General features: G+C 42.3%; 1 protein-coding gene across 3 annotated transcripts; it reads right to left on the bottom strand.

The window, feature by feature from the left end:
• Positions 1 to 10,535: 10,535 nt before the first annotated feature.
• On the bottom strand, positions 10,536 to 38,481 carry LOC108413583 (CD209 antigen-like protein 2). 3 transcript variants are annotated; one of them, XM_017686175.2, is made up of 6 exons: positions 17,936 to 18,303; positions 17,396 to 17,716; positions 14,814 to 14,959; positions 12,714 to 12,820; positions 11,750 to 11,896; positions 10,536 to 10,641 (listed from the first exon to the last, which is right to left on the bottom strand). In XM_017686175.2, the coding sequence occupies exons 1-5, from the start codon at positions 18,102 to 18,104 to the stop codon at positions 11,764 to 11,766; spliced, it is 876 nt and encodes a 291-aa protein (XP_017541664.1). In that variant the 5' UTR covers positions 18,105 to 18,303; the 3' UTR covers positions 10,536 to 10,641; positions 11,750 to 11,763. The 3 variants fall into 3 exon arrangements, with proteins under 3 accessions (XP_017541664.1, XP_037388799.1, XP_037388798.1); XM_037532902.1 differs by lacking the exons at positions 10,536 to 10,641; positions 17,396 to 17,716; positions 17,936 to 18,303 and adding an exon at positions 38,264 to 38,481 and having other exon boundaries at positions 10,663 to 11,896; XM_037532901.1 differs by lacking the exons at positions 10,536 to 10,641; positions 12,714 to 12,820 and having other exon boundaries at positions 10,663 to 11,896.
• Between the last annotated feature and the right edge of the window lie 28,881 nt (positions 38,482 to 67,362).

The raw sequence follows: 67,362 nt of genomic DNA, 5'->3' as shown, positions 1-67,362 counted from the left end.
CTTTCACCACCCTCTGCAGCGCCTGCTCTGCAGACAGAGCAGCACCCATACCATACTGTGATGCAGTTGGTCAGGATGCTCTCAATGGTGCAGAGATAAAAGTTCACCAGGATGTCTTCAGGTGGTTCATCCTCAGCCTCTTCAGAAAGAAGAGGCGCTGGTGAGCCTTCTTTACCAGCTTGGAGCAGCTGGTCGTCCAGGTGAGATCCTCGGAGATGTGGACACCAAGGAACTTGAAGCTGTTCACACGCTCCACTGCCGTCCCCTTGATGTGGATGGATGGATGTGGGACAGCATTCCTTCTGAAGTCCACAATGAGCTCCTTGGTTTTCTCAGAGTTGAGCAGAAGGTTGTTAGTGTCGCACCACTCAGCCAGACGATCCACCTCCTCCCTATAGGCTGTCTCATCATTGTTTTTGATGAGGCCAATCACCGTGATGTCATCTGCAAACTTAATGATGGTATTGGAACCATCGACAGGCTTGCAGTCATGGGTGAAGAGGGAGTAGAGGAAGGGACTCATCATACAGCCTTGTGGTACACCGGTGTTTATGGTGATGGTGGATGAGCAGTGGTTGTCCAACCGGACATGTTGGGGTCGGTTGGTCAGGAAGTACAGTAACCAGCTGCACATGAGGGAATTAATGCCCAAGTCTGCGAGTTTTGTGATGAGTTTTGAGGGGATGTCCGTGTTAAATGCTGAACTGAAGTCTACGAACAGTATCCTGACGGAGGTATTTTTATTGTCTAGGTGTGAGAGGACAGAGTGCAGTGCTATGGAGACTGTATCCTCTGTGCTCCTATTCTGGCGGTATGCAAATTGGTGGGCGTCCAGGGTGGGGGGGAGACAGGATTTGAGCTGTGCTAGGACCAGCCGCTCAAAGCACTTTGTGATGATGGGGGTGAGGGCTACCGGGCGGTAGTCATTCAGTCGTGACGGTTTGGAATTTTTGGGTATCGGGACGATGGAGGTGGTTTTGAAGCAGCTTGGTACCACACCACGGGCCAAGGACAGGTTGAATATGTCCGTCAGCACTTCTGCCAGCTCTCCAGAACATGCTCTGAGAACACGTCCAGGGTCTATTTCTGGGTGGTGACACTGTCTATAGTGGTGGAGATGTGGTCCAGTACAGATGAGGCGTACTGATCCAAGTCTGTGTGAGTGAACATATTCCAATCGGTGTTTTCAAACCGGTCCTGGAGCACAGCGTCTGTCCCCTCTGGCCACACTTTTATTGTCCTCACAGTGGGTTTCACACGTTGGATGAGTGGTGAGTACCGAGGTGTGAGGTTGTCCAAAGTGGGGGAGGGGTGTTGCTTTGTATGCCCCAGGCAGGTTGGAATAAACATGGTCCAAAGTCTTGTCTCCTGCCATACCAGAGGGGACATGTTGGTGGAATCTGGGGAGGACTTTTTTCAGGTTGGAGTGGTTGAAGTCACCAGCAACAATAAAAGCAGCCTCAGGGTGTTTGGTCTGGTGTTTGCTAATGGCTGCATAAAGTTCTTTCATAGCCAGCTTAGCATTAGCGTCCGGGGGGACATACGCTACAGTGATTATGATGGAATTTATTTCTCTTGGGAGATAATAGGGTCTGCATTTGACCATTATAAACTCCACATTAGGTGAGCATTGTCTCTCGGTAGTAGCAGAGTCTGTGCACCAAGCTTTGTTAATATAAATGCACAAACCTCCACCTCTGGTCTTGCCGGAGTCCTCTGCTATCCTATCAGCTCGGTGTGTGTGTCGTCCTGCTAACTCAATAGCGTTGTCCGGGCAGCTGTTGTTTAGCCATGTTTCTGTGAAAATCATGACGTTTGAGTCCATAATCCGTCTGTCATTGGTGATGGAGAGCCGTATTTCGTCCATTTTGTTAGCCAGAGAATGGACATTCGCGAGGAAAATGCTGGGTAAGGGCAGCCGGTGTGGTATAAGCTTTAGCTTAGCTCGTAGCCCTCCACACCTACCCCGCCTTTGTTTACGTTCTCGGCACCGTCTGCGTGCACTTCCGCCCGGCCGGGAAGAGTATGCAGCCTCCGGTGTTCTGGAGATCTCTGGAATGAGTCAGAGATCGGCGATAAAACTGTCGGAGGTTTTAGTTCTGATATCCAGAAGCTCCTGTCTGCTGTAGAACAGCAACGCCGAGCAATTTGAGATGAATAGTCCAGTCAAAAGTAGATTCTGGAGAGATGCTGAGCCTCGCGTTGTTCACGCGCCGCCATCTTGGTCGTAATGGTCGAAATGTGGGACAGCATTTTTGAAAAGTTTTTTATTTAAATATTAAATCTTGATAAATCAAGTTTTCAAGAAGCCAAACGGCATGGGAAAAATGGGGCAGCACTCAGTGATGTGGTGGGGGTACAAAAAGTTTACAGCTGCTGAAGTTGTTGCAGCAGTTTTGGAAAGCAGCACCTGTCACGCCTTGCACGAACTCTCAGAAGGATACGGACTACATTACCCAGACTTCTTTCGGGAGGTCAGGTGACTGTCTTCTGACTCGGACTCGAATAAAGACTTCAATATCCACAACACTTAACAGGGATCACGTGACGGTTGACGAGCATGTGTCGACCTATCGCTGATCAGTCTCCTGACTACTAAGTCACCTGTCACCTGTGTTTGTTGGTCACATGTTGTGTTTAGGTATCTTATAAGCCCGGGCTTTAGAATCAGTCAGTGCGAGTTATTGCTTACCTGAGAACAAACTGGGTGGTTTATCTGATTGTGTTTTGATGTTGTTGACTTGTCTGTTTACTCACTCTCCGTTTTTGTCTTATCCCTTTTGTACTTTTGCTCTGTGTGCTTTGAACCTTATTGCCGGCCTTTTGACTAAGTTTTCAGCCTTGCCCTATTGTTTAGTTCACCTAGTGTTATGATCACTATCGTGATTCTGCTTCGCCTTCTGGTTTTGACCCACGCCTGTTATTCGACTATGTTTACCTTCCATGATAATAAATCCAATACTCTTGGTTTCATCCGCACACGTCTGGTATCTGTTCATTTGTTACAGCACTGAAGATATCAGAGCATTTTGATATGAAACATATGGGTATCATGTTATATGAAGTTCATATAAAGGTGAATTTATGAAGATCAAGAAAATGTGCTTGTCCAAGCAGTTCAGTATGTTACATGTCATCCACGTGTGCACTCAAGGTAAATTTCTGTGTAACATACTTGGCAATATAAATTGATTCTGATTCTGACCGATTCTCTAGGGAGGGCAGAATATATCCAGTCCATGTAGTTACAGAATAATAAGCCTCAGTGTGTAGTAAGGTGGGATTTTAAGGAGATAAATGGGACATAAAAAAAAAAAACAGCAGGTTTTGATTTTGTTAAATATGAACGAATGCCATTTCTGTTCCTCACTGAATATTTTTTGGAATTGGGGTATAAAACTGAATTTAGTTTCTCGTAAACACTTGTTTCCATGTCTATATCTGTTTTTCCATGTATGGTTGTGAATGTTCAGACCATAATGACATTACACATGTACTAGACAGTGTACCTCATTGCTTCTACTGCCTACAAGCCTGAAAAAGTCATTTAAAAGTCAGAGGTGTTGGGTCTGAGTCCAAAACATGTGATACATATTAACACTGAGTGTGCAGGCTCAAAAAGAAGGTCCAGCTTGACGTTTAGGTCTCAAATGGAAAATCAACGCTATACTGATAAAGATATGATGACAACAATAGATTATTCACTTATATACTCAGAAGACACTTCACCAAGTTTTGACTGAGATCTCTTTGCATTTCTTAAAATGTGCTCACAATCATCAGATTCATCCTTTATAGGAAGCGGTCGAAGCAAAACTCATGTTACAAAATGTTGTACAGTATGTTACATGCATTACCAGTTTCCACCAAAGAGGTCTCCAAATCCCCAAAACACAGGTAATGCAGCTTTGAGTTGCACTTAGTAGCCATTAAAATCGAAAGAGGTTTTAAAGAGTTATTGTGTTAACTGTTTGTGTTGTATCGGAGAGCACATGCTCTTAGTGTGCACTCATATTCTACAGGGATGCTTCCACACCTCCTCTGTCTCTGTCAAGTACAAGCAGCCCTCACTTTGTTTGCAGAATGTGGGAGGGTGCTATAACAAGGTGAGAGATGACAACTTACACATCAAACCGTTGATACACACTATGACTTCTCTGATGAGCTGAGCGGTGTTGATATTCGGCGTTATAACTGACTGTTTCACACTCAGTCAAGCAACACGCTATCAGACACATTAGGCCTCTTTGGCGCTCAATTATTCAAACACTTTCATTTTGCTTGTGTTGCAGTGACGTGTTCCCAAACAGCCAACAGCTGGCAAGAAAAGTAGTTCAGCTCACTGTGATGAAAAAGCAGCTTTACCTTAAACAGTGCTAACAGTAGTTTAAACTGACTTGGACTTTAGACAGCCCCAATAGAAATGACTCTTTAAATGAATTAATCTGTTACCCAGGAGCACCAGAGGATATCAATCTGGTCATGTCCAGAGCGGCATTCTATTGATCAGTGCATTTCTATGGAGTGCACTCATCATACATGGCCTCATATTGTTTCCTAAAACAGTACAGTATTATTTTATGCTTTGTTTTAAATAAAAGGCATGCTGTTGAATCTGCTTTTCTCTTGTTTGTATTACATAGTTTTATGCATTGCTTTGCTATTGACCCTTTTTAGGTTACAGTTTGTAATACATCTTTCAAATAACACTGACTGAGTGCAGTGGGTCACGTTTGGTAAAGTAAGACATTTTGACCTTCACAAGAAGATGTCACACTCAACACACCAGCGTGAACACAAGAGGAAGCACAAGAGGAAGCATCACCAAGGCAACAAAGCGCCACCCACAAGTCTGAGACAGCTGCTCAAAAATCCTCTGACAGACAGGGTATCTGAGCTGTATAAACAAAGACTCATGTAATGACCAACAATGCAGAAATACATAAGTTTAGAAGAATCACTCTTCAAATGTTTGAATCAATGTTTTCAGCAGGATAAAACTGATTTGGTTGTAGTGTGAGGTAAATTTAGTGTAATGTATTTTAAATAAATAGTAGGTAGCTGTAATAAATCAGTATTATTCAGTAGGTGTCACGATTGGCCCCTCCCAGTCCTGTCCATGTGCTCATGTTTTGGTTTTGTAACTGCGCCCCTGATTGTTTTCACCTGTCCCTCATTGTTCTGTGTATTTAAGCCCTGTGTTTGCCCTTTGTTTTCGCTGGTCGTTGTATGCTTGTCGTTTTGGTGTTGTTTGCCGTAACCAGCTGTTTATCATGTCTTACCCGCAATCTGTTCGTGTTGGCTGTTTGACCCTGGACCGTTATGACCCTGATTTTGGATTTGCCCTCAATAAAAGTCGCTTACCTCCGCACTTGCGTCCGCTACCTCGCTCCTCGTTACAGTAGGAAGCAGGTGCAGATCATCCCATGTTTTATCAGCTCATGCTCTAGAGACCCAAGACATGAGACCTACGACCAACAACCCTGAACCATGATGTTAGGCTAATGAGTTAGCTTGCTAATTCAGTTACAGAGAATATAAAGTGTAAACAAACAGTTAAACAGAGTCTGTTAGTAGCAGCAGGTAAACACCAGGCAGACGCACACTAGAGACATCAGATGGGTTCAAAAGAATGTAGTTTCAGGAACAGCAAAGAGATCCTGATCCAGGAACACGTCTCACTTAAAGAATCACTTTAACCACTTTAATCACTCACCCAGTTCAGAAAACTCTCCAAACATCTCTCTCTTTCTGTAGCTGGTCTCTCTCTTTAGCCAGGTTGATGTTTTTCGTCTGCAGCTGGTCTCTGTCTGTGGTCATGTTGGTGTAACTGGTCTGTAAGTCGTCTCTCTCTGCAGTGAAGATGAACCATGGCAGTGTGATGGCAGTCAGCAGGAGACACACTGCAGCCTCAGACGCACTGCAGTGTTTCTCTCTATGGAGAACAGATAGAGATGCTTTTGACATAACCAGTAATCGAGTTGTAAGCACAGATAAACACCACTAGGCCCCCTTGACTAGTTTGACCACACTGGAGTCACCGTCATCTCCCTTTAACCCTCCTACAGTTGTATGAGGCTGATTTCAATAAACATTTTGATTTTGATAAAGCTGTTTTGTGACAGTGCCTGTTGTAAAAATGCTATACAAATAGATTTGAACTGTTGGTTGCAGCTCAGCTGCCATGTTTCTAGAACAACACTTTCTAAACTACAGTAATTGTGGTGTTAATGTACAATATGAATTCATCCAACATGTTTAGAAGTTCTGTTGTGTTATTGTGTGGAAGTACCAGTGTTTTACAGCGGTTTGCGTGAAACAAATCAACAATGGGCCTCATTCACCAACCTCTCTTCTTAAAACCCGCTTACGTGGTGTTAACGAGGATTCGGATATTGACCAGAGTTTTTTTTTATTTGGGATTTATTCTTAGGTAATGCACAATCAAGAGCACAAAGGTGCGAATTCTGGAGTTTAAGAACGCATCATGAATCTGACACAGACCTGTTTTTAGAACTTTTTTGAGAAGGAAAAAAAATGGGTAGATTTTGGTGAATGAAGCCCAATGTTTTTTTTTTTTCCAGACCAATGGTACATGAGCTTTTACCGTCACTGGGGACTGTTACCATGGTAACTTGGTTAACTGTCACCAGGCACAACATTACCACTAAGACCTGTTTAGACCTAATCACTTCATGCGTCTTGAGTATCAGGATTATATCAGAATAAGACCAAATCACCTAAAAAATAAGTGTAAACGCACTCAAGACGCATTTAAAACAAATCTGATCACTCAAGCCACTTCAGGAGGTGGTCTGAGACGTATTTGATGCACTCTATAGCAGTACACAACACAAACTCCTCACCATGCAGTATGTAACTGGGCATGTGATCCGTGTCTGTGAGGAAAATAATCCTGGAGAACAGACACAGTTGGGGACTGAGCGAAATGAAATGCTGAATAGCGACATAGACAGACACTAGTGTGCAAAGCAAACTGTGGACAACTTGCATCTTTAGCATAGCACAGAGATAAACAGTTAGTGATTGGTTGCCGCGTAACAAGCAGATTTGCATATTGCGTCTCACACAGCAATCAGATTTCAGTCCGACTAACAAGAGACACATTTGTCTACCAGGTGTGAATGAATGTGGTTTTTAATCTTATCAGGAGACAATCTAGATACTAGTCACATGAAGTGACCAGGTGTAAATACGGTCTCAGAGACATTTATTCATTAAAAATAGATCTGGTCACTCAAATTGGTTCAGATGCATGAGAACTTTTTAATTAAAGCAAAACAGTTTTAATGCTGATCACAAAGAATACGTCCCATACAGCACAATATAAATAAAACTACAGTACAAATACTCACTGAATATGCATCATAAAGTACATCAGTGTTATCCTACCTGTCTGTAGGATTCTCTTTGTGTTGGTGTCCTCCATCTCTGTATTTGGGTCACGGCCTCTAACAGCATCTGCACATTCATACACAACCACCACCATCTCGTCTTGATCTGCTCTGTTCAGCTCATCAAAGCAGATCAGATCACCATAATCACTCTGAGACATCTCTAATCTATACAGTAATCAGTAAAACACTGAGCTGCTGTGTTTCTCTCTGCAGGATCACGACTGCAGTGCTGCACTCTGTGCCTAGTTTACCTGTTTTAGTTAAAGGAAGTGACCAAGCGCTGAGAGCTACCTTTACATGGCTTTCCTGTGGCTGGAGGTGTGAAGAAGACTTCGAGCTCTTTAAGTTGGTTCTTACTTTCACTCAAATCTGAGTTTAGTTTTCTATGCACTGCATGTCTATATCTGTGGCTATAAATGGCCAGTCCATCACGTCACTGCACAGATTTTATGAGTTACATGTTGTTATTTCAGCCCATTTCTTTAGCTAGAGTGCCTTTATTGTTTATAGCAGACTGTAATGGGTTGGTAACCTGAGTGATTTGTCTTAGTAAGTTGGCTATCAAGCTGAATTTCATCAATATGTAATGTTATAGAGCTCTTTAGAAGGATGTTGTTATCAGAGTGACGAACAGAGGCCTGTTGATGGTCTATATTAAATCTAATCTTCAAAGTGTATTAATATAATATTCCACTTTTACCCTTTAGGACTTCTGTAGTGACATGTCCTCAACACCAAATTCAAATGCTCCAGTACGTGGTTAGCAAACACGGCTTCGAACAATTTTACACATGTAAAATCATAATATTTTACTCCAACACAAAAAACATTTACTTAAATGCAGAAATTGTGTGTTTTGGAAGTGACGGTTGAGTGTTCCACACTGATTTTCAGACTTTGGGACACATTTACTTGAAAACAATGGGATCTAACTGCTCATCATGTGGCCATGATGGACAGGGATGCAGCCTCGATTCCTGCTCTAAAATGCAGGGGTGTGGCTAAAATAAGGATCTGCCTATGGACCACAACTCTTAGTGTTTTTGGTAGTGATGAAAATGTGGGACAGCATTTTTTAAAAGTTTATTTTAATATTAAATCTTGAAAAACCTTGTGCGTGCTCTCTCTCCCTCTCTCTCTCTTTCGTGCTCCCTCGTTAGCTCTTTTCTCTCCTTTTCTGCGCCTGTCGGTCTGTCTTTCACCTTATAGGTGGATCGGGGTGTCATTCGTCATCCTCGTCGCGCTCGTCGCTTCCTGACCAATCAGAGGGCGCGTCCGGACCAGAGAGGGCGGGACTTCGTGCTCAAAAGCTGCGCGGCGGCACTTATTCGGAAGCCTTCGGCTCGCTTGCTGTGTTTACGCTGTGCTGCTCATTCTGCTAACGCTGTGTTGTAAAGTTTTGTGCCTCAGTTTAGTTGTGCTGTTTTGTGTAGTTCTGTTGTCATTGTTAATCGTTTGGTATTTGTCGTTACTGTCTCCCCTTTCTGGTTTCCTGCTGGGAGGTCTGCAGTTTAGACCGTGCGCGCGCTTACACCGCCACACGCAGGTAGTCTAAGTGTCTAGACACACTAGTTTAGAGGCGGGAACCACCCCCTGTAGTTTTGGTCTAGTTTAGTGTAGCAGTCAGCTATTTTGCTTTGTTAGTTAGACAAGGCACAAATACCAGCTAGTGTAGTTCTTTTGTTATTTTCTTTTCTTTGGTGCTGTCTGTGTTCTCCCCCAGGCTGGTCCAGTTCCTCAACGTCCTGGCTTGTTGTCTTGTTTTGTGAACATTTTGCTTCTGTAGTATACTGTGGATGTTCTTGAACTAAATCCGTTCTTCTGTATACTCTGGTTACCTCACTGGTTGGCCATCTCCACCTACTCACACCACGCTTGTTACTGTCCCCACACCCTCCCCTGGACCGTAGGTATTTGTGGGAACGTAACACAAGAAACCAAAAAGATCTTTTTTTAAAACAGCACTGAAAAAATGGGGATCGTTCTCAGCACTGCAGTGGTGGTGGTGTGTTAGTGCACGCTGGTATGAGTGGATCAGACACAGCATTGCTGCTGGACTGAGAATAGTCCTCCAACCAAAAATGTCCAGCCAACAACATCCTGTGGGCAGCATCCTGTGACCACTGATGAAGGGCTAGAGGATGACCAACACAAACTGTGCAGCAGCAGATGAGCTGTCGTCTCTGACTTTACATCTACAAGGCGGACCAACAAGGTAGGAGTGTCTAATAGAGTGGACAGTGACTGGACACAATATTTAAAAACTCCAGCAGCACTGTTGTGTCTGATCCACTCAGACCAGCACAACAGACAATATCCCACCACCACCATGTCAGTGTCACTGCAGGGCTGAGAATGATCCACTGCTTAAGTAATATCTGCTCTGTGGTAAACTTTCCATTGAGCTAATACTTTTGTTAGTTTGCTGCTTGTTGATTTATCCATATATCTCTTGTGAGCACTGAGCAGTGTAATCTGCTGCAAGTGTCCTTGGCTGCTAATGTCACTGATATTTTTGATGGTTTTGAGGGTTTGATTAAAGAGTTTTGCTTGTAAATAATGCTTTAAACTCAGATACAAAAGCAGATACAATAACTTTACCAAGAGTGGCATGGAACCTTTCATTTAACAGCTGTATTTGAATGAGAGAGCTAAAGTCACAGAGTCACAGTATCATACCACACACCAGTAGCTGGGCTTCAGGGGTTGGTTACTGTGGATGATTACAACTTCTGTTGAGATGACAATGGAATATATTGACTCACCAAAGCAGCTTTTAAATATCTTTAGTTTAACTGGCTTAAATAGCAAAATTACATGACATTCTGTTAAAACTTACATTTTATAGCATTGTTCTACACACTTGTGTGAAGGATGGTGGGTGATTAAAGATGTGCAAGTTCTCCGATACAGAGGGTGTATTTGTTACACACTGACTGAGAACTCCATCCTTAACTGTAAAACACAGCTAAGAGCTCCCAGTGTCAAGCTCACCAGTTTTCTAGCCAGCTGTAGAAATAAATTTAAGAGAACAAGGGAATGTTGCAAAAGAACTCCATTATTTTCCATCAGCTCTGTACAAGAGAATAAACTCTCCACAACTTCTCATGGCTTTTTGTTTAATACGACTGTATTTTAGCATATGATCATCATAAAAGTGTGTTTTAATGTCTTTATCAGTTCACTGGTATCTGCTGCCTTCTGTCCAGGTTCGTATCTACAGCTGAACAAAAACAAACACTTGATCAGTCATATCACTTTATTGTGTTCATGTTTACAGTATTATACAGATCTGTTTACATCATAATTTGTTTCTCTGTATTCAGCTCAAGAAAGTGTCAAACTTTCATGTGAATATCTGGCTTCATTTGGTTTGCTGTACAAAATAAAATCAATTATATTCCATATGTTAATCTGCCAAATATGCATAAAATTATGTAAAACATTGTGCTTATAAAAGGTATCTATAGCACCCCCTGTGGAGAATCTCAGCCTGCATGAATCTGACTCTGCAACAAATGAAATCTTTACAAGCCAGAAAGTCTTGAAAATAAAAAAACTTATTATTTTGATTAACAGACTAAATTAGTATTTATAAAATGAATCGGCTGACATTATAAACTTAGTCTGCGTTTGTTATTCAGCTAATTATTTTTATCTTAAATTAAAATTTGTTTTGAAAAAAACGGAAAAGATTTAAAGCTCCCTACAATGAAGAAGGCATTTTCAAGACTTTTGAAAGCTTTTGTATTATTATTTTATGAATTTAACTGGACAGACATGAGGCTTTATAGTCCTAAAAACATTCCAAAACTCTACATTCTTACAATATGTAAAGAAATGTCATCATTCATAAGAAAAACTCCAAAAGAAGCTGATTTATTGCATGCATACAGATCTAGTCTAGTCTGTTCATCTTAAAATAAACAGGTCTTGGATTAAGCAATGTTGATTTAAAAGTAGTTTCTCCAGTAATGAGCTTAAAGCTTCTTCAGATTTTCTCATCTCAAGAAATTTTGTACCAAATTAGGTTTTAAGAAAATACTTAACAAGATCTATGTAAAAAAAATAATAATTTCTAAATTGTAATTATGATGCCAGATAAAAATGAATGTGCCAGTGAAAAAATGTTTACCTATTTTAAGATTTTAGAGTTAGCTGTAACACAACACAAGATCCTGTAACACAAGCCTCGTTCTTGAGGAGCTTCATATCTAAAAATGTACCTTTTCATCCAGTCTGGACTCTCCAACCATCAGAAAATTTAGAATCATCAAAATGGATTAATACTGTTTAAAAGAGGAACAACTTTAAAAACAGATCTCACTCACATGCAGCAGTTTAACTAAACACTCTGTTCACAGATCCAAACATGCTGATTACTACAGGCATAATTAGCCCAGTTCCATACAGGATCAGACCCATAGCCTTTTAGGACACAGCGTACTTTACCACTGGGTTCCCCTCGTCCCCAGAACCTGAAAGAGAGAAGGAGAGTGTGTGGTGTGAGTATCAGAGCACTGGGGAGTGATGAGGAGTCAGTGGAGCAGATTTACTGTGATGCTGAGAGTAAACAGTGTGGAGGAAACACATTCATTCACTCAGTCAGACAAGGATTAACAGTGAGTTTATAGCCTGTGTAATGTGAGGACTGTCTGCACGTTTCCTTCATTTAAATATGACTGTATTGATTCTTAACACGACCATAAATGATAACACCAAAATCACTCTGAGGGTCACTTTCCTCATAATAAGAAGCTGATGTGGATTAAATTAAGTTTTTAAACATGCTCCTGCAAAAAATCACACACCTGATTAACTGATGTTGTTGTTGTTGTTGTTGTTGATGATAATAATAATATTTAAATTAAAAATGGAATCCTACTAATCCAAACTAACACGTAAGGGAATTTCAGGATTTTATCATTCTTTTGTCTTTTTGTCTTTGTTTCTTTGTTTCTTGATTAAAAGTTAAAAGCATCTTCATGAAACAATTCATTATTATCAGAATGTCTCTTTTAAATTTGCAGCTCTGTTTCTGAGAATTTTGGTTTTCTTTATTTTTTTGGTTTCCTTTTTTTGGCAGCCATTCAGATCTTCACTTGAAGTGGGTCTTTAATATGTATGACCTCATTGTTTAGTAATTCTGATTGACTCCTGTCCGGGACACAGGTGAAAACACCGCAGTTCTACAGTGACACCAGTGCACTAATCACCACCACAGAGTCTTTATGAACAACTGTACATTTGTGATGCTGCTCTGTTACTGCTGAGTTCAGTTAAGTGGTCTCTTACCTAGTGGTCAATGCTGAACCATCCACCCACCTCCAGACTTCCTCTCTGTCTTTGTTTATCAGACCAATCCAAACTGTCTGACCTCCTCTCAACATTTCAATAAAATCCTGTTGAAGTGAGATGACCATTATAACACATGTTCACTCACATTTAACTGCTTCTTAAAACTACAGTAGTAGCAGAATAACACAGTCTAACTATTGACCTGCTTCTTCAGTGGTTCTTTATTAATAATGCTTCTATATAGAACCTTGAACACTCAAAGAACCCTTTGCATGATTAAAAAGTTCTTTGCACCGTGAATGTGCAGTAGATATCTACACTATATTTCCGATAATATTCGTTCATCTGCCTTCACACGCATATGAACTTGAGTGCCATCCCATTCTTAATCCATAGGGTTTAAGACGATGTCGGCCCACCCTTTGTAGCTATAACAACTTCTACTCTTCTTGGAAGGCTTTCCACAGGGTTAGGAGTGTGTTTATGGGAATTTTTGACCATTCTTCCAGAAGCGGATTTGTGAGGTCAGACACTGATTTTGGACAAGAAGGCCTGGCTCACAGTCTCTGCTCTAATTCATCCCAAAGGTGTTCTATTGAGTTGAGAGACTCTCTCATCCATGTCTTTATGGGCCTTGCTTTGAGCACTGGTGTGCAGTCATGTTGGAAGAGGAAGGGGCCATCCTCAAACTCTTCCCACAAAGTTGGGAGCATGAAATTGTCCAAAATCTCTTGGTCTGCTGAAGCAGTAAGAGTTCCTTTCACTGAAACTAAGGGGCCGAGCCCAACTCCTGAAAAACAACCCCACACCATGATCCCCCCTCCACCAAACTTTACACTTGGCACAATGCAGTCAGACAAGTACCGTTCTTCTGGCAACCAAACCCAGACTTGTCCATCGGATCGCCAGACGGAGCGCCTCCATCTGCTGACCCCATGCTGTCATTTTATGTGGCCTACTACTTTGTGACTAAGTTTCTGTCATTCCCAATCGGTTCCACTTTGTTATAATAGCATTGCATTGACTGTGGAATATTTAGTAGTGAGGAGTCTGCAGGCCTAGGTGCTTGGTTTTATATATCTGTGGCCATGGAAGTGATTGGAACACCTAACTTCAATGATTTGGATGGGTGAATACTTTTGGCAGTATAGTGTATGTCACCTTTTTGAAAATCCTTATATAGCACCAAAATTGGTTCTGCTATCATTATCATGTCCAGCTTGTAACAATAGCAGAACCCTTTTTGGTGCTATATAGAGGTCTTTCAAACCATTCAGCAGAAGATGTCAGAAGACTGGAGTTTTGTTCACACACATGCAGGGAATCGGGCACGGGCACAGCTTTGTCATCAGTCTGTAACCAGTGTAATTAATACATGGTATGACCTGGTTTAGGTAGAGAAATTGGAGGTCAGGGGAGGAAGCAAAGAGGGAGTGGAAATATGTGAAGATGAACAGGTTGGGGAAGAAGGGGGTCTGGGGAGAGTGAAGTTGTTCTCACATCAGGAGGAACAATGCACATAAAACATCAAAAGACACAAGTGTAAGACACTTATTTTTTGTTTTAAATAAGTTTCTAGTGTAGTTTGTGAACTAATGGCTAGTAATGTTTAAACATGTATAAGTCACTCTCCAGTTCAAACAGTCCATGTATGGAAATTGTCAAAAACAGCTTGTTTAGAATTCATAACACATTTTTATATATCCTCCCACAGCACTTTAGCTCTGCCACTGAATTTATAAGGAGTGTTTCAGCTTGAACTGCTTTTTTAAATGAGGCACAGTAAAGGACAGCCAATCAGAACAGCGATCATTTACCTAGATCAGTCACAATAGCACAGTGAAAACAACTTATTTTGTTCTAAGGAATAAAAAGAGGTTGAAAAATGATCATGTAAAATTAATTATGACTGATCTTGTTGTATAAACCCTCATTAACATTAAAAGTGTATCTTTATGAGGAAGACGGCAAGATAAATGTAGAATATGAGCTCTATTTATTATCGACATCAGTGAATGTGCCAGGACAGTAATATATGCTGTTATAAACTTGTGATTTGATTTTTTTTTTTTTAAATTTACTCCACAAGACTCTCACCTGTTCTTCTTTGCTGTTTATGATCAGCAGGTCTGCTCCTCTGTCTCTGCAGAACTTTCTGCTCTCATCCCAGCTCTTCTTGTTAGTAGAGATGTGGTAAATACTGGAGCTGAAGTAGATCCATCCTGGTTTGTTAATGAGTCTCACTGTTCAGACAATAGGAGTTGAGCTCAGAACACATTCATTACAATAAAACATTATTAGAGCAAGTCACACTCACAGATTCTGATTAATCTATTACAGTAAATGTGATTTATTCAAATAAGACTCCTTGATGAGTTCCTCTGATCAGTTTCTCTAGTTCCTGAAACTACATTAAAAAAAAATCATTGCCATCTGATGTGCTTGATATTCCTGTCAGCCCAAATCCATCAGTCAGTGTTAACAATCCAATAACAATAATAATAATCATAGCAAAAATAATAGTAATAAATAGCTATTCTTAAACAAAATTAATCTTTTATCTTTAGCTGTGATCAACCATGTAAAATCAGCATTTTTATTAGTCTGTATTCTAACAGTAGCCGAATCATTTCTATGAAGTTGTGCGATGAGTTAAATCACTGTAGCTCATTTCAGCCCCTTCAAATGATTCATTTATAAGAGGACTGTAAAGGATATTTGGTAGGGAGCTGGTTTTGATGTAACTCTCACTGTGGGGTGTCTACTGTTTTTTGATAGGCTGACAGATCCAGAATGATACACCAGTAATGAAACTGTTATACAGGAATAATAATAACTACCAGTACAGATATACTACCAGTAATAAACCTGAGACTGGACTCAATGCTCACTGCTTTTTTATCAGTATGTAGACCGCCCCACTAGGAAGAACAGGACAATTGATCTCTTTTACTCCAATGTGAAGGATGCATACACCGCCACACCCTTGCGCCATCTGGGAAAAACTGACCACAACCTGGGCTACCTGCACCCTCAGTACAAGCCCCATGTCTCCTAACAACCTGTAACCACACACTCCATCAAGAAATGGTCTACTGAAGCCGAAGCAGCTCTCAGAGATTGTTTCGAGTATACTGGATGGAGTGTACTGCAGGAGCCAGACTAAAACACTACATGACGGACTACATGAACTTTTGCATGGACATTGTTGTTCCTGTGAAAACTGTGCGCTGCTTTGCTACTAACAAGCCTTGCATAATGAGCAATATCAAAGGCCTGCTGAACAAGAAGAGGGCCTTTTAAAGACAACAACCAGGAACAGCTCAGGAGCATACAGAGGGACCTACAGTCCCACAGGAAGAAGGTGGAGCAAATGTTAAGGGAGAATAACATGAGGGAGATATGGAATTAAGATTAAGAGACCCTTATTAGTCCCACAATGGGGAAATTTCGCCTATGCAATCTAACCCATCCATGCAGTGAAACAACACATACACACTAGTGACAACATGCACTGGGAGGTAGTGAAAACACTTGCCATGAGCAGTGGGCAGCCCTATCTGCAGCATCCGGGAAGCAGTAAATGATCAACTGGCTAGCAAAACCCTACCAACCACCTGGGATAACATAGCAACCACATGGGACACCACAGTAACTCCCTAGCAACAGCCTTGCAACCACTTACTTACTTACTTACAATGTCTTAGCAGGTTTCATAAAATTCACCTTTCTAGTTAAATTGTTTCCTCAAACCTGCATTTGTATAGCTCATCAAATATCTGTTTATGTACAGATATTCACACATCTCTGTAGTTCCTTTCACATTGGCTGAGCATAATATATCCAGGTACAGAGAGTAAACAGTGTAAAGCAGTTAAAAAGCCAGTCTGTTAGCAGCAAACTGGCAATTCACCTGGTAATTCTTCAGCTAGTTGAATTTATGGACAGAGATTTCAATAATATCAAAAGGGCTTTTCTCTGACATGCTGGGCTTTTTTGAGAGGTTTATGCCTGTAACATTACAGTTTTTTTCCATTCTTCCAGGTCTAATTGACTGTAGTGGCAGCTACAAACCACAATCTCCCAGAACTTTCAGAGACATTTAATAGGACATAAAACGATAATGAATTAAGTAAGCAGATTTTTTAACTTTGATAAAAACAGCAATATTTTATTTATAATACTAAAACACAGTGGTCATGCAAATAAGTTGTCATTTAGATTACCTACATACTAGCAGTCTAAATCATTAGCCTAAGTAGCATGCTCCCTAGCCAGCTAGCTAAGTCTGATAAGATTACTGAGAGTCCAGAGTTTGAATAATAAATGAGGTGTGGCTTTAATAAAGTCAGTGAATGTTGTAAGCAGTGCAATGAGTTACACAAATGCTTAACCCCTTTTTAATGGCTCAACTAAATTAGCTCACTACACTAAAACTATTGGTAGTGCTCCTTTGGACTTAAATGGTTATCTGTTGCAAAATACAGCCAATTTTTAAATATTTTCAACAAATGAGCAGTTTTTCTTAATTTGATGAATCAAATTACTACATACTGGTGCATTCCGCAGTGTGTCACACTGATGACATCAGATTGGTAATAATGAATGTTGTTTCAGCAAAGGGACACTGATCCACTAACATGTCTTACATACAGAAAAATGTTTACCAAATCACTCACCCAGTTCAGAAAACTTCTTCTCAAATCCATCTTTTTCTTTCTGTAACCGGTTTCTCTCTACAGTCAGGATGGTGTTACTGGACTGTAACTGGTCTTTCTCTACAGTCAGGTTGGTGTAATTGGACTGTAACTGGTCTCTCTCTACAGTCAGGTTGGTGTAATTGGACTGTAACTGGTCTCTCTCTATAGTCAGGTTGGTGTAACTGGTCTTTAACTGGTCTCTCTCTGTGGTGAACTTGATCCATAGCACTATGGCTGTAGTCAGCAGGAGAACACACAGTAGCCCCAGACACACTGCAGTCAGCCTGTAGCATCTGCCTCCTGCAGTGTAAAATTAGAATTTGACTATATTTACTTCTTTTAGGATCTTTTTGCATTGACCATAAATACAGAGGCTACAAACTGAAACTATACTTGATCACAATGAATATTTCCCAATCAGTACAACACTGACTTACATTGTTAGCTATATTGTAATGTTATATGATAGATAAACATTATTTCTAAATGAAATCTGTAAAAGAGAATTTGTTTTACTACCTGAATGTTGTGTTTTTATGATCTTCTTGGTTCTGGTCTCCTCCATCTCTGTGTGGGGCTCATGGCCTCTAACAGTGTCTGCACTCTCATAGATATCAACCACCATCTCCACTCGCTCTCCTCTGTCCAGCTCCTCATTACTGATAACATCATAAACATTCTGAGACATCTCTCATCTATAAGACTCACCAAAACACAGGATTACTGTGTGTCTGTCTCTAAGAACATGACTGCACTGCTCTGCTTGTATAGTTGATTATATTCAGTCCATAATCAGTCTGATGGCTTTAGTTAAGGAAGTGACTGAGGTTTTTAGAGCTGTCTTAAAAGGGACTTCCTGTTTGTGGTGGAGATGTGAAAACAGCAGAGCTCCTGTATTCAGTGAGTTTTCTTGCAGTTGGTTCTTAATTTAAAACAATAGACCATTAAATTTTGAGTGTTAATTATACTATTTCAACCCTAATTCCAAAAAAGTTGGGACAGTAGATAAAATGCAAATAAAAACATAAATTAGTGATTTATACATTTTCTTTGACTTGTATTTGAATGAAAGAGTGCAAAGAAAAAATATTTCATACGTTTCTAAATATTTTGTAAATATAAGTCAGTCTGAAAGTGATGCCTACAATAGGTTGGGACAGAAGAAATTAACTAAAACTAGGAAAAATGTTCAAATAGTATCTTAAACAGGTGGTGCAGTCATGCTTGGATGTAAAGGGAGCATCCAGGAAAGTCCTTGGTCAATATCGTCAAAAGATTCAACCAATCTGGGTAAATGTCTGTGTGTAACAAAGTAACCTTAGCTAAATTTCCATGACGTTTGATCCCTCAGCCTAGACTGCATTAGAAATCAGCATGCTTCTGTGATGGAAATCACAATATGAGAAATATTTCCAAAAGCCATTGTCAGTAAACACTGTCCTTCAATGCACCCACAACTGCAGGTAAAGACTGCACAATGGAAGTCATATTAACGTCCAGAAACACTGCTGACCTCTCTGGGTACGAGTTGATACTCTGACTTCTCTGAAATGAACTGATGTACAGTGGAATCAGGTGTTGTGGTCTGATGAGTCATCCTTTCTGATTGTTTATTGATATAATGGATGTTGTGTTCTTTATGCCAAAGAAGAAAAGGACCATCCAGATTGTTACCAGTGTAAAGTTCAAAAAGATTAATGCTAAACACATTTTGTAGCAACAATTTTTGCCTTTAGACATTCTCTTTTCCAGCGATACCTAAGCTAACTTCAACATGAAGCCACATACCCCTCTGACCAGTGCTTGGCTTGGGAATGTTCAGCTAACCCAGAGCCATGGCCAGATCCATGGCCAGATCTACCATATGGGCGACTTGAATGACTGCCCAGAGGTTTTTGACAAGGCCTTAGCTGAGAAGTTAGTTCAGTTTTTTGTGAAGCATGAACATATCAACTTTCCAACAAACTGGATTGCAAGATCTTAGGTGGACCATCTATAAATTAGTGGTGTGTAACAATGAGAAGCAGATTAGATGGGGCACCTTACATCTGATACCCAGGGCCGCCAGAGGGATCTCAGTGTGGTCCTGTCCAGAGTGTCCTGTTCTATTAGTCAGTGCTTTTTTGTGGAGATTAAAGAAACTGTGGGTGCATAACTGAATGCCTGTGTCAGCAGTGAGTGCACTCATGAGGACTGTCTGGATAATTTTGGACAAACAGTATGTTACAACTGCTCATTCATCTTAAATACTGTATATGGTGATTACTGCTCTGAATACACAACCTCCCTGGACCCTGTTTCTAATACAAGCATACAGCATTGTTATTTGGTCTGTGGTTATGATGATAAGTAAACGTTTCCTATATGAGTACTCAGTGTTCTGCCAATCATTGAGTGGAGGTTGCATGATTTGTTTCATGTGGGTGCACTTCATACATTGCCAGATATTGTTTCCTAAAACAGTACAATATTCCTGTTCCAATATTCCATGTTGTTGAAACTGCTTTTCTCGTCTTTACATTTAAATTTACATTTACATGATTTAGCAGACGCTCTTATCCAGAGCAACTTACAAGAAGTGCATATTACATGCACTTTATATCTTTATTACATGGTTTTATCTATTACTTTGTTATTAATCCTTTTTAGCTTACAGTTTACATGTTAACTGTTAGTCTGTAACTCGTTTAATAACTCACAGCACTGCTGACTGGGTGTGACGGCTCATATTGGTTAAAGTAAGTAGACTTTCTGACTGTCTCAAGAAGACATCACACTGGACACACCTGCATGATCACCAGAGGAAGCACAAGAGGAAGCATCACCAAGGAAATGCATCTGAAACTCTACCCACAAGTCTGAGACAGCTGCTCTAAAATAAAACTTTTTTTGTTTCCTCAGTCAAATAGAAGAACAAAGCTGTATAAACAAAACCACCTGTAATGACTAACAGTGTTGAAATACAAGCACAAAAGTGTAAAATCAGTGATCAAAAGTTTGAATCGATCTTTACAGAAGATAAAACTGATTTGGTTGTAGTATGACAAACTGAAGTAGATTCATATATTAAATTATTAGGAAGAGGGTGCAGGCAGGATGGAGTGGGTGGAGACGGGTGTCAGGGCTGATGTGTGACAGAAGGATAGCAGCAAGAGTGAAAGGGAAGGTTTACAAGACAGTAGTGCGTCCTGCTATGATGTATGGTTTGGAGACTGTGGCTCTGTCTAAAAGACAGGAGGCTGAGCTGGAGGTGGCGGAGATGAAGATGCTGAGATTTTCGTTGGGAGTGACAAGGATGGACAAGATTAGAAATGAGCAGATCAGAGGGACAGTGAAGGTGGAGCCATTTGGAGATAAAGCCAGAGAGGCCAGGTTGAGATGGTTTGGACATGTGTTGAGGAGGAATAGGGGATATATTGGGCAAAGAATGTTGGAGATGGAGCTGCCAGGTAGAAGGAGAAGAGGTAGACCTCAGAGAAGGTTTATGGAGGTAGTGAAGATGGACTTGGAGATGGTTGGTGTAAAAGTAGAGGAGGCAGTGGATAGGGCAAGATGGAAGCAGATGATCCGCTGTGGCGACCCCTAAAGGGAGCAGCCGAAAGAAGAAGAGTAAGAAAAATCACTAGTATAGAGTAGGAAGCAGGTTCAGATCATGCCATATGTTTTATGGGCGCATGCTCAGAGGTCTGAGCCCAGAAGGCCAACCATCACCACCCTCGGACCATTCACAGCACCCTCCCCCCAACTGCCAGTGGAAACTTTACGACTGCCACAGCAGAACAATCAACTAAGTTGGCCTACATTCACTGCCAGTCTGAGTCATTTGTTCATTAGCACAGCATTACACTCGGCTTACGTCACATGGTATCAGCTGGTATCAGATGTTGGCATTGTTAGCAATTGTTGAGGTGGAATAAGCATACATGAGCATGGTATTGGACCAACACTCAATACCTATATTGGCATCAGTGCATCCCCAGTAACGTACATCTGCAATTAATAGGTGGACATTTGTGATTATTAGTTACTGCAATATTCCATCACTGTTTTAAGGATTATTATGAACTGTGCTGACAGTTATTTGAGGCACATGACATTTTTTTTATTAAACATGTCCCCTCAATTACACAACTGCAAATTAGGAACACCATATAGCACAAACTACAAATGGCACAAATTCATTAATAAATAAAACAAAATCCAAATAAGTTACATTATATGAAATTCAGATGGCTGTGATAAGATTTCAGCTGCTACTGGTGATCACAGTGAGACTTGAAAACACACAGTAACTTCAAACAAGCAGCAACTAATTAATTACCAACTGTTAATTAGAATGTATAAGTACTGATTAATCATATTCAGTGAGGCACACATAAAACAAACCAACAGTAAACTTAAAATCTCCACTCTGACAGACTAATGTGAAGTTATTCCCTTGAAAACTCTGTCATCTTTCATGTGAGGCTGTTAGAGGCTGTGTAGGATTGTCTGTTTTGGTCAATGACCAACTTCTCAGGCAAGAAGACAAATGAATAGACTTATTAAACCATCAACTGGTCCAAGAACAGTAGCCTTTTCTAATGCTATATTGCTAGTATGATGTTAAGATAATGAGAGAGCTTGTTAACAAGTAGGCAATAGCAGTGTTTGCAGCTTTAGATAATTGATATGAAAAGGCCAACAAACATTTTCAGGGTGTGTTAATGAGGGACCCTCCCAGTGCTGTCTGTGTTGGATTATGGGAATGATGGTCTATGGGATTTGGGTTGTTAGTGTTAAGCTAGCCGGGTGTTAGCATGGTGCTATATTCACATTTGATGCCAGCTCTTGTTTAAACACGGCTCATAACAGGAGGCAAATAACATGTTCATCACTTTGTACGTTGCAGTTCAAAGTAACAGACTGCCTTTTATTAATGGGTTGTTAGCCTGTTAGCATCTTAGCTATATGTCCTGACTTGCTTAGCCGACTCTTTTGAGAGTAGAATGTATTCAGTTACAGTGAAAAGTGTAAACCAGTTAAACAGAGTCTCTAAACATCAGACAGGATCACACTGATGACATCAGATGGGTTCAAAAGAATGTAGTTTCAGGAACAGCAAAGAGATCCAGGAACACGTCTCACTTAAAGAATCACTTTAACCACTTTAATCACTCACCCAGTTCAGAAAACTTCCTCTCAATTCCATCTCTCTCTCTTTCTGTAGCTGGTCTCTCACTTTGGTCATGTTGGTGTAACTGGCCTGTAACTGGTCTCTGTTTTTTATCAAGTTGGTGTAACTGGCCTGTAACTGGTCTCTGTCTGTAGTCATATCGGCGTTACTGGTTTGTAACTGGTCTCTCTCTTTAGTCAGGTTGGTGTAACTGGTCTGTAAGTCATCTCTCTCTGCAGTGAACATGAACCATGGCAGTGTGATGGCAGTCAGCAGGAGAACACACAGCAGCCCCAGATGCACTGCAGTTAGTTAGATGCTTTTGGTCAAAACCAATAATCAAGTTTTAAGCCCAGATAAACACTGGCTAGGCTCTCTCAACTAGTTTGACCTCAATGGAGTCACCTGCATCTCCCACTCACCCTCCTGCAGTTATGAGACTGATTTTGATAAACATTTTTTTTTATGCTGATAAAGCTGATTTGTGACAGGGCCTGTTGTAAAAAGCGCTATACAAATAGATTTGAATTGTTGGGTGCAGCTCAGCAGCTATGTTTCTACAACCCTATTTCCAAAAAAATTGGGAGGCTGTGCAGAATGTAAATAAAAACAAAATGCAATAATATGCAAATCATGTGAACCATATTTTTAAAGGAAAATACTACAAAGACAACATATCAAATGTTGAAACTGAGAATTTTTTTTTTATAAATATATGCCCATTTTGAATTTGATGCCAATAACATATTCCAAAAAAGTCGGGACAGGGGAATGTTTACCACTGTGTTTCATCAATTCTTCTTTTAACAAAACTCACAAAATTGATCCCACATGGAAATTGCGGTTATTACAGTTGCAACCATTTATGTAAAAGAATAAATACTTAAATAATTTATAACAAAAAAAAAAAGAAATTTGCAATATGTACAAATTTGCAATATGTTCAGGGACTCCTTTGTCATATTTTTCATTTCATAATTTGCACAATGTTATCAGTGGTGAAAGGTCTATACTGCAGGCAGGCCATTTCAGCACCCAAACACTCTTAATATGGACCAGTGCTGTTGTAATACAAACAGAATGTGGTTTGACATTGCATATACATTGGTTTGACAGAAGGTGCACTAAGTTGCCACATGAGGGCAGTGCATTCATATGTGCCTGCATGGAGAATCTGCAAGCTGAGTGCTGTAAAACTTTAACAAAGTTTTAAATAATGCCACAAAATATTGTTACTGCTCTTGTCTGTCATACTGACATAAATATGTTATTTTTTAAATTCTCTGTGGCGTTGCTGAGCCATCGCACAGGAACATTTATGAAGCAAACAAAGCTGAGAACACAGCAGCACTAAGGCTCCTTATGAGGAACATATTGCTCCAGGTGAATTTTCTCTGAAGATCCCTTGACCACACAAGCATTTTTGTCAAAGGAAGGCCCCGATCCAAGAATTTTATAATTTTCAGAATTCATACTGTCCACACTTCCAGATTGAACCATGTAAACTTCCCTCCAAATTTCACTGTCAACAGTCCTGTATAAAACCAGGTATTTTCATTTTTATGTAAAACTGTCAATGATTCAAAGAAGAGAAAATTAGCCAGTGTTGCTCCTCTGTACTCTCAGAGAAAGATATGTTTTGGTGTTTGTGATGAAGACCAGACTACTACTGTCAACTGAACGAAATCCACATTGATTTGCATAAAGCTTAAATCTGCTAAATCATTTCACCACACAGTGCAGAAGATCTCTCTTTTGAAAGAAACAGGTTGCAGCAAGATGAACTTGCACATACCGTTAGTCACAAACTAATGACCAACAGTAAATTTATGATTTTTCTCCCGATGTTTTCTTTAATAGGACTATATTTATCATATGAACATCATAAGTGTTTTATTTTTTGTCAGTTCACTGGTATCTGCTGCCTTCTGTCCGTTTTTGTATCTACAGATGAGCAAAAACAGAAATCATATGATCAGTCATATGATTTTGTGTTCACATTTACAATGTTTATTATGCAGTTTATATCTGTTTACACTGGGTTTCCTCCCACAGTCCAAAGACATGCTAAATTGCCCATAGGAGTGAGTGTGAGTGTATATGTCTGTCTGTCTGACCTGCCTTCCACCCAGTGACTATGAATAGGCTCCAGCTCCCTCCACGACCCAGAAGGATATGATAGAAGATTTATTATGTTTCTTTGTATCCAAATCAAGCAGAGATGCGGGCTTTTATTCTATTTGCTGATCCCATAAAGCCATTTTATTCAATGTCAATATCTGTCGAATAAACATAAAATACGGAAACCTAGCTACCGACGTAAAGCTCTGTTCTTACCCAAGCTTATTATAGCGCCCCCTGTGGAGAATCTTCAGCCTGCATGAATCTGACACTGCAACTAATGAAATTTCAACAAGCCAGAAAGTCTCAAAAATGAACTAGAGAGAGATTTTTCTGTTAAGGACTAGTGTAGCAAACTCCACCATCTGGTTGAGCCAAAGTCACCCCTGTTTAGAAGAACTCTCCACATTACCTGAACTAAAAGCTTTGGCTCCACAAAGTCTGAGGTAGGAGCCATAAAACAGGATTAAGTTGACAATAGCTTAAAAGGACATTACTGTGGGAGGTTAGCAACCCCCTTTGCTCCATAAGGCATACCAGGCAGCTATAAACCCTTGCCTGGAATCCATCTGCAGTCCTCACCAAACTTTTAACTAAACTTGTGAATTACAAGAAATCAAGTTTTATAGTGTGCACCAATACATAATTGCCACCATTGAACGTGGTTCATTTCAAGAAGTCTGGAGACACCAAGAACAAGGTTGTTATTAGAATCTACAATAACATAAGCCTTTTTAGATTTTATTGACCAATTAGATGTTGAGCTACAACTCCCCCAAGAGGTGAGAATGAAGCACAGCACACCACCACCACAAGGACACTCCAAAAAACTTGTTGCGTTATCTGCTTGATTATCAACATTTATATAATCTGTAAGCAACACTACTTGTTTTATTAATCTTGTTGTGTTATCTAAATATTACCTGTATCTTTTTCTACTATTAAGTGCTAGAAATACATAGTGTCTAAGTTTAATAACAGACAGAGGCAACCATTTAATGCAACGAGTTTAGACCACTGACTAATATGTATCCTGGATGTGGTTTTCTTTTATTTTATTTCTTTGTTCCTTTTCTTTCGTTGTCGATTTTATTTGTTCAGGCATTGGGTCATATTCAGATATTATAGGCAAGCATTACCTGTGTTCTTCAACATGTGTTGTGTATCAGGTAACGAGGGTTTAACTCTTTCTTATAAACATGCCTGAGTATTCTAGTTGTTCATTCCTTGATTATGAAGGTTAAACCAATTTGATGATACTTTTCCTCTGTTTCAAACAAACAAAAGAAGGCAGTGATTCTGGGGAAGGTGTTCCTAAAATTATGCACAACCAATCAGTGTCAGAAACAATGAATGGCTAGTTAACTGTTAGGAAAACCTATCAGCACTCTGGCTCCACCTCCAAAGGGTAGGGCCTACAGCCGAGCAAAACCGGAGTGCATTCAGGGAGTTCTGCGTTCTCAACAAGAAGATAGCTAAATTTCTAAGTTTGTGCCGGCCTTGGTCTAAAGATAGGTCAGAAGTATTAGAACACTACAATATCAGAGCTGAAACCTTTGTTTGTTTTGTAACTTAAACAGCATAATGTCCAGGTAACGTAATAACTAGTAACAGTATAAATATACTAGAAATAAGGCTAGCCAGAGATTAAGTGCACAGCATACAGTCCTGACACTACACACTGGTGGAGCTCAGTGTGTAGTGTGCTGGGTGGTCAGGCTGATCAACAACACTATAATCTGTTAATGATCAGCCTGATCACCCAGCACACTACACACTGAGCTCCACCAGCTCAGAGGACTGTATGCTGTTCACTTCATCTCTGGCTAGCCTTATTTCTAGTATATTTATATATTTATACTGTTACTGTTTATTTAAGATGTTACATGAACATTATGCTGTTACTCTGTACCTGCACTGTACACTTTATATACAGATTACTGTTTACATCTTGTTACAAATAGTACTGCATTTACTGTACTGTACTGCAATACACCATGCACATTTCTGTCTATATACTTGATACACTTGAATATCTGACTATGCACTAACTGTCTATATGTCCAATACACCTATAACCCTTGCCTACGCACATCTTGTCTACGTTCGACACCTGTACCTACTGACTATGCACATTTTGTCTGTCTTTTACGGTCTTTGTCTTTGCACTGTTTACTATGCATCTTTTATTACTGCACTGGAAAGTTAGCCTGATAGTGTTTCGTTATACTGTACTACCCTGTATTGTATAATGACAATAAAGTTGAATTGAATTGTGTTGTCTGTTTGTCTAAACACTAGGTTTAAACCTCCCTCAGAGAAGGAAGATGAATATTTCTGGACTGGCCAGGGAGAAGATATCCACCACTTTCGAATCTGCTAAAGAGAGGTAGTTATTTAAATTAGTGTCACCAGCCTCAAAACCCTGATTGCAATCTGAACCTCACCAGCGGAGTTGGAGCGGTTTTCACACCATGGAGACCTGGCTTAACACCCAGAGCCATGCACTAATCTGTGAGCAGATCAACTATCGAAAGGCTGCCAAGCTCCACCCTCAGATGGCCATGAGACGCTTTCGCCAATCATGATGGAAAGACACGTGCCCACATGGAGATGCAGCATCCACAATCAGCGAGGAGAGAAATCAAAGCGTGAGCTCCAGGCTTCAACTAAATATATTACAAAATTCCTCGCCACTAATACAGACGATGGATTCAGAGGCTTTCCAGAAGGCCATTTTAACTCAGTTACTTGGCCAGCACCAGCAGGTATTATAAGGGGTTACTCAATCCTTGGATTCTTTTGCTATGAGACAGCAGGAGCAAGAAACACAATTAGTAACCGTAATAATCCTACTACTGCCATAGAAGCTGCTGGTGCCTTCCCTGTGGGCAAACCACACGTTCAATGGAAACCCAGGAAAATTGTCTGTATTTTTTCAAGAACTCCCCTCAGTTCAGAGCAGGCAAATTTTTGTTTGTGGTACCTCTCTGACTGGGCATTGGAGTAGGCTACTGCTAGCTGGCCACATATTCATACGTTATCCTGTGCACAATCCTGAAAGATTTACGTGTGGTGTTTTATCATCTGTATGAAGGAAAAGTGAGTGGAGAATTATTAATTGTCTTCAAAATAATCAAACTATGAGCAATGTGATGAGTGTTCCCGCAAAGGGTTGGTTTCAAAGTCATTTATAATAACTGTTACTATCTGTTGCCAACAAGAGTCTTTTTGTCTTTTCAGCCTTAATAGTGTCAGTAATTCACTATTTGGGCATCAGAGGTCTCTCTCTCCCAAGTACTAGCCCTGCTCCCAGGGTCAAGCCACCTGCAACTCATCATCTCCCTAATCAGTCACACCTTTAAGCACTCCAACTTGGCCAGTAAGTGTAAAATGTTGCTAGCTCTTTTTTTTTCTCTCTTTTTTAGCTCCACTAAACATCTGTTTGTCTGTCTCTTTCTGCCTGAATTTTGGTGTGTGCTTTTGCTTCTCATCTTTTTTGCTCTGTCTGCCTGACCTTTTGGACTGATTCTCTGTTACAACCTTTTTGCCTTACCTTTTACTATGAGTGCTGGACTGCTCTGTTGTTAATAAATCTGCACACGGATCCCTCACAAATTTCTGAATCTGCTTTGTTACAGAATACTTTGCCTATCGGCTCCAGCAGGTTTCACATGAACTGGGATCACATGAACAATGCCTACAGCAACTGAATCACACTATGGAGGAGCTCATTCACTCCCTCAAAGCCCTGAAGCCACCATCTGCATCCACAACTGCACCCCAGCCCCCTCCCTACCATAAGCCATCTGCCAATATCTGACCCTTCCCTGTCTAAGTCCTGCTCCCTGTTGAATATTCTGAGTTTTCTGTGTTTTTAGTAAAACCAAAGCTGCATAATACTTGCCCAGAACAGTGGGCAGCCCTATCCATGGCGCCCGGGGAGCATTTGAGTGTTAGGTGCCTTGCTCAAGGGGACTTCTGTCATGGACTGTCAGCTGAGGGAATTGAACCGGCAGCATTCCGGTCACAAGGCAGGTTCCCTAACCTCCAGCCCACGACTGCCCTCCAACCAAAACGATTGATTGCTGATTTTCATAGTCAGCATCCAAACAATCCTGTTCTTCTTGCCAGCGGACGTCCCAGGATGGCTATTCAAGAACCGCTCCCAAATCCAGCACTCCAGTCTGCACTGTGGGTAGAGTTAATGGCGGCTATCACAGTAGGCCTCATTACAGGGCCTTACCAGACTCTTTGGTGGTACTGGTGAGGGTACTGTTGCACATTCCTCCAGCAAGTCCTAAGACCCCTCGGATGATTACATGACCCCTTCTCTTTAATGCACAACCTATCCAAGATCAGCCTCATTTGATTACTGATTTTGTTCACCTGTTCTGTGTAAAATGTGGTTCGTTTAACTAGCCCTATAAGGCCATGTTTTTAGCTTGGATATTTTGTGAGGTATTGCATCTGTTTACAGAGCTAATGACCTGTTTTCTATTGATTTATAAGTTTGTCACAAAATATCACAAATATTTGAATATTTTCAACAAATGAGCAGTTTTTCTTACTTTTATGAACCAAAATCATGAAATACTTGTGCATTTTTCAGTATCTCAGGGAAAATACCAGGCTCACACTGATGACATCAGGTTAAAAGGAATGCTGTTTCAGGAATAGCAAACCTCTTACTTCTGGTGCTGGCGAGAGCAGCAGCCTGTTACAGCAGCTCCTGCTTACTTTCGTGTTTTTTGTACTTTTTTTTTTTTTTTTGTATTTTCTTCCTCTCTGTTAGTACGTAAGTTCACTGTGTGTCTAGCAAGTTGTTATCTGCACTATGAACACCAAACTAGTGGAGTTTGCTCTGGTCCTCGCTCTACTTTTTTCTTTGTTTACGTCCAGAGCCACTGCTCTATTGTTTACAGCCAGGATCAGCTGTTAGCACTGCACCACATGGTGGTGCTACTGGGCAAGAGCCCCGACATCCCCAGCAAGCTGAGGAAGAAGAGACGCGGATGTTGTGTTGGAGCTCTACATCAGGCTAAGAGGAGACGTTACAGACCTGTTCTCCCCTCCATCATTATGGAGAATGTGAAATCTCTCCCCAACAAGATGGATGAGCTGGCAGTGCTGACGTGACGTCAGAGAGAATATCGCGAATGCAGCGTTATGCTGTTCTCGGAGTCGTAGCTAACGGCGCTAACTCTGGACATGCTCGTCACAAAGAGCAAATCTGCTATAAGGACATCAAGCTGTTAGCATGAGACCCCTGTACTTGCTGTTTCTCTAACAGCAAGCTGTGGATTAACCCCGGCATAAAGGCTTTTCTGAAGGAGTAAAAGAGGGCCTTTAGATTAGAGGACAAGGAGGAGCTGAAAGCTGTGGAGAGGGAGCTAAGGAGGAAGAGCCGGGAAGGGAAAGCTAGCTATAGGAGGTAGATGGAGGAACAGCTAAAACAGAATAATGTCAGCAGAGTCTGGAAAGGCCTTAAAGCAATCTCCGGCCACAAAAAGCCTGACTCTCAGGCAGTAGGGGACCAAAAGTGGGTGAATGATCTCAATCTGTTTTTCAAAAGGTTTGATCACTCACCCGCCCCTCCCACTACATAGACATCTCTGCTGAAACCCTCCTGTCTGACACTTCCAGCATGCTGCTCTACCCCCTCTCTCACACCCACCCCCAGCCCCACAACTTTCAGCTCACACCCACCCCCCCACTGGTTCTTCTGCTGGTTGCCGTAAACCCCAGTTCACACATTCCAGCACTCAGCACCCCCCTGCTCCAGTCGAACCTTCACAATGGCCCAGGTGAGAAATGAGCTCAGGAAGATCAAGGTGAGGAAGGTTACAGGGCCGGATGGTATCAGTTCCAGGCTCCTCAAGTCCTGCGCAGATCAGCTGTGTGGGATAGTGGAGCAAATTTTCAACACAAGCCTGAAGCTGGGGAGAGTACCACAACTGTGGAAAACATCTTGTGTGGTGCCATTGGCAAAAACGCAGCACCCAAAGGACCTCAGCAGCTACAGGCCAGTGGCACTGACATCACACCTGAGGAAGACACTGGAGAGTGGCTGGTCCTTAGACAATGGTGAGGTCATCTATGGACCCACTTCAATTTGCCTACCAGCCTGGTATTGGGGTGGATGATGCCATCATCTACCTGCTGCATGGAGGTCTTTGTCACCTGGAGAAGCCTGGGTGCACTGTGAGAATCATGTTTTTTTTATTTCTCCAGTGCTTTCAACACCATACAGCCTGGGCTCCTGGAAGACAAACTGGAACAGGCAGGGGTGGACCATCACCTAACGCACTGGATCCTGGACTACCTCACCAACCGTCCATAGTATGTGAGGACAAGGGACTGTGTGTCTGACATGGTGGTCTGTAACACAGGGGCCCCACAGGGAACGGTGTTAGCACTGTTCTTCTTCACCCTGTACACTGCAGATTTCATGTACAACTCACCAGACTGCCACCTACAGAAGTTCTCTGAGTCAGCGATCATCAGCTGCATCACAAATAAGGACAACAGAGAGTACAGAGAACTGATTCAGGACTTTGTGGACTGATGTCTGCGGAAACACCTACAGATCAATGCAGGGAAGACCAAAGAACTGGTGGTGGGTTTCCTCAGGCACACACATCCCCCTCCAGCAGTGAACATGCAGAGAACGGACATTGAAATAGTGGACTCTTATAAGTACCTGGGTGTGCACCTTAACTGTAAACTGGACTGGTCAGACAACACAGCTGCACTTTACAGGAAAGGACAGAGCAGACTCTACCTGCTCAGGAGACTGAGGTTGTTTGGAGTGCAGGAGCCACTCCTGAGGACCTTTTTTTGACACAGTGGTGGCATCAGCCATCTTCTATAGAGTGGTCTGCTGGGGCGGTAGCATCTCCACTGCAGACAGGAAGAAACTGGACAAACTAGGAAGGCCGGCTCGGTCGTGGGAAATCCTCTGGGAGAGGAGGATGCTAAACAAGCTAGCGTCCATGCTGGAGAAATACTCCCACCCTATGCATGAGAGACTGGCAGCACTGGGCCGTTCCTTCAGTGACAGGCTCCTTCACTCCAAGTGTGTGAAGGAGCGTTATTGCAGGTCCTTCCTTCCTGCTGCTGGGAGACTGTTCAACCAACACTGCTCCCAGTAGACCATAAACAGGTACTATACACTTATATTCAGAATGTAAATAATTTTCATTGTGCAATATGTTCATAAGTGCAATACAGATCTTATGCAACTCTTATTTTTATTCTTATTATTTTGTTGTAAATAGTCTAGAGATTTAACTTTAACTTGGTATTGTTTATAATGTTTATACTGTTTCCCGTTTCTATTACCGAGTGCCTTACTTCTATTACTCTGCTGCTGTAATACTGTGAATTTCCCCACTGTGGGACTAATAAAGGATTATCTTATCTTAAAACCATACTGATCCACTAATATGTCTTACTTAAAGAAATCATATACACCAATCACTTACCCATTTCAGAAAGTGTCCTCTCAAATCCATCTCTGTCTTTCTGTAACTGGTCTCTCTCTGTAGTCAGGTTGGTGTAACTGGTCTGTAGCTTGTCTCTCTCTATAGTCAGGTTGGTGATACTGGTCTGTAGCTTTTCTCTCTCTATAGTCAGGTTGGTGTAGCTCAACTGTAACTGGCCTCTTTCTGTGGTGAACTTAAACCAGAGCAGTGTGATGGCAGTCAGCAGGAGAACACACAGCAGCCCCAGACACACTGCAGTCAGTCTGTACCATCTGCATCCTGCAGAGTAAAATTAGAATTTGTCTACATTTACTTCTTTTAGGATCTTTATTGTATTGGCTATAAATACAGAGGATACAAACCAAGACTAGATAGTACAACACTGACATGCATTGCTAGCTGTGCTGTAATGGTGTTACTTGATAGATCATCACTATTTCTGAAAATAGGTTTGTTTTACTACCTGAATGTTGTGTTTGTATGATCTTCTTGGTTCTGGTCTCCTCCATCTCTGTGTGGGGCTCATGGCCTCTAACAGTGTCTGCACTCTCACTCTCATATCAACCACCATCTCCACTCGTTCTCCTCTGTCCAGCTCCTCATTACTGATAACATCATAAACATTCTGAGACATCTCTCATCTATAAGACTCACTAAAACACAGGATTACTGTGTGTCTGTCTGTAAGAACATGACTGCACTGCTCTGCTTGTATAGTTGATCATAGTCAGTCCATAATCAGTCTAATGGCTTTAGTTAAAGAAGTGACTGAGTTTTTAGAGCTGTCTTAAAAGGGACTTCCTGTTTGTGGTGGAGATGTGAAAACAGCAAAGCTCCTGCATTCATGGTCTTTTCTTGCAGTTGGTTTTTAACCTCAACATTAACTTTAGAGTATTATATAACCCCATTTCTAAAAAGTTGGAACAGTAGATAAAATGCAAATAAAAACAGAAAGCAGTGATTTATACATCTTCTCTGACCTGTATTTGAATGAAAGAGTACAATGAAAAGATATTTTAATGTGTTTCTTTATCAAGTTCATTGTTTTTTTTTAAATATATGTCTGAATCCAAATGTCAGAATTTGATGCAATACATTCCAAAAAAGTTGACTAGTAAAAACAACCAGGTGATGCCATCATGCTTGGATATAAGAACAGCATCCAAGAAAGGCCTCATCCTTCATGAACACTTTAACAAAAATGCATCAGCAAAAATCCAGCAGTTAAAAATGAATGGTTTTCAGACAGATTTCACAAGAATTTTAGGTATTTCACCATCTACAGTGCATAAAATCATCAAAAGATTCAGGAAATCTGGAGAAATGTTTGTTCAAAGGACAAGGCCAAAAGCTACAACTGAATGCCTGTGACCTTTGACCCTTCAGACCACATGGCATTTAAAAAGTGGCATGATTTTGTGATGGAAATCATCGCATGAGCTCGCGAATACATTCAAAAGCCACTGTCAATAAACTCTGTTCTTCAATGCGCCCACATATGAAAGCAAATATTGTATGATGCACATCAGAAGTCATATCTCAACAACTTCTAGAAACACTGCTGACTTCTCTGGGTTTCGAGCTCATCTGAAATGGACTGATGTACAGTAATGTACTGTGTTCTGACGAGTCAACCTTTCTTATTGTTTATGGAATTAATGGACCCTAAATGACAGTGTACACAAGTCACATAAGTCAAACCGCTGATGCACACTATGATGAGCTGAGCAGTGTTGATATGTGGTATTGCATCTGACAGTTACACACTCACAGTCAAGATACACGGCCTCTTCCTAGACTTTCATTCAGGGCACTTAAATCTGTTTGTGTTTCAGCGACGTGCCCTCAAAACAGCCAAATGTTTGCAAGAAAAGAGATTCGGGTCATTGCAATGAAAAAGCAGTTTTACCTTAATCAGTACAGCAACAAATTGCTTTAAAGTCAGATATAAAGCACATTTGGACTTTAGACTAAAATCCTTTTGCTTTGAGTGACCATATACCTTATTATGTTTAATAAAATATGTGAATCAAAGTTCCTTTTTGTCATAAGACAATCATAGAATTACTGAATGTTTTAGTATATTTCAACATAACTCAAAAACAAACACACAAAAGACATTAACTGTAATAGTTTCATTAAAACACAAAAGTTTACTTAATTGCAGAAAACATGACAATTCTTAATGTTTCATACAGTCTTTGGGACACATCTACATCAAAATGCTGGGATCTAAAATAAGACTCCACTACTGGACTAAAATTGTGTGTTTAGGCAGTGATATAAAAAAGTTGGTACAGCATTTTTGAGTAGATCTTTTTTAAATGTGAAAATGAAAATCATGATAAATCTAAATTTTTTAACTTCACTTTAAATCAAAAAGATCTTAAAATGAATGTAATATGTGTATATATACATGGTGATTCAAAAATATTCATCCGATTTCAAAGCGCCTTATTTTTACAACCATGAGGCACCCAGTAACCAATCAATTACCAATTGAAAGAGGAGGTCATAGAGTTTCTGACTGTCAGAATGGCAGTGAAACTCCAATAGCTCAGAGCATTTGGCGTTGGTACCTACAGTTACAAGAAAAGTCACCAGTATCACCAGATCTCATGCCGTATGACTTTATTGTGGTTGTACATTAAGGTATCTGTTTATGTGCCACCACTCCCAACAACACTGGATGATCTCCAGTCACTTTGAAAGAGCTGTGAGCACAGTGTACCTGACATGTTCACTTGAGTATAGGATGAATTTATGTGTCAGATTGATGTTGTCCGTACAGTGTTAATGTGAAATAAATCAGTTTGAAATTGGACTAATATTTTTTAATCACCCTGTGTAAAATAAATCTGTATCTATATCCATATCTATATGTATATATTGTCTCAAGTGACATCCAGAAACGCCGCTGGCAGAGCTCATCTGAGACGGACTGACGCAAAGTGGAAAAGTGTCCTGTGGTCTGACGAGTCCACATTTCAAATTGGTTTAGGAAATCATGGACGTTGTGTCCTCCAGGCCAGAAAGCAAAAACACTGTCTGGATTGTTATCAGCACAAAGTTCAAAAGCCAGCATCACTGATGGTGTGGGGGTGTGTTAGTGCCCATGGCATGGGTAACTTGCACATCTGTGAAGGCACCATTAATGCTGAAAGGTACATACAGGTTTTGGAGCAACATCTGCTGCCATCCAAGCAACGTCTTTTTCAGGGACGTCCCTGCTTATTTCAGCAAGATGACGCCAAGCCACATTCTGCACGTGTTACAACAGTGTGGCTTCATAGTAAATGTGTGGCACATTATGAAGCACAAAATACGACAACGGAGACCCCGGACTGTTGAACAACTGATGTTGTACATCAAGCAAGAACGGGAAAGAATTCCACCTACAAAGCTTCAACAATTAGTGTCCTCAGTTCCCAAACGCTTATTGAGTGTTATTAAAAGGAAAGGTGAGACAGTGGTAAACATGCCCCTGTCCCAACGTGTTGCAGGCATCAAATTCAAAATGAGTTAATATTTGCAAAAAACAATAAAGTTCATCTGTTTGAACATTAAATATCTCGTCTTTGTGGTATATTAAATTGAATATACGTTGAAAAGGATTTGCAAATCATCGTATTCTGTTTTTATTTGTTTTACACAACATCCCAACTTCTTTGGAATTGAGGTTATATACATAAAATCCATCATTGAACAAGATACACACAGATCTTTACTCTGCTGAAGTTACTACTAACTAATACCACTAACTGTATCCCTGTCTGCTTCAGCTTTCATGATATGAAACACTGTAGTCTCAGTATCAGATGCTTGAGCGGCACTAGGACTTACACTGCATGTCCAAAAATGTGTGGACACCCACTCGTCCAGTGTTTTTTCTGTAAAGTGTATGAACAGCGAGTTTATGCTTGCATCGTTGCAGTAACAGCCTCAACTCTTCTAGGAAGGCTTCACACTAGATGGTAGAACACTGCTGTGAGGATCTAATTGCATTCAGCCACGAGCAGTAACATTAGTGAGGTCAGGTACTGATGTTGGATGATGGGATTTGGATCACTCAAACTCAAAGTATTGGATGGAGCTCCCTCACTCCAGAGAACACAGCTCAATGCCTCTCTACCCAATGCTTATGCAGGAATGTGATGCTAATCCAGATCTGGATCCAGTTCAATTTGTTGTGAAGCATGAACAGCTCATTTGCACATTAAACAGAGGTGGAGCACCCTGTTTGACCTTCACAAGAAGACATCACACTGACCACACTAGCATGAACCACAGAGGAAGCACAAGAGGAAACATCACCAAGGCAACACAACTGAAATGCTACCCACAACATATGAAACCAGGCTCACGCTAAAGACATCAAAAGGAACGTAGTTTCAAAACAGTAAAGGGCTTTTGATCCAGGAACACGTCTCACTTAAAAAATCACATTAACCACCTACTCACTCACCCAGTTCAGAAAACTCTCCAATCCATCTCTCTCTTTCTGTAACTGGTCTCTCTCTTTAGTCATGTTGGTGTAACTGGTCTGTAAGTCGTTTCTCTCTGCAGTGAACATGAACCATGGCAGTGTGATGGCAGTCAGCAGGAGAACACACAGCAGCCCCAGATGCACTGCAGTCAGTCTGTGGTTTCTGCTTTTTGCAGTGTTTCTCTCTATGGAGAACAGATACAGAGATGCTTCAGTCACAACCAGTAACCGAGCTTTAAACACAGATAAACACGGACTAGGCTCTCTTAACTCGCTGGACCTCACTGGAGACACCTGTATCTCCCACTCATCCTCCTGCTGTCATCTGAGGCTGATTTTGATAAACAATATAATTTTTTTTTTATTTCAATAAAGCTGCTTTGTGACAGGCCCTGTTGAAAAATGCCATACAAATAGATTTGAACTGATGGGTGCAGCTCAGCTGCTATGTTTCTAGAACAGTCTTTTCTATACTAAAATAATTGTAGTATTAATGTAGAATATCACTCACCCAACACGTTTTGAAGTTCTGTTGTGTTATTGTGTGGAAATACTAGTGTTTTACAGTGGTTTGCATGAAACAAATTAATGGTATTTACCAGTGTTTTCTTATTTGGGATTTGTTTTTAGGTAAGAACAGAATCTACACACTCGAGAGCACATAAGTGTGAACAGTTCTACACTTTAAGAACACGCCATCAACCGTCATGAATGACTGAGACGTTTTTGCAAACCAACAGTAAATGAGTTTTTACCATCAATAGGGACTGTAACCGTGGTTAACTGTAACCAAGCACAGGCCTAACATCAACACTAAGACCCCGTTCACACCTGGTCACTTCATGCTTGAATATCAGGGTTATATCTGATATAAGATATACACACTCAAGACGCATTTAAAACAAACACAAATCTGATCACTCAAACCACTTCAGGAGGTGGTCTGAGACATATTTGACCCACACTATAACTGTGCAGTTACATTAGTGTCTCCAAGACACATTCAACAACCAAAACTTCTCACCATGCAGTACATGACTAGGCATGTGATCTGTGTGTGTCAGGAAAATAATCTTGGAGGACACACACACTTGGGCACTGGAAAAAAACTAAATGTTAATAGCAACATGGACAGATACTAAGGTGCAAAGCAAACTCCAGAGAACTTACAGCTTTAGTACAGCACAGACTGAACTGAGAAACAATTGGTAACTGGTTGCCATTTGACAGGTGGATTTGCATATTGCATCTTAAACAGCAGTTGGATTTCAGTCCAACTAACCGGAGACACATTTGACTACCAATTGTAAATGCATGTGGTATTTAATCTCATCAGGATACAATTCAGATACAGATCAGGTGTAAATAAGGTCTGCGAGACATTTAGTCATTAAAAGTGGTCTGGTGATTCATAAATAAGTTTAAATACATGACAGCTTTTTAATTAAATTCAGTTTATGTACTGATCATAAACAGAGTCTACAAGACTAGCCTAAAGTTGATCACAAATAATACGTCACATACAGCACAATACAAATAAAACTACAGTACAAATACTCACTGAATATCTGCCATGAAGTACATCAGTGTTATCCTACCTGTCTGTAGGATTCTCTTTGTGTTGGTGTCCTTCATCTCTGAGTTGGGGTCACGGCCTCTAACAGCATCTGCACATTCATACACAACCACCACCATCTCATCTTGATCTGCTCTGTTCAGCTCCTCAAAGCAGATCAGATCACCATAATCACTCTGAGACATCTCTAATCTATACAGTAATCAGTAAAACACTGAGCTGCTGTGTTTCTCTCTGCAGGATCACGACTGCAGTGCTGCACTCTGTGGCTAGTTTATCTGTTTAAGTGGTGTTGATAAAGGAAGTGGCCAAGTACAGAGAACTATCTTTAAATGGTTTTCCTGTGTACTGGTGTGAATGCAGTAGAGCTCTCAGGCTCCTTCTTTAAGCTGGTTCCTACACAGATCACTGCATTTATGAACTACTATAACGAAATCTGAGTCAAATGCAGTGTTAAAGGTTTCATATCTGGTACTGTATTGTAGTTCTCACATTTGTATTTGTGTTCTTAATGCTGTTGTGTTCTCAGCTCTGATATGACTCAGTGGGCCACCATAATTCTCCACTCTGCAACGAGTTCAGCAACTAAATACAACTGGCACAAATGTGTGACTGCTCAGTTGCTCAGCCCACAGCAGACATATCTCAGCACAGATACTCTAACATAAGGGTAAATGGTAACCCTCTTCTGTTTGGCATAAGTGTAACACGTGGCTTGGCCAATCAAATCAGACCTTGTAGGTAAGCCAATCATATGGGGCAGTCGTGGGCTGGAGGTTCGGGATCCAGCCTTGTGACCGGAAGGTCGCTGGTTCGATCCCCAGAGCCGACAGCACATGGCTGAGGTGTCCTTGAGCAAGACACCTAACCCCCAACTGCTCCCCGGGCGCTGCGGATTGGGCTGCCCACCGCTCTGGGCAAGTGTGCTCACTGCCCCCTAGTGTGTGTGTTCACTAGTGTGTATGTGGTGTTTCACTTCACAGATGGGTTAAATGCGGAGGTGAAATTTCCCCGTTGTGGGACTAATAAGGGTCTCTTAATCTTAATATCCAACCTTGACTTCAGAGAGGCTCTTCCATGCGTTGTGACAGTTCTCTTCAGTGCAGCACTGAGACATTAATGTTAACACTTTATAAAAGTTAGTTTAGCAGGAATCAGTACTGATCACTGCTGTTATAAGTAAGTAAGTGATACTTTTTTGATCCCACAACCGGGGAAATTCCACCTCCGCATTTATCCCATCCGTGAAGTGAAACACCACATACACACTAGTGAGCACACACACTAGGGGGCAGTGAGCACACACTTGCCCGGAGCGGTGGGCAGCCCTATCCACAGCGCCCGGGGAGCAGTTGGGGATTAGGTGTCTTGCTCAAGGACACCTCAGTCATGGACTGTCAGCCCTGGGGATCGAACCGGCAACCTTCTGGTCACAGGGCTAGTTCCCTAACCTCCAGCCCAAGACTGCCTCTTAAACACTGAAATACTGATGATTACAAACTACAGCTGTTCAGTTCTGCATATACATGCGCTACATGGGAGAGTTACTGCTGCTGTGGATAACCTTACCAGCTGCTGTGAGACCCTTTTCTGGGTGGCTGTCTCTGACACTCTCTGCTACAAGCTGGTGTGTAACCCACTTTGCCTCAGACAGATTGATTAGCTTCATTAAGATGAGCTGTTGTTTGAGAAACGACACAACATACCGTTTTCAGTTATTTTACTATTTAAGAGAACAGTAAACAGGTATGTACCAGTCGATTATTACATATTTCTCCACAGTGTTTAAGCTTTTGTTGATCATGAGTTTTCTGAAACGCTGGTGCAGTAAATGAGCTCTAACTGTCATAAATCCATCCAGTGATTCTCGTCTACTATTAGACATTGTATCTTACTAAAAATGGACATTTGATAGAAAACATGTTGAAGATGTGCTACAGGACAGCGAGTTCCACGAAACAGCAGTTTGTTGAGGGTTCTCAGATATTTCCTCCCATTTACTCACTCAGAGTCTCTGGTCTTCTGCTCAGACACTGTTACTCTTTTTACACTAAGGATCATCGCTGCTGCTGGAGGAGGGTCTCAGTCTGCATTTAATAAACCAGTGATCATATATTGTAACTTCACTGTACACCAGTAACATGCACACATAATCATATATCAAATTACACATCAATAATGATACCATTTCATCACAACATGTATTTAAGTCTGTTAATCCAAAAAAAAAATCCTCAGGATCTAGCCACCTTGCACCATCGGACCTTCCTGCACCTGCTCCGGTCTCCAGCCTCACCACACAGTCTTCCTCATGGAGCCTCGCAGCTCTGTCCCTGTCATCACTGTCTTTCACCAGTCTTGCCTCTCTTGCTCTTTGCTCTTGAGTTTGTGGAAGTGCTCTTCTCCTCCAGACAGCTGGGAGGCACTTTACACTTCTGACAACAAATGTAGGATCAGCATCAAGTAAGACACAGAAGAGACCATGTTTCTGCTGTGAGAAGTTCTCTTTATTAAACACAACAGCAGAAAGGTCACATAAAGAGCACTGCAACAATGGGAGAGGTCACCAATAGCCACGTTTTATCTGCAATGCCAACCCCAACACAAAACCCACTAATAACCCCATTTGCCTATAGAGAATACCACTATAAACACAGGCACATAACTCAAACAAACATTAACCTTCATAAAATGTCTCTTCTCAGGAGGGTGCGCTTCTCCTATGAGTCTTTACTTCATGCCTCCCAAACTCATCAGAGCCAGTGCCAGCTGGTAGCAGGTCGTTAAAACATTTAATTAATGGGTCATTACTGAGAGATGAACAGACCAACAGCAGGCCTCTCAGTCTGTCGTCCATCCAGGGTTGCCAGGTCCAGCAAAAAATCTCAAGTTCAAAGTGCGCTTAAAAGCCTCCCACCAGAACTAGCCCAAAATGTGAAGAATTAAATTGCAAAGCAAACTGTAATGTTGCAAATGGTGTATATACCATGCAGTATTCTTAATTAATACACAAATAAATTAACAATATTAACAGTTACCATGCAATACCTAGGCTGAATCTCACATGACTGTCTACTGAAGTATCAACATAGTGTGACAGGTCAGTCTCAGTCCACCACTGGCAGGAGCCCAGTCACTTATCTTGTGGTCAGAACAAATCCCACCACTAGATGGGAGCAGAGAGCTACCTCTAGGTAATTAGAGACAACAGGTCACACCTGTGTTCAGCTCTACTTAAGAGTGGCTCTTTGGTCTATGCTCAGTCATGGGTTTCCATGCTTTGTGCCCCTGTTGATTAAGCCTGTGTGTGGGTGATTGTGCTCAAGTCTCTCAGAGTTTGTTCCTGGTTCCTCTAAGCTTTGCTCTTGAGCCACTTGTGACAACAGTGTAAGTGTTTAAAACAAAATAAAACAATAAATTAATGGATAAAATGAGACAAAGGGAATGAAGTGAAAAAAAGTGGATGCCTTTGGCAGTTTTTGAGTGATGGTGTAGTTCAGTTGGTTGGACACTGGTCAGTTACCCTCTAGGCCAAAATTCAATCCCAGAGTAGGGAGTTTCTTGGTTTCTCCTCTATGGAGTAGTCTGAGTTAAGGCTTCTCTCTGACACCTGGGGCAGCATTTCTAGACTTTTAGTTACACTATTGTAGTTTTTTTCACTACCACCTGCCCTTGTGCTCTGCCATTGAGGTCCCCTTCTGTCCACAGTGGTTTAATCAGTAACACTTTGGCCTTCCATATCTGGGTTCAATTCTATGTAGGGAGTCATTTGAGATTCACCCTTAGTTTATCTAGTCAATCCTTCACTAAACTAAATCAGGTGTACTGCTAATGGAATTCGTACTAAAACTGGAGCACAGTGAGAAGTCAGGAATCAAAGCTGTGCTGTTCTAACTGTACTCTTAACAAAAACATACCTGGCAGAAACAGTTTTTAATGAGGAAAAGAATCCACCTTCAGTTACTAATTACTTTAGTGCAGTCATTATTTCACCAATGTAGCCCTGCAATGGACTGGTGACCTGTCCAGGGTGTATCCTGCCTTCCGCCCAATGACCGCTGGTATAGGGTCCAGCACCCCCGAACCCCCTCCCATCCGTGACCCCGAGGGAGAAGTGGCTTAGAAAAGCCGCGTGTGTGTTTCACCAAAATAATACTTTTCTTGAGGTATGGTTTAAGCTACATTGCAACTTGTCCAAATACTGCTGCTAGATGTCATTACACTGTTGACTTCTGCTGGCGAGCGTTTGTTTCTTGAAGAAAAACAGGAGTGGAGACACACGTCTTCCCACCAAGCAAGTCTAACTAAGCTTACACAACCATAAAACTTCTAGTGACTCCACTAAAACCACACCCACTAGTTGTCTCGTTGTCTAAACGACCCCAAAGGCCCCCTACTTGATGGCCAGCTGCCTCTACCTTTGTAATTAAAATAGAGGTGTTGAGGCCCACCCAGGAATTTACAGTTTTCACCCATCTAGAAGCTTTCAACAAATGGCATTGCCAGATTTGGAGCTGTAGATAACCAGATGTGAAATGGGGTAACCATTGGGGGTTGTTCCATGACAAAGGACTGCTCTTTTTAACTGAGGTGTATCTTAAGTGTCCTCTGCTGCTAATGTTACTAAAATGATAAATGTTGACCGATGATATTGCTGGCATTAGCAGTGAGTTTTTCTTGTAAATGAAACTTCAGACTCAACACTTCAGTCATAAACTAAGTATCAATTGGAGCTTGTGGGAAAAGTGTTTCCTCATCAGTAGATCTTTCCATTTAACTGCTTAACAGCTGTATTTCAACTAGAGGTACAGTCGGAGGCACAGCATCATACAGCTCACGAGCAGCTGGGCTTCAGGATGGAACTTTGAATGGTTTGAGGAGTCAGACTAGTTAAATATGTTTGGTAGCTTTAATGATTCTCATTACATTAATGCAAGTAACAATGATAAATTGCTTTAGTTAAAACATACATTTCATAGCATTTATTAACTCTTGCTGCACAGTCTTGCAGCTGCACATACGGAAATCCTGCAAAATAGTACAGCCGTCAGGCATGTAGTAGCTAAGAACTGCATCCTTGGCTTTGAGACACAACTAAGAGCTCACAGATTAACTAGTTTTCCAGCCAACGGTCAAACTAAATTCAAGCAAACAACTGAAATGGGGCAGAAAGTTCATCTTATTAGCTGAGTAATTTCTCATTCCTGTTCTGTTTAATATGACTAATTTATCAGGATAAGTGTTTTAATTTCTTTGCCAGTTCACTCATATCTGCTACCTTCTTTCCAGTTTTGTATCTACAGCCAAAAAGAAAAACACTTGATCAGTCATATGACTTTATTGCATTTACATTTACAGAATTTATTTATACTTTATTCTTTTAAGCAGAAAATATCCACAATTTTTCATTTCATTTTTCTCAAGTTTTAAGAATTGAATTGGACAGAAGTCTAGCCTTATAGTCTTAAAACTCTGAATTCTTAGAATATCTATGTTCCATCATAGTGAAGAGCTTTAATCTCAAACCTACACATCCAGTCTAGCCTGTTCATCTGCAAATAAATAAATAAACAAATCTTTAAATGTAAAGTTTCTCCAGTACTGAGCTTGAAGCATCTTCAAACTTTGTTACTTCAAGAATTTTTTTAAATAAATTTAGTCTTAAGAAAAAGCTTACAATAAAATTTAATGTGTTTAGTTTTTGCTAATTCTGGATTATTATTATGGCATCAGATCAAATTAATGTTTCTTCTATTTACCCAAAATATTGTACAATGAAATATTTACTGATTTTATGGTCATTTGTAGCACAAGATCTATTTTTTTTTCGTTTGTGTCTTTGTCTACCGTAAAAAAAAAAAAAAAAAAAAAATACAAGATGGAAGGACAGAAAGATGGTAAGGAAGTAGCCAGTTTCTTTGCTGTTTATATCAAAAAATGTCTATTTTTATACAGTCTGTATCCTTCCTCTGTCAGAAAACTAAATATCATCAGAACAGATCAATACTGATTAAAAGAGGATCAGTTATGAAAACAACAGTAGCTGTAATTTATGAACATGAAGGGATTTATAAAAATATTCTCTTCTCACAGATCCAAAAATGCTGTTCCTTACAGAGATAATTCCAGTCCCATCCAAAACCAGACCTGTACATAGTACAATATCTGTAACTGTCAGGCTTCCCACGTCCCCAGAACCTAAAAGACAGTCAGAGTATCTGTGTTTATCAGAGCAGTGAGGAGCGATGGTCAGAGTTCAGTTCAGTGATCTCTTACCCAGTGTCCACTGCTGAGTCATCCACCCATCTCCAGGCTTCCTCTGTGACTCTGTAAATCAGACCAATCCAAGCTGTCTGACCTCTTCTCAACAATTCAATGAAGTCCTTTTGAAGTGAGATGACAATTATAACACATCACCACATACACATGTTCACTTAACTCGCATTTAACTGTCTCTTAGAATAACAGCAACAGCAGCTCAACACAGTCTAATCAGGGTCTTTTACAGCTCTAGACAAAGACGTCCGAGTGACTGTTGACTGCTTGTGGTCCAGTGACTCTAAATCCCATTCCACTGAGAGAAGAGAGATTATATTCAGACACAAAGTCACTACTGATCACCTTAAAGCTGCTTTGATTTGGTTTGTTGAAGAGAAAAGTCTCTCCACACTGCATGCACTGATTCTTAAAGGGCTCATAACATAAAATCAAGACTGTTTTTAATGAAAGAGTTTAGTGTAGTTTGTGAAAACTGGTCAATTAAAAATGCATCATGTTTACAATTGATAACATTTTCATTTATCCTCCTACTCCTCCAGCTTAGCCCCGCCCACTCACACTGAAGTTATAAGGAGTGTTTCAGCCTGAACTGCTTTTTAAATGAGACACAATAAAGGACAGCCCATCAGAACAGAGACAATTTACATATATTGGTTTTTACAGCTTATTTGATTCTAAGAGATAAAGGGAGTTTATCAAAAAATATGTAAAAATGAGTTATGATCATTGTTGGTATATAAACCCACATAAATCAAAAAATGGATCTTCATGTGGAAAAACATGCAAGAAAAATTAACATCAGTTAATGCCAGCTGAGCAGGACAGTGTGACATTAGAAACTTTGTGTAAAAGTTTTGTTTGTTTTTATTTGCTCCTCAAGACTCTCACCTGTTCTTCTCTGCTGTTTATGATCAGCAGGTCGGCTCCTCTCTCTGTGCAGAACTGTCTGCTCTCACTCCAGCTCTTATTCTCAGTAGAGATGTAATAAAGACTGGAGTTGAAGTAGATCCATTCTTGTTGGTTAATGAATCTCTCTGTTGAGACAGAATGATATAAGTGAAGTCTAGAACACATTCATAACATTCATTCATTAATAAAGTCAAAACTATAATTAATCCCTTTCAACGAAGGTGATTTATTCAAAGGAGATACTTTATTGATCCTGTTACTACTTTCTTTATATCTGTTACGCCACTTAAAAATCCTCCATCTATTTAAATCTGTCAGTTTTAGCATTTCAGTTGTTAGTTAATAATACCCTCCCATCGACCCACCCCCAATGGGAGGGGCAGTAGTAGGGGTTCGGTGCGTTGTGGATCGGGCAGTGTCCGAAGGCGTGGGCCTTGGTGTTCTGATCCTCGGTTGCTGAAACTGGCTTTTGGAACTTGGAACGTTACCTCACTGGCGGGGAAGGAGCCTGAGTTGGTGCGCGAGGTTGAGAGATACCGGCTAGATATAGTCGGGCTCACCTCAACACACAGCTTGGGCTCTGGGTCCAATCTCCTTGAGAGGGGCTGGACTTTATTCTTTTCTGGAGTTGCCCATGGTGAGAGGCGGCGGGCAGGTGTGGGCTTTCTCATAGCCCCTCGACTCGGTGCCTGTATGTTGGGGTTTTCTCCGGTGGACGAGAGGGTAGCTTCCCTACGCCTTCGGGTTGGGGAACGGGTCCTGACTGTTGTCTGTGCTTATGCACCGAACAGCAGTTCAGAGTACCCAGCCTTCTTAGAGTCCTTGGGAAGGGTGCTTGAAAGTGCTCCTCCTGGAGACTCTATTGTCCTACTGGGGGACTTCAATGCTCACGTGGGCAATGACAGTGAGACCTGGAGGGGTGTGATTGGGAGGAATGGCCTCTCTGATCTGAACCCGAGTGGTGTTCAGTTTTTGGACTTCTGCGCAAACCACAGTTTGTCCATCACGAACACCATGTTTGAACACAAGGATGTCCATAAGTGCACATGGCACCAGGACACCCTAGGCCGCAGTTCAATGATTGACTTTGTAGTCGTGTCATCGGACTTGCGGCCATGTGTTTTGGACACTCGGGTAAAGAGAGGAGCTGAGCTGTCAACTGATCACCACCTGGTGGTGAGTTGGATCAGGTGGTGGGGGAAGATGCCAGTCAGACCAGGCAAGCCCAAACGTATAGTGAGGGTTTGCTGGGAACGTCTAGCAGAAGAACCTGTCAGATTGATCTTCAACTCACACCTCCGTCAGAACTTTGACCAGATATCGGGGGAGGTGGGGGACATTGACTCAGAATGGGCCATGTTCCGTTCCTCCATTGCTGAAGCGGCTGACTGTAGCTGTGGCCGTAAGGTAGTTGGTGCCTGTCGGGGCGGTAATCATCGAACCCGGTGGTGGACACCCCAGGTGAGAGATGCCGTCAAGCTGAAGAAGGAGTCCTACCAGGCATGGTTGGCCTGTGGGACACCAGAGGCAGCTGGCAGGTATCGACAGGCCAAGCGATCTGCGGCTTCAGTTGTCGCCAAGGCAAAAACCCGTGTATGGGAGGAGTTTGGTGAGGCCTTGGAAAGTGACTTTAAGTCGGCTCCGAAAAGATTCTGGCAAACCGTCAGGCGACTCAGAAGGGGAAAGCAGTGTGCCACTAGCACTGAATATAGTGGAGATGGTGTGCTGCTGACTTCGACTGAAGACGTCATTGGGTGGTGGAAGGAATACTTTGAGGACCTTCTCAATCCCACCGACACGTTCTCCAGTGAGGAGGCTGAGTCTGGGGACATGGGAATAGGCTTGTCCATTACTGAGGCCGAAGTCGCTAAGGTAGTTAAGAAGCTCCTTGGTGGCAAGGCTCCAGGGGTGGATGAGATCCGCCCTGAGTTCCTCAAGGCTCTGGATGTTGTGGGGCTGTCTTGGCTGACACGCCTTTTCAACATTGCGTGGACATCGGGGGCGGTGCCACTGGATTGGCAGACTGGGGTGGTGGTGCCTCTTTTTAAAAAAGGGGACCGGAGGGTGTGTTCCAACTACAGGGGAATCACACTCCTCAGCCTCCCTGGCAAGGTCTATGCAGGGGTACTGGAGAAGAGAGTCCGGCTTATAGTCGAACCTCGGATCCAGGAGGAACAGTGCGGGTTCCGCCCTGGTCGTGGAACACTGGACCAACTCTTCACCCTCTCCAGGATTCTGGAGGGTTCATGGGAGTTTGCCCAACCAGTCCACATGTGCTTTGTGGATCTGGAGAAGGCATTCGACTGTGTTCCCCGGGGTATTCTGTGGGAGGTGCTTCAGGAGTACGGGGTACATGGCTCTTTGCTACGAGCCATTCAGGCCCTGTACAAACAAAGCTGGAGTTTGGTTCGCATAGCCGGCAGTAAGTCAGACTCGTTCCCAGTGAGAGTTGGACTCCGTCAGGGCTGCCCTTTGTCACCGATTCTATTCATAATTTTTATGGATAGAATTTCTAGGCGCAGTCAAGGGATGGAGGGTGTCCGGTTTGGTGACCTCAGGGTCACATCGCTGCTGTTTGCAGATGATGTGGTCCTATTGGGGACATCAGGCCGCGAACTTCAGCTTTCGCTGGATCGGTTTGCAGCCGAGTGTGAAGCAGCTGGGATGAGAATCAGTACCTCTAAATCCGAGACCATGGTTCTCAGGCGGAAAAGGGTGGAGAGCCCTCTCTGGGTCGGGGATAGGCTCTTGCCTCAAGTGGAGGAGTTCAAGTATCTCGGGGTCTTGTTCACGAGTGATGGTACAAGGGAGCGGGAGATTGACAGGCGGATTGGTGCTGGGTCAGCAGTGATGCGGGCTCTTTACCGGTCTGTTGTGGTAAAGAAAGAGCTGAGCCATAAGGCAAGGCTCTCGATTTACCGGTCGATCTACGTTCCCTCCCTCACCTATGGTCATGAGCTTTGGGTAATGACCGAAAGAATAAGATCGCGAATACAAGCGGCCGAAATGAGTTTCCTCCGCAGGGTGTCTGGACTCTCCCTTAGAGATAGGGTGAGAAGTTCAGTCATCCGGGAGGGACTCGGAGTAGAGCCGCTGCTTCTTCACGTCGAGAGGAGCCAGCTGAGGTGGTTCGGGCATCTGGTTAGGATGCCTCCTGGACGCCTCCCTTGGGAGGTGTCACAGGCGAGTCCACCTAGGAGGAGACCCCGGGGAAGACCAAGGACACGCTGGCGCGACTATATCGCCCAGCTGGCCTGGGAGTGCCTCGGAATCCCCCTTGGAGAGCTGGTGGAAGTGGCTGGGGAAAGGGAGGTCTGGGCTTCATTGCTTAGGATGCTGCCCCCGCGACCCGAACCCCGGAGAAGCGGAAGATAATGGATGGATGGATGGATAATAATAAATGATAATGATAATAATAATAAAACTGTCAAAATGAATCATTAGCTGTGATCAGCCATGTAAAAGAAGCATGTTTATTAGTTTGTATTCTAACATTAGCTGCGCTATTATATATCCATCCATCCATCCATCCATCCATTTTCTAAGCTGCTTCTCCCTCAGGGTCGTGGGGGGTTGGTTTTCCTGATTCATTCATATGAGGAACGTATAGGGTATTTTGAAGGGAGCTGGTTTGGATGTGACTGTCACTGTGGGGTGTCTAGTGGTGTTTATTGATTAGCTCACAGATCCAGGATGATGATGATACTCCAGTAATGAAACTGATATACAGTTAATGAGAACTTTTACTGCCAGTAATTATCAGGCTCATAAACCAGCCATTAGGGGTGTACTTTGTGTACTTCTGGCGCCGATCCCAAGCCTGGATAAATGGTGAGGGTTGCGTCAGGAAGGGCATTCGGCATAAAACCTGTGCCAAAACCATCATGCGGATCGGTCGAGGCCCGGGTTAACAACGACTGCCTCCGGTGCTGTTGAACAGCAGGGTGCTGGTGGAAATTGGACTACAGTAGGTCAAAGACCATCAAAGAGGAGAGGAGGAAGGCAGGTTAGAAGGCAGCGAGAGAGAAGGAAAGGCAGGAGTGTGGAGGTTAGAGTAGGGACTCTGAACATAGGGACAATGACTGGTAAAGGCAGAGAGCTTGCAGACATGATGGAGAGAAGGAAGGCAGATATTCTGTGTGTTCAGGAGACCAGATGGAAAGGAAGCAGGGCCAGGAACATTGGAGGTGGATTCAAACTGTTCTATCATTGTGTAGAGAGGAAGAGAAATGTAGTAGGGATAATCCTAAAGGAACAGCTTGGGAAAAGTGTACTGGATGTAAAGAGAGTGTCAGACAAGATCATGAGCCTGAAGTTGGAGGTTGATGGTGTGATTTTGAATGTGGTCAGTTCATATGCACCACAGGTTGGTTGTCAGTTAGAGGAATTTTGGAGTAAGATGGATGAAGTGGTAGATGGTGTCCCTAGAGAGGAAAGATTAGTGATTGGTGCAGACTTCAATGGACATGTTGGTGAAGGGAACAGAGGGGATGAAGAGGTGCTGGGTATGTATGGTGTGAAAGACAGAAATGGTCAGATGGTTGTAGATTTTGCGAAGAGAATGGAAATGGCTGTGGTGAACACGTGTTTTCAGAAGAGGGAAGAACACAGGGTGACATACAAGAGTGGAGGGAGGTGCACATAGGTGGATTATATCCTTAGCAGGAGATGCCACCTAAAGGAGATTGGAGATTGTAAAGTGGTACCAGGGGAAAGTTTAGCAACGCAGCATAGGGTGGTTGTCTGTAGAATGAGATTAGAAACAAAGAAGAGGAAAAGAGTGAAGAGAGAGCCAAAGATTAGCTGGTGGAAGCTGAAGGAGGAGGATGGTTGCAGGCAGTTCAGGGAAAAATTGCAACAGGCCCTCGGGGGCATTGAGGAGCTACCTGAGGACTGGGAAACTACAGCTAAGGTGGTGAGAGAAACTGGCAAAAATGTGTTGGGTGTTTCGTCTGGTCAGAGGAAAGAAGACAATGAAAGTTGGTGGTGGAATGAGGAAGTCCAGGAGAAGGCAGCTAAGAAAAAGTGGGATAACCAGAGAGATGAAGGAAGTAGGCAGGAGTACTGTGAGGCTAGTCGCATAGCAAAAAGAATGGTGGCAAAGGCTCAGGCCTATGATGAGCTGTATGAGAGGCTGGACAGTAAAGAAGGAGTAAAGGACTTGTATCGTTTGGCTAAACAGAGAGATAGAGCTGGAAAGGATGTGCAGCAGGTTAGGCTGATAAAGGATAGAGAGGGAAATGTACTAGTGAGTGAACAGAGAGTGTTGAGTAGATGGAAGGAGTACTTTGAAGAACTAATGAATGAGGAAAACGGGAGAGAGAGAGGATCAGGAATTGCAGAGAATTAGTAAGGTGGAAGTGAGGGCAGCTTTAAAAAGGATGAAGAATGGAAAGGCAGTTGGTCCAGATGACATGCCTGTGGAGGTATGGAGATGTTTAGGAGAGAAGGCAGTGAACGTTTTAACCAGGTTGTTTAACAAAATCCTGGAGAGTGAGAGGATGCCTGATGAGTGGAGAAGCAGTGTACTGGTCCCCATTTTTTAGAGCAAGGGTGATGTGCAAAGCTGCAGTAACTACAGAGGTATAAAGTTGATGAGCCACACCATGAAGGTATGGGAAAGAGTTGTTGAAGCAAGGCTAAGGCAAGAGGCTCAGATCAGTGAGCAACAGTTTGGTTTCATGGCCAGAAAGAGTACCACTTATGCAATTTTTGCGTTGAGAGTGTTGGTAGAGAAGTACAGAGAAGGTCAGAAGGAGCTTCATTGTGTCTTTGTGGATCTAGAGAAGGAATATGATAGGGTGCCAAGAGAGGAACTGTATGAGGTAGTCAGGTGTAGTCACTGTGTAGTCAGCTGAAAAGTATGTTAGGGTGGTGCAGGACATGTATGAGGATAGTGAGACAGTGGTGAGGTGTGCAGTTGCTTTGAGCCCCTTCTTGTTTGCAATGGTGATGGACAGGTTGACAGATGAGGTCAGGCAGGAGGCTCCATGGACCATGATGTTTGCAGATGACATTGTAATCTGTGGTGAGAATAGAGAGCAGGTGGAAGAGAATCTGGAGAGGTGGAGGTTTGCATGGGAGAGGAGAGGAATGAACGTCCGTAGAGATAAGACGGAATACATGTGTGTGAATGAGAGGGAGGCGGGGGAAAGGTGAAGATGCAAGGAGTAGAGGTCGTAAAGGTGGATGACTCCAAATATCTTGGGTCAACCATCCAGAGCAATGGACAGTGTAGAAAAGAGGTGAAGAAGAGGGTGCAGGCAGGATGGAGTGGGTGGAGACAGGTGTCAGGGCTGATGTGTGACAAAAGGATCGCAGCAAGAGTGAAAGGGAAGGTTTCCAAGACAGTAGTGCGTCCTGCTATGATGTATGGTTTGGAGACTCTGGCTCTGTCTAAAAGACAGGAGGCTGAGCTGGAGGTGGCGGAGATGAAGATGCTGAGATTTTCGTTGGGAGTGACAAGGATGGACAAGATTAGAAATGAGCAGATTAGAGGGATAGTGAAGGTGGAACAGTTTGGAGATAAAGCCAGAGAGGCCAGGTTGAGATGGTTTGGACATGTGTTGAGGAGGAATAGTGGACATATTGGTCAAAGAATGTTGGAGATGGCGCTGCCGGGTAGAAGGAGAAGAGGTAGACCTCAGAGAAGGTTTATGGATGTAGTGAAGGTGGACATGGAGATGGTTGGTGTAAAAGTAGAGGAGGCAGTGGATAGGGCAAGATGGAGGCAGATGATCCGTTGTGGTGACCCCTAAAAGGAGCAGCCAAAAGAAGAAGAAGAATTATTAGGCTCATATCATCTCATGGGCTTTATGGGGGTCCCCGCAAAAGGTACTGTGGGCATTCAACACTCATATGCCACTATAATCAGTAGTTGGGATAGTAGAGTGGGTAACACACCTGCCTTCTATGCTGTAGACTGGGGTTCAGTCCCTGCCTGGGTAAGCACCCTACACTATACCAATATAAGAGTCCTTGGGCAAGACTCCTAACACCACCTTCGCCTACCTGTGTAAATTGTTCAAAATGTAAGTTGCTCTGGATAAGAGCGTCAGCAAAATGCTGTGAATGTATAATCAACACCAGTAGCTTGGGTCTTGTTATATGTGCCTTTTGAACATTTATATTGTAACTGTTATTTTAAATATTTATTACATTATTTAGTCAGTTGGTGTTTGTACCATCTGTAATTTGTGTTTCATGGTGTTTCTAATATAATCAAGAGAATTACAGCATATAAACAGTTGTATAATTGAGGTCACACATGTATTAATATGTGCAGCCACAAGAGGTCTATAACTTGACTGAGCCAGGCAGTACAGTGGTGCCTTGTGCTGTAGTGTTGTCTGCCAGCATTGTTCATAACCTTGCTGACTATTATGAAGTTATTTATATTGACATTACTGTCATTTTTGCTGTTTGATTTATGTCTCAGTTTATTATCAGTGGTCTAATTAGTGTAATGTGGTGAATTACACTAATTATTATTGTTATAATTATGACCTGGACCAGATTATCAAGTTACAGGCTCCTGGACATGACGTGACGCCTATTCATTCAGTGGAAAAGGAAGGATTTAAGTGGCTTGTAAAGAAGCTGGACCCAAGGTACAACACTGCTGGAAGAAAATATTTCCCCCATACAGCTTTGCTGCAACTGTATGATGAAAGCTGTGCCGAGGTAGCCACTATATTCACTATGCAACGACTTCCAACTTGTGTTTCAGCAGAAACACAGAGCCATTGTGTCATGCAGCCATCCACTAGCCTCCCGACGGCGGCCGCTAGAGCCAGCAGGAAGGTGGGGCCTGAGGTCTGAGTGGGGACAGAGCCTGACGAGAACAGTGGAAAAGCAAAACCATGAGTCTTGAGCCCTGCCTCCTGTGTGCCATCCCGCATTAATTTGCCTCATGTTTGATCCAGGTGGATGAGCTGTGGATGGTGGGGGCAGTGAGAGCCAGTTGATACTGATCTGGCAGCATGAGCACCTTTTAAAAAAAGAGCTAAGAGGAGAGAGAGAGAGAGAGACGAGCAGCAGGAGTAAGGACGACAACAAAGCTGAAAAAGGTACTTTGGACTGAAAACTCCACTGAAAACTCAACGTAGTTTGATTTGGTTAAGTTGAATATGTTGTGTCCATCCTGGCTCTGGGAGTACTCGGAGCCTGTCTCCTTTTCCCTCCCCTCTCTTGTGAACACATGGACGAGTCCCTGCCTCCTCACAAACACGTTGCAGAGGATCCCGCTGTGTCTGCTGCCAACACAGCCTCCCCTGACCGGCCACTCTGGAAGCCTCTACCAAGGCCGCAGCTTCATTCCCCCACCCTACCACCCTGTGCGGAGTCTTTCCCTAGGGGGGTACGACTGCTCAGATGGGGTACCCAGCCTGAATTGGGTGGTGGGGCAATGTGGCATGTACCTTATTCCCAGGCCCAGTTGACAGCCACGAGAGCTTGCAAGAAGGTGGGGCTCTAACACCAAGCAGTGGCTAACCCCGGCTAGGGCAGCGGGAGAGAGAGCCATGAGTAAGTGGGGAATGGTGCACAAATCCGAACCACCGCCAAGGGACGGGAGTGATGGTAGAAGGAGGACATTGGCCGCAAGAGAGGGGACGACAATGACGGCCATAAGAGACGGCCCCTGTTCTGCAGCGAGGCTGCTCCACTCCAACTCACATTTAATCCAAATGGATGAGCTGCGGCGCAGGGTGGTGACGAGGAGGAGGAACAATGAGCTCTCTTTCCCTCTTGGCTTGGGGGCCCTTAATGAGAGCCAGCTGATGGTGATCTGGCTGGCAGCATGAGCACCTTTTAAAAAGAACTGAGAGGGAACAGAGTGAGTGAGAAAGGGAACAAGAGCTCGTTGTTCTGTCTCCTCGTCACCGCCTCCGCACCGCAGCTCATCCATCTGGATTGAATGCGAAGTCCAGTGGAGTAGCCTGGCTGCGGAACAGGGGGCGGAACAGTTACAGCTCAACAGCTAAAAATGAGGTAAAATAGTTTCTAATCACTCACCCAGAACTTTTACATTTCTTTCATTTTAAAAAGTTGAAGAATGTATTTCAGTAAAATACAAACTTCACCATATATTTACTTTCTTCTACTGCAAAGCGGTTTTGGGAAGCAGAATGCTAGCATTACAGCTGCTGAGTACTGATTATTCACCATTACTGCTATTGAGTGCTGATTGGTTGGCATTACTGCTAGTGGGTGCTGATTGGCTGGTGCAAGGAGCAGCTCATTGGCTGTTCATGTTCACTGACATCATGAATGTACATTTGAACTCCTATAACTCGAGTACGAAAAGATTTAAAAATAAACAGCAGTGTTAAAATGTTTTATGCAGTTCAGTGTCACAGTCATGTTGCCGTTGGTAAGTTCCCAATGTAATCTGAAATATAAATATGTGTATGTGGTTGGTTAGTGTAGTGGGTAACACCTTTGCCTTTCAAACTGTAGACTGGGGTTCAGTCCCCCACCTGGGCAAGCACCCTACACTATACCAATAAGAGTCCTTGGGCAAGACTCCCAACACCACCTTGGCCTACCTGTGTAAAAATGATCAAATTGTAAAGTCGCTCTGGATAAGAGTGTCTGCCAAATGCCATAAATGTAATGTAAATGTATATGTGATGGTGGAAAATGGCCAATATGAAAAAATATATTAAAGAAACTCTAAGCCACAACCAAATATATAAAGTCTGGGGGATGTTTATTTGAACAATGGTTAGATGTGCAATAAAAGCATCGGTGTAAAAATGAACTGTTATTTTCCAGCAGAGTTGTTTGACACCCTACCGGTGCTAGTGAGTTACTCTAAAGGAGGAAAAACAACACTAGGAGTGTTAAAGCTGCTCTAATGTCTGTATCATTGCACACTGTGAACGTTCTTTTGACTCACTTCAGTGTCATATTAACACTGAAAAACACTAACAATGGCATTTTACTCTCTGTAGAGTGGGACCGTATGTGCTCCAAAACAATGTTAAAACAGAGTTAATTTAAGTGCTGCTGACAGCTCTTCTGTGTACATGAGGGACTTTCCTGGGCTACCACAGAATGAATATAAATTTTTCAAATAAATTTTCATGTTATGCTCTCCCTCTCTCACCAGAGAGAAATATGAAGGACCCCAGGATTGAATGAGTAGAGAGTGTCTGTAAAAAAATTGTCACAGCATTTTCTCACAGCTGGAAGAGGTAGCAGGCACTCCAAGATGAGGATCAACACAACAAATGATTCAACAGATGTTTTAACAAGTCAGTAAGTTAGTAAAACTGTGATATTATTTGAATTTGATTTTTATTTTGATCCTCTCACTCTCCAGGATTTTGTTAAACAACCTGGTTAAAACGTCCACTGCCTTCTCTCCTAAACATCTCCATACCTCCACAGGTATGTCATCTGGACCAACTGCCTTTCCATTCTTCATCCTTTTTAAAGCTGCCCTTACTTCCACCTTACCAATTCTCTGCACTTCCTGATCCACTATCTCTCCCCCCGTTGTCCTCCTCTCTCTCGTAGTACATTTCCCTCTCTATCCTTTATCAGCCTAACCTGCTGTACATCCTTTCCCGCTCTATCTCTCTGTTTAGCCAAACGATACAAGTCCTTTACTCCTTCTTTACTGTCCAGCCTCTCATACAGCTCATCATAGGCCTGAGCCTTTGCCTTTGCCACCATTCTTTTTGCTATGCGACTAGCCTCACAGTACTCCTGCCTACTTCCTTCATCTCTCTGGTTATCCCACTTTTTCTTAGCTGCCTTCTTCTTCTGAATACTCTCCTGGACTTCCTCATTCCACCACCAACTTTCATTGTCTATTTTCCTCTGACCAGACGAAACACCCAACACATTCTTGCCAGTTTCTCTCACCACCTAAGCTGTAGTTTCCCAGTCCTCAGGTAGCTCCTCAATGCCCCCAAGAGCATGTTGCAATTTTTCCCTGAACTGCCTGCAACCATCCTCCTCCTTCAGCTTCCACCAGCTAATCTTTGGCTCTGTCTTCACTCTCTTCCTCTTCTTTGTTTCTAATCTCATTCTGCAATCTGACAACCACCCTATGCTGCCTTGCTACACATTCCCCTGGTACCACTTTACAATCTCCAATCTCCTTTAGGTGGCATCTCCCGCTAAGGATATAATCCAAGTGTGTGCACCTCCCTCTACTCTTGTATGTCACACTGTGTTCTTCCCTCTTCTGAAAATATGTGTTCACCACAGCCATTTCCATTCTCTTTGCAAAATCTACAACCATCTGACCTTCCACATTTCTGTCTTTCACACCATACATACCCAGCACCTCTTCATCCCTTCTGTTCCCTTCACCAACATGTCCATTGAAGTCTACACCAATCACTAATCTCTCCTCTCTAGGGACACCATCTACCACTTCATCCATCTTACTCCAAAATTCCTCTTTCTCCTCTAACTGACAACCAACCAACCTGTGGTGCATATGAACTGACCACATTCAAAATCACACCATCAACCTCCAACTTCAGGCTCATGATCCTGTCTGACACTCTCTTTACATCCAGAACACTTGTCCCAAGCTGTTCCTTTAGGATTATAACTACTCCATTTCTCTTCCTCTCTACACTCTGATGGTCTTCCACCTACAGTAGTCCAATTTCCAATGGCACCCTGCTGGTCAACAGCAGCAGAGGCGGTCGTTGTTAACCCGGGCCTCGACCGATCCGGTATGGCAATCATATCTTTTGATCCGCATGATAGTTTTGGCACTAGTTTTACGCCGGATGCCCTTCCTGATGCAACACTCACCATTTATCTGGGCTTGGTACCGGCACCAGAAGTACACAAAGTACACCCCTAATGGCTGGTTTCCTTGTGCTTAAGTTTAGTGATGTATAGTATTCTTATCCTGATTAACATTACTGTAATTATTACTGTTGTTTATGACTAATGGTTTATTTTATTATTATTACTATTATAATGATACTTAATTATTATTTTTTATTATTATGATAATTAACAATTATCAATATTAATAATTAATAATTATTAATAATAATAATAATAATAATAATAATAATAATAATAATAATAATAATAATAATAATAATATTACCCAGCCTGGATCATCAAGTTATAGACCTCAGAGCACAAATGTTTCACGGGCCCATGCCAAGCAACCTTTGTCAGTGGACTTTATTCTTTTTTCTTCTTCTTCTTCTTCTTCTTCTTCTTCATAATAATAATAATAATAATAATAATAATAATAATAATATTATTATTATTAATGTTTAAAGCTAATTTTAATGCAGACCACATTTTGTTAAATGAGATACTGAGACCAGGGAAATTTTGGGCTGGAATTCAGTATGGCTTCTGTGGGTCACGAGAAGGCCGACCCCCAAAAAGTCCAGATCTGATGGAGGCCAAACATTTGTGAGCTTGGTGGAGGTCCTGGATTTGGGGTCGTATGTAGCAGTAATAAGCTTGCAAAGACCATCATCCGAGTGGTTGAACTGTATGATCTGGGAGCCCTTGGCGAGTAGCATAAGAAGCTGCTCTGATTCCGAAGGAATTACCAGAAAATCGCTATATTGTCTAACCAGGTAATGAGAGAACTAAGTGTAAGAGTTTGTGGAACCAGCGAAGGGAGACCACAGAGCTGGTTTCTGTGATGAAGAGTGGGTCTGATTGCTGCGTTTTGAGAGAGCCTGAATTGCAGTAGCTGTGCCTGAGGTTTATATGGGCTGAAATTAGAGCTCATTTTAAACAAGTACAGAGGAATGCTTTTCCCAAATTTGTTTATTTTACTGTGTTTGATATTATAGATCATAGTATCAGAGTTTAAAGTTTCAAGGTTGAAAGTTTCTGTTTGAGCTGTATATTCTGAACATCTCAGGAATCTGAATAAAGCAAGGCGAAAAAGTAGTGGATAGATCTTTGGGGAAGAGACCAGCACAGTGTGTCTGAACGCAGTGGTGGAGGATGTCAGAGGTTAAGGGCAGCTGACGTGGTGGAAGGCGAGGTTCATTTCTTTGGATTCCTTTTAGTAAAAGTATGATCTGAGGTGGTTAGCTATGGTATGTTGGGTTCTGTTGATAACTTTTGTAAAGAAATTAATCCCAGCTAAATAGACTCTCAAGGTGGAAGAGCGAATGGCTAGGTTAAAAACTGGCAAATGTGAGGAAAGCAGCTGTTATTGAAAGATTGTCTGAAGGAAATGGGATGCTGTGGAGTGTGTGAAAGTGCTGGAAAGATTTCCATCCAGACCAGTTGTTATGTTCGTCTTCTCATTCGTGTCGTGTATTGTTGTGTAGCATTTGTCACTTTAGGTCCAGGATCCCTTCCGGTGTTCAGTCCAGGACTTCATAGTTTCCTTGGGCCAATCAGGATAACTTGCTCCACCCTCTCATACTGGGATAAAAGGAGGACAGAAGAATGCTGCTGTGCCTTTTGCTCCTTGTTCTTGTGATTCGTTGAGTATAAATTACATCATCTAAATAGGCTTCACAGTTCTGCACATCACCTAAAATCATCGTCATTAAACATTGAAATGTGGACAGGGCATTTCTAAGACCTAAGGGCATAACCGTATACTGCAAAGGCAGAGATTTCAGAAGCATGAGGGGTCAATGGAACTTGCCAATACCCCATTAAAAAATCAAGCTTAGATACAAATTATGCAGAGCCTATGCGGTCTACACAGTCCTCCATCCTGGGCATCAGATAAGAGTCTGGAACAGTGATTGCATTTACTTTTATATAATCTGTACAGAAACTAATGGTGCCATCTGGCTTTGGCACCAATAGACACGGGGAACACAATGGACTAACACTAGGGACAGCAAAACCATTTTCTGAAAGGTAGTCTGTCTCCTTCTTCAGTAGGGAGCGTTTCTGGGGATTCCCTCAGTATGGATGCTGCCTAATAATAGGGGAATGGGAATCTATAACTATATCATGCTATAGCAACACAGAGCGAGAAGGCAAATCAGAAAACAAAGAGGGGTAATTACAAACAAGTGAAATCACATCAGCTTGAGCGGCTGAAGAGAAGTGTGTTAGTTTTTGTGGGAGATTTTACAAAGCTAGCGAGTTCGGAAGACGAGCACAGGGCAGACAATTACGACCAATTTGCAAGTCGTCCTGCATGGGGGTATACTCACTCATGGCAACAGTGGCAGCCACAGAGATAGGCAAGGGAGAAACAGGAGAAATGTCCAGTTGGACCACAACATCTGGTTGACGTCAATCCACATAGGGTCTCAGCAGGTTTATATGACATAGACATGTCTTCTGTCGGCGATCAGTGGTAGCTAAAATGTAATTAGTGGGAGAGATTTTTGACTTCACCATATACAGACCCGAAAATCTAGTACATAGAGGGGAACCTGGAATAGGCAAAAGCGCAAGCACACAATCACCAACATTAAACGAGCGTGCAACTGCTTTTTGATCATATCTGTTCTTCATATCAACTTGTGTTGACCTCAAGTTCTTGGTAGCAGTTTCATGAATCATGCTTAACCGCTTACGAAGAGTTTGCACATAATTACAAATAGGCTGATTTGACACAGAACTGACAACCATAGCTCATACAAGAGTTTAAGGGGACCATGCACCGATCTACAAAAAAGCAGGGTGTTTGGACTATAACCTGTCGATTCCTGCACAGTGTCAAGGATTGCAAACAACAATAACAGCACACCTTCGTCCCATCTTTGTCACAATCAGGACAAAAGGTTTTTATCATTGTTTTAAAGATTTGGTGAAGTTTGCACTCTCCAGTGCTCCTTGGTACTCTTAAGAGCAGGACAGTTTGCTATAATGTGCCCTTGCACAAGGTAATAGAAGCACTCACGTGATTCCTGTGAAGTAGAGGAAGCCGTCACTTCAGTAGATCTGGTACTCACCGAAGCTCTTGGGTGGGGAACCGGTGGCTTAAAGGCAGTTCTAGGAGTTAAGACAAACTCATCAGCGCAAATAGCAGCAGCTGACAGTGTATTCACTTTATGTTCATTTAAATACATTACGACTGTGTCAGGTAAACAATTCTTAAACTCAGCTCTTTGAGCTGTTGTACTGAAATGACATCACAAGCAGCACACCACTTGTCAAATAGTCTTCTCCCTGGCGAATTCTACATGAGTCTGAGAGGGTTTTTTCTTTAACTGCCGGAAGTTCTGATGGTAGGCTTCTGGAACAAGCTCATAAGCTCTGAGCACAGCAGCTTTGAACTATGGTGTTATAGTTCAAACTTTGCTCAAGCGTAAGGGAGGAACACACATCTTGGGCTTGGCCAATCAATTTACAATGGAGCAATAGAGGCCACACTTCTTTTGGCCAATGTAACGTTGTAGCGATGCGCTCAAATACAGCAAAATATGCATCACAACCTAATTTTCTCTGAATATAGGGACCATCTTAATGTGTCAGCTGACATCGAACTGTTCAGCAACAGGATCAGTTGGATTACCAGAGAGATGTACGGAACGGGGCTTCGGCACAGGTGTATCCAAATGGGCAGGGCTAGTTGGCGCTGAGGAGGCGGCCTTCCGAGGTTGAGGTAGGGGTCTCTCCAGACCCATACTTAACCTTTTCAGAGTCACCTCCTTTTCTGCGTCTACTTGTAAAGCCCGCAACCTTATAGACTCCGCCTCACGTTCCTGTATCTTAATCTGTAACTCCAACTCTTTCAGTTTGATCTCTATGAAGGGATCAAAAGAGCGGAGATCTCTTGGGATCTATGCATGGTTGAGCCACAGAGCCTAATACAGCCTGGGCTGTATCAACCACAACACCCAGTAATCCCTCATCCTCCAGCAGGGCGCCACGTTCAACTAGAGAGGTCTCTACTAACCTCCTACTAATGTCCCTTTTCCTAGCAGAGCAAGGTACAACAATGTTATAAAAATCAGCGATAGCCAACAAGTCTACCTTCCGACAGCCATCTAGCATTTCATAAGATGATAGCTGATAGCGAACACCAATAAATCAAAATGTAGCCATCCTACCCAACATTCAAATGTGCACACAGCACAACATGCCCACCCACAAAAAAGCGCAAGCCAGAACCCAACACAGCAATGAAAAAGGAAAAGATATAGCTGAGAATGAGCCCCCAAAGCTGACAAAAGCGAGAAAAAGGGGAGGAAATGGATGAACCCTAAGACCGTCACCAAAAGGAGAAAAAGGGAAGGCAACGGACAAGCTCCTAATTCTGTTATGTCCTGGGTTAGGCACAAGGCCGTAACAGGGTGTGTGTGTGTGTGTAACGGCAAAACCAATGTATAATGAAGATACCAGCAAGCTTAGGTCTTATAAGGGCTTTGTATTCAATATATCCATTGTACACTGGGATAGCCTTCAGAAGTGGCCCAGGCCAACATAACCAAAACCCCACACTGAAAACAAAAAGGGACACAAGCTATCTGACCTCCAAAAATAAAAGTACATCAAACTACACTAACTCCCTATGTAGAAACCGAGACAAACCCACAGCCCAAACAAAATGGCAGCCACTTCATACTTACCCAGGTGCACTGACAAACAACCATTAATATATTTAAAAATGCTGTATACATGATAGTCAGGCAATCTAGTTTTGAGGATGAGGCAGTATCAAAAACAAAAGGGTCACAGAAACAAGGTCATACACAGAAAGTCCTACATAACATCAAATACTCAGACCACAAATCACAAGAACAAGGAGCAAAAGGCACAGCAGCATTCTTCTGTCCTCCTTTTATCCCAGCATGATAGGGTGGAGCAAGTTACCCTGATTGGCCCAAGGAAACCATGAAGTCCTGGACTGAACACCAGAAGGGATCCTGGACCTAAAGTGACATGCTACACAACAATACACGACACGAATGAGAAGATGAACAAAACACAATAGGTTGATGGTATATGAAGGGCAACTGTGCCAAAGATTGTTTCTTGAGCTTGGAGGAGGAGCTGAAAGAACTGCTGGTCAGTTGGAGGATGGAGTACACATATGGAGGAGTCAGCATAGGATGAGCCTCTGCTTGAGGTGCCAAGGCTTTGAATTTCTGAAATTGAAAATGAGAGAGTCAGCAATAGTATTGGATTGAGTGCCAAGTAAGGTGACGTAGGAATGGCATGAGAATTTAGACGGTCCTTTGTTGATTATCTGACCAACAGCAGAGTGCATGTACAGGGAGAAACGTGCTGCCTTAGGCACCGTATGGATGAAAGGAATGTGCTGTTTCTTTGAGAGCTGCTGCGCTGTACGTGAGCTGCTGTGGCGAGATGAGAAGCCAGAGGAAGCCAAGGCAGCAGGCGTGTCAGGAAGCGCAATGACTGACTTGAGCCTGGGTGCAGGATGCGAGGAAAGATGTTTGCTTTCACCAAAGAGGTCATCACGGGAAGCGACAATGTCAAGGTCCATGACAAGACGACAGCAAGTGAGTAGCACAAAGCTGGGTCAGTGTGAAATTTTGGCATGAGTAGGAGAAGTGAAGGACTGATATTTGTAGGAAGCTGGATTTGAGAAGGAGGGATTTTAGGTGTGGTCTTTCCTCAAACTTTAGGTATGTCATAACTCCATTGATAATGCAGGTTACAAAAAGGGTGTAAAATTGTTTAATTCAATGTTTGTTAGGCAACACACCATACAGTGGTATGCAAAATGTTGGACACCCCTGATCATTTTCATGATTTGCCTTTATAAATCATTGGTTGTTCGGATCAGCAATTTCAGTTAAATATATCATATAGCAGACAAACACAGTGATATATGAGAAGTTTATAGGATTTACAGAAAGTGTGGAATAATTATTTAAACAAAATTAGGCAGGTGCATAAGTTTGGGCACCCCAAAAGAAAAATTACTTCACTATTTAGTAGATCCTCCTTTTGCAGAAATAATAGCCTCTAAATGCTTCCTATAGCTTCCAATGAGAGTCTGGATTCTGGTTGAAGGTATTTTGGACCATTCTTCTTTACAAAACATCTCCAGTTCAGTCGGGTTTGATGGTGTCTGAGCATGGACAGCCCGCTTTAAATCACACCACAAATTTTCAATAATATTCAGGTCTGGGGACTGAGATGGCCATTCCAGAACATTGTACTTGTTCCTCTGAATGAATACCTTAGTAGATTTTGAGCAGTGTTTAGGGGCGTTGTCTTGTTGAAGTATCCAGCCCTGGCTCAACTTCAACTTTGTCACAGATTCTTGAACATTGTTCTCAAGAATCTGCTGATATTGACTGGAATCCATGCAACCCTCAACTTTAACAAGACTCCCAGTACCTGCACTGGCCACACAGCCCCACAGCATGATCATTATGAAGTGCTTTGAGAGAGTGGTGCTGGCCCACATACAAGACAGTATACCAGACACGCTGGACCCCCTGCAGTATGCCTACCGTCACAACAGATCCACCTCGGACGCAGTCGCTGCTGCCCTTCACTACTCCCTCTCCCACCTGGAAAACAAAGACTCCTACATCAGGATGCTCTTTGTTGACTACAGCTCAGCCTTCAATACGGTCATCCCACACAAACTCACCCACAAACTCTCCACACTCGGCCTGCACCCCACCCTCTGTGACTGGCTTTTGGACTTCCTGACTGGCAGGCCCCAGTCTGTCAGGATCAGCAACAGGACTTCAGCCAGCATCACCACCTACATCGGCACTCCACAGGGCTGCGTCCTCAGCCCTATTCTCTACACCCTGTTCACCCATGACTGTGTCGCCTCCCACAAGGACAACATCATCCTGAAGTTTGCTGACGACACAGCAGTGATAGGACGTATCACTGGTGGAGATGAAGCAGCCTACAGGAGGGAGGTGACCAGACTGGTGTCATGGTGTGATGATAACAACCTCATCCTCAACACGGACAAGACAAAGGAGCTGATAGTGGACATGAGGAAGGAGAGGAGACCTCATCGGCCACTTTTCATCCGGGAGCTCGAGGTGGAGAGGGTGAGCAGCTTTAAATACCTGGGTGTCCACATCAGTGAAGACCTCACATGGTCACTGAACACCAAGCAGCTAGTCAGAAAGGCTCAACAGCGGCTGTACTTCCTGAGGAGGCTAAGGAGGTTTGGGATGTCTCCGGTGATCCTCAGCAACTTCTACAACTGCATCATTGAGAGCCTCCTGACCAGCTGCATCACCGTGTGGTACGGCAGCTTGACCGTGATGGATCGTAAATGCCTACAGAGAGTGGTGAAGACTGCAGAGATGATCACCAATTCTCCACTGCACTCTCTGCAGAACATTTACAACCACAGAGTCCAAAGGAAAGCTGCCTCCATCATCAAAGACCCCACCCACCCCCAGCACGGTCTGTTCAAACCTCTGCCCTCAGGACGGAGGTATAGGAGTATGATGTGCAAGACCTCCAGGCTAAAGAACTCCTTCTTCCCCACCGCAATCAGAGTTCTGAACCAGAAATAACTATTCACACTTCGGTCTGCCAGACTTAGGTACAGACGTGTGATGTGTACCCCACTGGTAAAGAACTCTTTCCTCAGGAATAACCTGCAACTACTGTCACTTTAACTGTAGCACATGTTTACAATTGCACTATCGCACTTTACTACTCATTTCTGCTGCAGATAATCATGTTCCTGGCAAGGCACAGTACTATTTACCCATACCACTGTAATTTATACATTGCACTATTTCTTGATTAATATATATGGTTGTATATATACTCTTTATATTCTTAATGTTATATTTGGCATTCTTAGCGAGGAGCAAAGTAAGCTTTTCATTGTATATAAGGAAACCTGTTTCCTCTGTACATATGACAATAAACTCTTTGAACTTGAACTTGATGGAACCACCACCAAATTTTACTGTGGGTAGCAAGTTGAGAGAAATTAAGCTTCTATCTTCTGACCTGAGGATGGTCAGCTCCCTCCATTGTTTGTCCTATCTGCTGATCTGAGGTGGTCAACTCCCTGCATTGTTGGTATGGCCCTTTGATTGCTGACCATAAGGTCACACAATAACCCTCCAGGGTGGCAACCATCAAGGAGTGTTGATGTTCGCCATCCTTGCAGGGAGTCGGCACCTCTGTCCTTTTGATAGGGTAATCGTCATCCCCCTGCTTAACCCCCTCTTCTTTATTACCCTCATTCCCCTCGCATACCCCTGCTTAACCCCCTCTTCTTCATCACCTTCATCCCCCTCACTTACCCCCCCTAAAACTCCTCTTCCTCACCTTTATCCTCCTCCCACAATTTCCAGTGTATATAAGGTCCTCCTAAAATATCCCTAATCAGACTGGCTGTGATAGACTGGCTGCGATCGACTAAGCTGTACCCACATTTCCTGTCTGTCAATAAAGTCAAGTCTACACTGAAGGTCTCCTGACTTCTGAATCCTGAAAGCTGAATTTCTAACAAAGTGTTTGTTTGGAAATGCTATGTTCTTTTTCCACCATGCATACCACCCCTTGTTATGTCCAAATAACTCAATTTTAGTTTCATCAGTCCACAGCACCTTATTCCAAAATGAAGCTGGCTTGTCCAAATGTGCTTTAGCATACCTCAAGCGATTCTTGTTTGTGGCATGTGCGCAGAAAAGGCTTCTTCTGCATTACTCTCCCATACAGCCTCTCCTTGTGCAAAGTGCCCTGAATAGTTGAACGATGCACAGTGACACCATCTGCAGCAAGATGATGTTGTAGGTCTTTGGAGCTGGTCTGTGGGTGGACTATGGCTGTTCTCACCATCCTTCGCCTCTGCCAATCTGAGATTTTTCTTGGCCTGCCACTTCGGACCTTAACTAGAACTGTGCCTGTGGTCTTCCAATTCCTCACTATGTTCCTCACAGTGGAAACTGACAGCTGAAATCTCTGAGATAGCTTTTCGCATCCTTCCCCTAAACCATGATGTTGAACAATCTTTGTTTTCAGGTCATTTGAGAGTTGTTTTGAGGCTCCCATGTTGCCATTCTTCAGAGAAGATGCAAAGAGGAGAAACACTTTCAGTTGGCCACCTTAACCCTTTCTCATAATTGGATTCACCTGTGTATCTAGGTCAAGGGTCACTGAGCTTAGAAAACAAATTTTGTGTTCCAATACTTAGTGTTAAAGGTATTCAAATCAATAAAAGAACGAGGGTGCCCAAACTTAAGCACCTGCCTAATTTTGTTTAAATAATTATTGCACACTTTCTGTAAATCCTATGAACTTCATTTCACTTCTCAAATATCACTGTGTTCGTCAGCTATATGATATATTTAACTGAAATTGCTGATCCGAACAACCAATGATTTGTAAAGGCAAATCATGAAAATTATCAGGGGTGCCAAAAATTTTGCATATTAATCTTTTTATTTTGTATATTAATCGAACTAGTGTGTTACGTAGGAAGCTAGCTAAATCTGTTAAAATTACTAAGTGCCTTGATCGCAATGAATCGTAAATGAGGTGTAGCTTAAATAAAGTCAATAAAGATTTTAGTACTTTTATGAAAAATACTGAAATATAGGTGTGTTTTGCATTGGCTTGGTGAGGATACCAGACTTGCACTGATGACATCAGATTTGTTAAAAGGAATGTTGCTTCAGGAAAAGCAAAGAAATATCAATCCAATCCATAGTCTTTCATAAGGAAATCATGTTCATTAATCACTCACCCAGTTCAGAAAACTTGAAATCTTCTTTCTCTTTCTGTAACTGGTCTCTTTCTATAGTCAGGTTGATGTTATTGGTCTGTAACTGGTCTCTCTCTATAGTCAGGTTAGTGTAACTGGCCTGTAACCGGTCTCTCTCTATAGTCAGGTTGGTGTAACTAGACTGTAACTGGTCTCGCTCTGTGCTGAACTTTATCCACATCACTGTGATGGCAGCCAGCAGGAGAACACACAGTGGCCCCAGACACACGGCAGGCAGTCTGTAGCATCTGCTTCCTGTAGTGTAAAATTAGAATTTTACTACATTTTACTTCTCTTAGGAGCTTATTTTTGCATTG

The sequence above is a fragment of the Pygocentrus nattereri genome, chromosome 22, assembly GCF_015220715.1.
Source record: "Pygocentrus nattereri isolate fPygNat1 chromosome 22, fPygNat1.pri, whole genome shotgun sequence".
Classification (NCBI taxonomy): Eukaryota; Metazoa; Chordata; class Actinopteri; order Characiformes; family Serrasalmidae; genus Pygocentrus; species Pygocentrus nattereri.
Note: the sequence above shows the minus strand (reverse complement) of the source record. Positions and strands in the feature narration are given on the sequence as shown.

What these genes read in the sequence shown, in the direction of transcription:
- LOC108413583 (XM_017686175.2), bottom strand. Translation starts at nt 18,104, where the DNA reads ATGTCTCAGAATGTTTATGATGTTATCAGTAATGAGGAGCTGGACAGA. An exon ending in GAAGAAGTTTTCTGAACTGG is followed by an intron (nt 14,960 to 17,395) that starts GTGAGTGATTTG and finishes TTGTCTGAACAG; the next exon opens with TGAGACTCATTAACAAACCA. An exon ending in TAAACAGCAAAGAAGAACAG is followed by an intron (nt 12,821 to 14,813) that starts GTGAGAGTCTTG and finishes TCACTTCAACAG; the next exon opens with GATTTTATTGAAATGTTGAG.